At 36.7% G+C, this 72,089-nt stretch overlaps 3 protein-coding genes and 2 long non-coding RNA genes across 6 annotated transcripts in view; 1 reads left to right on the top strand and 4 right to left on the bottom strand.

The window, feature by feature from the left end:
- Nucleotides 1–12,993: 12,993 nt before the first annotated feature.
- On the bottom strand, nucleotides 12,994–19,696 carry LOC136826997 (uncharacterized). Its single transcript, XR_010849774.1, has 4 exons — nucleotides 19,579–19,696; nucleotides 14,668–14,770; nucleotides 13,738–13,886; nucleotides 12,994–13,103 (listed from the first exon to the last, which is right to left on the bottom strand). It is a non-coding gene; the product is annotated as an uncharacterized lncRNA (long non-coding RNA).
- Nucleotides 19,697–25,608: 5,912 nt separating this feature from the next.
- LOC136826996 (membrane protein BRI3-like) lies at nucleotides 25,609–41,473 on the bottom strand. The gene is made up of 5 exons (XM_067084650.1): nucleotides 41,229–41,473; nucleotides 35,283–35,394; nucleotides 33,513–33,652; nucleotides 32,284–32,433; nucleotides 25,609–26,254 (listed from the first exon to the last, which is right to left on the bottom strand). Exons 2-4 carry the CDS (start codon nucleotides 35,350–35,352, stop codon nucleotides 32,302–32,304), a joined length of 342 nt encoding a protein of 113 aa, XP_066940751.1. The 5' UTR covers nucleotides 35,353–35,394; nucleotides 41,229–41,473; the 3' UTR covers nucleotides 25,609–26,254; nucleotides 32,284–32,301.
- Nucleotides 41,474–54,480: 13,007 nt separating this feature from the next.
- On the top strand, nucleotides 54,481–57,662 carry LOC136826995 (membrane protein BRI3-like). Its single transcript, XM_067084649.1, has 3 exons — nucleotides 54,481–54,636; nucleotides 55,661–55,941; nucleotides 57,440–57,662. The coding sequence occupies exons 1-3, from the start codon at nucleotides 54,618–54,620 to the stop codon at nucleotides 57,569–57,571; spliced, it is 432 nt and encodes a 143-aa protein (XP_066940750.1). The 5' UTR covers nucleotides 54,481–54,617; the 3' UTR covers nucleotides 57,572–57,662.
- Nucleotides 57,663–63,117: 5,455 nt separating this feature from the next.
- On the bottom strand, nucleotides 63,118–70,480 carry LOC136826994 (membrane protein BRI3-like). Of its 2 annotated transcripts, none has more exons than XM_067084647.1 (3): nucleotides 70,316–70,480; nucleotides 64,950–65,200; nucleotides 63,118–64,003 (listed from the first exon to the last, which is right to left on the bottom strand). In XM_067084647.1, the coding sequence occupies exons 1-3, from the start codon at nucleotides 70,332–70,334 to the stop codon at nucleotides 63,866–63,868; spliced, it is 408 nt and encodes a 135-aa protein (XP_066940748.1). In that variant the 5' UTR covers nucleotides 70,335–70,480; the 3' UTR covers nucleotides 63,118–63,865. The 2 variants fall into 2 exon arrangements, with proteins under 2 accessions (XP_066940748.1, XP_066940749.1); XM_067084648.1 differs by having other exon boundaries at nucleotides 65,051–65,200.
- A 1,233-nt stretch (nucleotides 70,481–71,713) lies between these two features.
- The window catches only part of LOC136826993 (uncharacterized), a 5,762-nt gene continuing 5,386 nt past the window's right edge, over nucleotides 71,714–72,089 (bottom strand). Inside the window, exon 3 of the long non-coding RNA XR_010849773.1 lies at nucleotides 71,714–72,089. This exon is cut by the window's right edge and continues 2,280 nt beyond it. This is a non-coding gene — a long non-coding RNA (uncharacterized lncRNA).

The raw sequence follows: 72,089 nt of genomic DNA, 5'->3' as shown, positions 1-72,089 counted from the left end.
CGAATCACTAGAACAAGAAACTCAGAACAATCACTAGAACAAGAAACTCAGAACAGAACTTCGAATCACTAGAACAAGAAACTCAGAACAGAACTTCGAATCACTAGAACAAGAACTCAGAACAGAACTTTGAATCACTAGAACAAGAAACTCAGAACAGAACTTCGAATCACTAGAACAAGAAACTCAGAACAGAACTTCCGAATCATTAGAATCAGAAACTCAGAACAGAACTTCACTAGAACAAGAAAACTCAGAACTTTCGAATCACTAGAACAAGAAACTCAGAACAGAACTTCGAATCACTAGAACAAGAAACTCCGAACAGAACTTCGAATCACTAGAACAAGAAATTCAGAACAGATCTTTGAATCACTAGAACAAGAAAAACTCAGAACAGAACTTCGAATCACTAGAACAAGAAACTCAGAACAGAACTTTGAATCACTAGAACAAGAAATTCAGAACAGAACTTCGAATCACTAGAACAAGAAATTCAGAACAGAACTTCGAATCACTAGAATCAGAACAGAACTAGAACAAGAAACTCAGAACAGAACTTCGAATCACTAGAAACAAGAAATTCAAACAGAACTTGGAATCACTAGAACAAGAAAACTCAGAACAGAACTTCGAATCATTAGAACAAGAAATTCAGAACAGAACTTCGAATCACTAGAACAAGAAACTCAGAACAGAACATCGAATCACTAGAACAAGAAACAATCACTAGAACAAAGAAACTCAGAACAGAACATTAGAACAAGAAATTCCGAACAGAACTTCGAATCACTAGAACAAGAAAACTCAGAAAAGAACTTCGAATCACTAGAACAAGAAACTCCGAAATCAGAGAACTTCGAATCACTAGAACAAGAAACTCAGAACAGAACTTCGAATCATTAGAACAAATTCGAACAGAACTTCAGATCACTAGAACAAGAAATTCAGAACAGAACAGAACAAGAAATTCCGAACAGAACTTTGAATCACTGGAAACTCAGAACAGAACTTCGAATCACTAGAACAAGAAACTCAGAACAGAACTTCAATCACTAGAACAAGAAACTCCAGAACAGAACTTCGAATCACTAGAACAAGAAACTCAATCACTAGAACAAACTTCCAATCACTAGAACAAGAAACTCAGAACAGAACTTCCGATCACAATCAAGAAACTAGAACAAACTTGAATCATCAAGAAATTCGAACAGAAACTTTGAATCACTAGAACAAGAAACTCAGAACAGAACTTCGAATCACTAGAACAAGAAAACTCAGAACAGAACTTCGAATCACATAGAACAAGAAAGAACTCCACTAGAACAGAACTTCACACTAGAACAAGAACTCAGAACAGAATCAGAACAGAACTTCGAATCACTAGAACAAGAAACTCAGAACAGAACTTCGAATCACTAGAACAAGAAACTCAGAACAGAACTTCTGAATCACTAGAACAAGAAACTCCAGAACAGAACTTCGAATCATTAGAACAAGAAATTCAGAACAGAACTTGAATCACTAGAACAAGAAACTCAGAACAGAACTTCGAATCACTAGAACAAGAAACTCAGAACAGAACTTCTGAATCACTAGAACAAGAAACAAGAAACTTCCACTAGAAACAAGAAACTCCAGAACAGAACTCAATCACTAGAAACAAGAAACTCAGAACAGAACTTCAAATCACTAGAACAAGAAACTCAGAACAGAACTTCGAATCACTACAACAAACTCAGAACAGAACTTCGAATCACTAGAACAAGAAACTCAGAACTTCGAATCACTAGAACAAGAAACTCAGAACAGAACTTCGAATCACTAGAACAAGAAACTCAGAACAGAACTTCAGAATCACTAGAAAAGAAATTCTGAACAGAACTTCGAATCACTAGAACTCAGAACAGAACTTCGAATCACTAGAACAAGAAATTCCAGAACAGAACTTCGAATCACTAGAACAAGAAACTCAGAACAGAACTTCGAATCACTAGAACAAGAAAACTCAGAACTTCGAATCACTAGAACAAGAAACTCAGAACAGAACTTCGAATCACTAGAAACAAGATCTCAGAACAGAACTTCGAATCACTAGAACAAGAAATTCCGAACAGAACTGAATCACTAGAACAAGAGAAACTTTCGAATCACTAGAAACAAGAAACTCAGAACAGAACTTCGAATCACTAGAACAAGAAATTCAAAACAGAACTTCGAATCACTAGAACAAGAAACTCAGAACAGAACTTCGAATCACTAGAAACAAGAAACTCAGAACAGAACTTCGAATCACTAGAAACAAGAAACTCAGAACAGAACTTCGAATCACTAGAAACAAGAAACTCAGAACAGAACTTCGAATCACTAGAACAAGAAACTCAGAACAGAACTTCTTGAATCACTAGAACAAGAAACTCAGAACAGAACTTCGAATCACTAGAACAAGAAACTCAGAACAGAACTTTGAATCACTAGAGAACAGAACTTCGAATCACTAGAACAAGAAACTCAGAACAGAACTTCGGAAAATCACTAGAACAAGAAATTCAGAACAGAACTTCGAATCACTAGAACAAGAAACTCAGAACAGAACTTCGAATCATTAGAACAAGAAATTCCGAACAGAACTGAATCACTAGAACAAGAAATTCCGGAACAGAACTTTAATCACTAGAACAAGAAACAAGAAAACTTCAAGAAAAGAAATTTCACTAGAACAAAACTCAGAACAGAACTTCGAATCACTAGAACAAGAAACTCAGAACAGAACTTCGAATCACTAGAACAAGAAATTCCGAACAGAACTTCGAATCACTAGAACAAGAAATTCAGAACAGAACTCAGAACAGAACTTCAATCACTAGAAACAAGAAATTCAGAACAGAACTTCGAATCACTAGAACAAGAAATTCCGAACAGAACTTGAATCACTAGAACAAGAAACTCAGAACAGAACTTCGAATCACTAGAACAAGAAACTCAGAACAGAACTTCGAATCACTAGAACAAGAAACTCAGAACAGAACTTCGAATCACTAGAACAAGAAATTCTCAGAACAGAACTTCAATCACTAGAACAAGAAACTCAGAACAGAACTTCGAATCATTAGAACAAGAAACTCAGAACAGAACTTCGAATCACTAGAACAAGAAACTCAGAACAGAACTTCGAATCACTAGAACAAGAAACTCAGAACAGAACTTCGAATCACTAGAACAAGAAACTCAGAACAACTTCGAATCACTAGAACAAGAAACTCAGAACAGAACTTCGAATCACTAGAACAAGAAACTCAGAACAGAACTCAGAATCACTAGAACAAGAAATTCCGAACAGAACTTCAATCACTAGAACAAGAAACTCAGAACAGAACTTCGAATCACTAGAACAAGAATCACTAGAACAAGAAACTCAGAACAGAACTTCGAATCACTAGAACAAGAAACTCAGAACAGAACTTCGAATCACTAGAACAAGAAACTCAGAACAGAACTTCGAATCACTAGAACAAGAAACTCAGAACAGAACTTCGAATCACTAGAACAAGAAAACTCAGAACAGAACTTCGAATCACTAGAACAAGAAATTCAGAACAGAACTTCGAATCACTAGAACAAGAAATTCAGAACAGAACTTTGAATCACTAGAACAAGAAACTCAGAACAGAACTTCCGAATCACTAGAACAAGAAATTCAGAACAGAACTTCACTAGAACAAGAAACTCAAATCATTAGAACAAGAAATTCCGAACAGAACTTCGAATCACTAGAACAAGAAAACTCAGAACAGAACTTCGAATCACTAGAACAAGAAATTCCGAACAGAACTTCAGAATCACTAGAACAAGAAATTCAGAACAGAACTCACTAGAACAAGAAAACTCAGAACAGAACTTCGAATCACTAGAACAAGAAAATTCAGAACAGAACAATCACTAGAACAAGAAACTCAGAACAGAACTTCGAATCACTAGAACAAGAAATTCCGAACAGAACTTCGAATCACTAGAACAAGAAATTCCGAACAGAACTTCAATCACTAGAACAAGAAATTCAGAACAGAACTTCTTGATCACTAGAACAAGAAACTCAGAACAGAACTTCGAATCACTAGAACAAGAAACTCAGAACAGAACTTCGAATCACTAGAACAAGAAAACTCAGAACAAGAAACTCAGAACAGAACTTTGAATCATTAGAACAAGAAAACTCAGAACAGAACTTCGAATCACTAGAACAAGAAACTCAGAACAGAACTTCGAATCACTAGAACAAGAAACTCAGAACAAGAAATTCAGAACAGAACTTCTTCAATCACTAGAACAAGAAAACTCAGAACAGAACTTCTCATTAGAACAAGAAATCAACAGAACTTCGAATCACTAGAACAAGAAACTCAGAACAGAACTTCGAATCACTAGAACAAGAAACTCAGAACAGAACTTCGAATCACTAGAACAAGAAACTCAGAACAGAACTTTGAATCACTAGAACAAGAAATTCAGAATCACTACTAGAACAAACTGAATCACTAGAACAAGAAACAGAACAGAATCACTAGAACAAGAAACTCAGAACAGAACTTCGAATCACTAGAACAAGAAACTCAGAACAGAACTTCGAATCACTAGAACAAGAAAACTTCAGAACAGAACTTCGAATCACTAGAACAAGAAATCCGAACAGAACTTCGAATCACTAGAACAGAACTTCAACAGAATCACTAGAACAAGAAACTCAGAACAGAACTTTGAATCAATCACTAGAACAAGAAAACTCAGAACAGAACTTCGAATCACTAGAACAAGAAACTCAGAACAGAACTTCGAATCACTAGAACAAGAAAACTCAGAACAGAACTTCGAATCACTAGAACAAGAAACTCAGAACAGAACTTCGAATCACTAGAACAAGAAACTCAGAACAGAACTTCGAATCACTAGAACAAGAAACTCAGAACAGAACTTCGAATCACTAGAACAAGAAATTCAGAACAGAACTTCGAATCACTAGAACAAGAAACTCAGAACAGAACTTCGAATCACTAGAACAAGAAACTCAGAACAGAACTTCGAATCACTAGAACAAGAAATTCCGAACAGAACTTCGAATCACTAGAACAAGAAACTCAGAACAGAACTTCGAATCACTAGAACAAGAAACTCTGAACAGAACTTCGAATCATTAGAACAAGAAATTCCGAACAGAACTTCGAATCACTAGAACAAGAAACTCTACAGAACTTCGAATCACTAGAACAAGAAACTCAGAACAGAACTTCGAATCACTAGAACAAGAAACTTCCGAACAGAACTTCGAATCACTAGAACAAGAAGTTCAGAACTCAGAGATCTTCGAATCACTAGAACAAGAAACTCCGAACAGAACTTCGAGAATCACTAGAACAAGAAACTCAGAACAGAACTTCAGAATCACTAGAATCACTAGAACAAGAAATCACTAGAACAAGAAACAGAACAGAACTTCGAATCACTAGAACAAGAAATCAGAACAGAACTTCGAATCACTAGAACAAGAAATTCCGAACAGAACTTCGAATCACTAGAACAAGAAATTCAGAACAGAACTTCGAATCACTAGAACAAGAAACTCCGAACAGAACTTCGAATCACTAGAAACAAGAAACCAGAACAAGAAAATCACTAGAACAAGAAACTCAGAACAGAACTGAATCACTAGAACAAGAAACTCAGAACAGAACTTCGAATCACTAGAACAAGAAACTCAGAACAGAAACTCACTAGAACAAGAAACTCAGAACAGAACTAGAACAAGAAACTCAGAACAGAACTTCGAATCACTAGAACAAGAAACTCAGAACAGAACTTCGAATCACTAGAACAAGAAACTCAGAACAAAACTTCGAATCACTAGAACAAGAAATTCAGAACAGAACTTCGAATCACTAGAACAAGAAATTCCGGAACAGAACTTCGAATCACTAGAACAAGAAACTCAGAACAGAACTTGAATCACTAGAACAGAACTTCAATCACTAGAACAAGAAACTCAGAACAGAACTTCAAAACTTCGAATCACTAGAACAAGAAATTCAGAACAGAACTTCAAATCACTAGAACAAGAAAGAACAGAACTTCGAATCACTAGAACAAGAAAACTCAGAACAGAACTTCGAATCACTAGAACAAGAAACTCAGAACAGAACTTCGAATCACTAGAACAAGAACAAACAGAAATAGAACAAGAAACTCAATCATTAGAACAAGAAATTCAGAACTTCGAATCACTAGAACAAGAAACTCAGAACAGAACTTCGAATCACTAGAACAAGAAACTCAGAACAGAACTTCAATCACTAGAACAAGAAACTCAGAACAGAACTTTGAATCACTAGAACAAGAAACTCAGAACAGAACTTCGAATCACTAGAACAAGAAAGAACAAACTTCAAATCATTAGAACAAGAAATTCGAACTTCAATCACTAGAACAAGAAACTCAGAACAGAACTTCGAATCACTAGAACAAGAAACTCAGAACAGAACTTTGAATCACTAGAACAAGAAACTCAGAACAGAACTTTGAATCACTAGAACAAGAAACTCAGAACAGAACTTCGAATCACTTCAGAACAGAACTTCGAATCACTAGAACAAGAAATTCAAACAGAACTTCAGAATCACTAGAACAAGAAATTCAAGAAACTTCGAATCACTAGAACAAGAAACTCAGAACAGAACTTCGAATCACTAGAACAAGAAACTCAGAACAGAACTTCGAAATAGAACAAGAAACTCAGAACAGAACTTCGAATCACTAGAACAAGAAATTCAGAACAGAACTTCGAATCACTAGAACAAGAAATTCGAACAGAACTTCAATCACTAGAACAAGAAAACTCAGAACAGAACTTCGAATCACTAGAACAAGAAATTCCGAACAGAACTTCGAATCACTAGAACAAGAAAACTCAGAACAGAACTTTGAATCACTAGAAACAAGAAATTCCGAACAGAACTGAATCACTAGAACAAGAAATTCCGAACAGAACTTGAATCAGAACAAGAAACAGAACAGAACTTCGAATCACTAGAACAAGAAATTCAGAAAGATCTTCGAATCACTAGAACAAGAAATTCCGAACAGAACTTTAATCACTAGAACAAGAAACTCAGAACAGAACTTCGAATCACTAGAACAAGAAATCAGAACAGAACTTCGAATCACTAGAACAAGAAACTCAACAGAACTTCGAATCACTAGAACAAGAAACTCAGAACAGAACTTGAATCACTAGAACAAGAAACTCAGAACAGAACTTTGAATCACTAGAACAAGAAACTCAGAACAGAACTTCGAATCACTAGAACAAGAAACTCAGAACAGAACTTCGAATCACTAGAACAAGAAACTCAGAACAGAACTTCGAATCACTAGAACAAGAAACTCAGAACAGAACTTCGAATCACTAGAACAAGAAACTCAGAACTCAGAACAGAACAAGAAACTCAGAACAGAACTTCGAATCACTAGAACAAGAAAACTCAGAACAGAACTTCGAATCACTAGAACAAGAAACTCAGAACAGAACTTCGAATCACTAGAACAAGAAACTCAGAACAGATCTTTCGAATCAGAACAAGAAACCGAACAGAACTTCGAATCACTAGAACAAGAAACTCAGAACAGAACTTCGAATCACTAGAACAAGAAACTCAGAACAGAACTTCGAATCACTAGAACAAGAAACTCAGAACAGAACTTGAACAAGAAACTCAGAACAGAACTTCGAATCACTAGAACAAGAAATTCAGAACAGAACTTCGAATCACTAGAACAAGAAATTTCGAATCACTAGAACAAGAAATTCAGAACAGAACTTCAATCACTAGAACAAGAAGAACTTCGAATCACTAGAACAAGAAATTCTTCGAATCACTAGAACAAGAAACTCAGAACAGAACTTCGAATCACTAGAACAAGAATCTCCGAAAGACAGAACTTCGAATCACTTAGAACAAGAAATTCCGAACAGAACTTCGAATCACTAGAACAAGAAATTCAGAACAGAACTTCGAATCATTAGAACAAGAAATTCCGAACAGAACTTCGAATCACTAGAACAAGAAATTCAGAACAGAACTAAAGAAATTCCGAACAGAACTGAACAGAGACAAGAAATTCAGAATCACTAGAACAAGAAATTCAGAACAGAACTGAATCAGATTAACAGAACAGAACTTGAATCACTAGAACAAGAAACTCAGAACAGAACTTCGAATTACTAGAACAAGAAATTCAGAACAGAACTTCGAATCACTAGAACAAGAAATTCAAAACAGAACTTCGAATCACTAGAACAAGAAATTCCAGAACAAAACTTCTGAATCACTAGAACAAGAAATTCCGAACAGAACTTCGAATCACTAGAACAAGAAATTCCATTAACAGAACTTCGAATCACTAGAACAAGAAATTCAGAACAGAACTTCGAATCACTAGAACAAGAAATTCAGAACAGAACTGGATCAAGAAGAACAAGAAATTCAGAACAGAACTTCAATCACTAGAACAAGAAACTCAGAAAAAGAACTTCGAATCACTAGAACAAGAAATAGAATTCAAAAACAAGAAAAACCAAATCACTAGAACAAGAAATTCTGAACAGAACTTTGAATCACTAGAACAAGAAATCTGGAACAGAACTTCGAATCAAGAAAAGAAACTCAGAACAGAACTTCGAATCATTAGAACAAGAAAACTCAGAACAGAACTTCTAAATCACTAGAACAAGAAACTCAGAACAGAACTTTGAATCACTAGAACAAGAAACTCAGAACAGAACTTTGAATCACTAGAACAAGAAACTCAGAACAGAACTCAATCACAGAACAATTAAACAAACAGAACACTAGAAGAAAGAACAGAAATTCTTTGAACAGAACTTCAAATCACTAAGAACAAGAAATTCAAGTCAGAACTTCGAATCACTAGAACAAGAAATTCAGAACAGAACTTGAATCACTAAGAACAAGAAACAGTCAAGAAATTCAACAAACTTCAAATCACTAGAACAAGAAACTCAGAACAGAACTTGAATCATTAGAACAAGAAATTCAGAACAGAACTTTCACTAGAACAAGAAACTCAGAACAGATCTTCGAATAACTAGAACAAGAAATTCAGAAAAGAACTTGGAAGATATTCTAATCACTAGAACAAGAAATTCCAATTAAACTTCAATCACTAGAAAGAAATTCAGGAAGAGAACTTCGTTAAACAGAACTTCAAATTACTAGAACAAGAAAAACTTCATTAAACAAGAAATAGAACAGAACTGAACAAGAACAAGAAACTCAGAACAGATCTTCAGAATCACTGGAACAAGAAAACTCAGAACAGAACTGTAATCACTACAACAAGAAAACTCAGAACAGAACTGTGTAGAATCACTGGACAAGAAACTCAGAACAGAACTTCGAATCACTAGAACAAGAAAACTCAGAACAAAAATCACTAGAACAAGAAACTCAGAACAGAACTGAATCACTAGAATAAGAAACTCAGAACAGGGAATCACGAACAAGAAACTCAGAACAGAACTTCCAATTAAGAAAAGAACAGAACTTCGAAACTGCTGGAAACTAAACAAACTGAATCACTAGAACAATTCAGAACAGAACTTCGAATCACTAGAACAAGAAACTCAGAAAAACTGAATCATAAACAAGAAATTCAGAACTGGAATCAAGAACAAGAACTCAGAAAGAACTATTCACTAGAATGAAACTGGAACAAGAACAAGAATCAGAACAGTTCTTCACTGGGAACAGAACAAGAAATTACTTCAGAACAGAACTTCGAATCACTAGAACAAGAACCAAATTCAGAACAGAACTTCCTATGAATGCTAGAAGAAGAAACTCAGAGAACTTCACTGAAGTCAAACAGAACTTCGAAGAATAGTTCAGAACAAAATCATAGAACAAGAAATTTCAAAGAACTGAATCACTAGAACAAGAAATTTGTAGAACTTCAATCACAGAACAAAACTGGCACAAGAAATTCAGGAACAGAACTTCGAGAACTAGAACAAGAAATTCAGAACAGAACTGAATAACTAGATCAAGAAATTCAGAAAATGGCTAGAACAAGAAATTCATTAAAAAAACTTGTAAGAACAAGAGGTTCATAAACAAACATCAAAATGGAACAACAAAAAAAACTAGTAAGAACATGTAATCACAGAAATTGACAACGAACTGGTAAGAACAAGTTGACTTCACTAAGAACAAGAAATTCAAAAAAAGAACTAAAATGCTGAAAAAGAACAGTTAACAAGAAATTCATGAACAAAGAAAAAATGCTGGGTAAGAAATAAAAAAAAACAAAAATTCAGAAAAGTATTTTAAAAACTGCTGGAACAGGAAAAAGAATGCTGGAACAAGAACCTTCAGAAACCAACAAGAGACTAAAAGTTCTTCAAACAGAAAATTACAAACATAATCGAAACGTATTTGGAATGCTGAACTAAAAGTCAAGTACTTCTGCAAGAACTCAAATTTTGCTCCAAACATCAAAAAAGCATCCATCTAAACAAGAATGCACCTACAGAAGGCAAAGTGAAAATATCCACAAAAACCTAAAATGACATATTCAAAAAGTACGGGAAAAGTCTAAGAGATCAGAAAAGCAGCTAGCAATATGAGAAACTAAATCAACATTTTTTCAACAAATCTGAACTGCTGTCTACAGCAGTCAAGATACATTTCATATAGTTCAAGAAACCAACAAAAAGCTACTTGAGAATATCGGACCATCAATAGTGTCTCCGCAACAGTTCCAATTAAGGTAACAGTTCGAAACAAAACTTTAAGAGTAAAAAAAGAACATTTTAAGCCCAGAAACATAACAGATGAACATTAGAACAGCAACAGGTGAAGCATCGGACATAAGTAATGAATTCACTTAACTCTCAGAATGGGATCAAGAAAGCACTAATCAACAATAGAAGCAACAACTCTCAAACAAACATAACCAAAGATATTTCCTATGAAGGCGGCAAGATCAAATATTTAAACGACCTAAAAAGGTGACGACACTTAAAACTTTTTCACTGACAAGAAAGTGAACTGCTGTGAATGCTCAACTGTCAAGATAAAGCATAACAGAGGCAAATAATGAGGACAAGAATAGTGTCATGCTACATCAAATTGGCAAACATCAAAATGTGTAACAAAAAGATAAACGAACATGTTCCAACACAACCAGTTGAGTAAAGTTAAAGAATATTAAAGCGATGAACACCAACATGTTTTGTAGGAGGGGAAAAGAATGGCTGAACCAGAAAATCGACTCCAGAAAACAACCAGAATCATATTTGAGATGTGGGATCTAAAGGATTCACCACAGTAGGAAAGTGACCACAAAAAATTAAGTGACAATTCAAAGAGAAGCAGCTAGCAATATGAGAAACTAAATCAACAGCAACAACGTGTCCTGTCAAGATGTTCCAACAAACCAGCAGCTACTTGGAATATCCAAAAAGAGTCAAACCAGAGCTAACAAGTCATTAGATGGAGAAAGTTGGGGATCGTATTGACCCAGAAACACTATTATTGCCTTGTTAAGTTTTATAAATAGTTAGAGAAGGCAGTAGGAAATCCACGATACAGATCAACCTCAGAGTCACCAGAAAAAGAGGTTCCAGAAAGCAGTACCTTAAAGTGTCCCTTGCAAATTGCCAGAGACAGAGTGAAAGCAGCCTGCTACTTATAGATACTTATAAGTAGCATTTGATGGGAACTGAGGAGGACATTGGAACATATAGGAACATAAGCCTCTTTAATGGGCCTTTATATGATTATGGTTTGTTGGACATATTAGAAACATAAGCAAACTGGAATTTTAGGTCAAACTGAATTTTATCAAACTGATTATCTTCTCTTATATGATTATGGTTTGTTGTAACTGATATTCAAGGTCAAACTGGAATGTTTAGGGTCAAATTGGAATGTTTAGGGTCAAATTGGAATGTTTAAAGGTGATATACAGGTGAAATAGGGAGGTTTAAGGTGAAATTGAAAAGTTTGATATATATTTAACCCGGACTATGAGGCTTAAGAAAACATGACACATCTGTACACCAAGAACAGCAACCTGATCGAAGACTCCATGAATAACCTAACCACTCCAACGATAGCGGCAAAACGAAGGTCGACAAGAGAGATTGCAACGATAATGACGATGCAATGTTTTTAAAACCTCACAGGGAAAGTAGGACGACGACTTCAGGACTATCATTTTTTTGTCTCTTCCTTTCTTTTCAGTAAACTTGTACTATTCATTGGCCGTTTTGCTGTTTTCTTAAACCCTTCATGTAGAGCTTTCAATGGACTCCTTTTCTTGTTCACATTGAATGGCGCTGAAAATCAACCTGAAAGAAATAATGTGACTTAATATTTAGACAACTTGGCTTGATCGACTAGACTGTGTTCTTCCTAAATTGAGGGAAAACCTAAAATTTGAGTTAAACTGAAACTGCAAGCATAAACGAGCTTTCTATTATCAGATAAGAGGTAGCATACAACCTTTCCGTATTCATGAACCAAGTAGACTTAATGAAACTATTTCATACTTTGATATCAATAACTTTCTAGTTTCTGATTTTTCCCCCCAGTTTAAATGTGCACAAAAGATCAATCTAAAACGAAATAATTAAGGCGGCTACTAGAAGTCACGTTTACTTTTAGATGGGCCATTACTGAGCACCAGTTAAATTGTACTCAATATTTTGAACTGCATAAGCATCTCTCCCCCTTCCCTGTATCCAAAATATCAATTGTCCAAAACATTCAATTAAGCAAACAACCCTTAAGTGATTAAGAATAGATTTCAATAAAATCAACAAAAAATCCTTAAGTGACCAAGAGAGCTTAATTAATATTAATCCTTAAATGATCAAGAAAAAAATCCAGTGTATTGAACAAATAATCAAGTGATCAACAAAACAAGCTTACATTTAACAGTCAGCCACCAAATAAATAGTCATATGTATCAATGGCTTTCCATCTGCCAGATATGCTAATGGACTTCATTTCCCTTCACGCAGTCTGTCTCTGAAAAATAATATAAAATCAGCTTCATGTTTTGACTTAAAACAGTCAAGTTAGAAAGTATATCCGTTTTAAGGTCTTCTAAGCATCCCATAAAACTAATAGGCATCAATAATGACTTATTTAAAAATAACTTACGTGAGTGACGAAAAGAAACTTGTAAATAGACTGACACACAAGTAAGGAAAAATTCGAGACGACAACCACAACTTGACAGAGAGAGAGAGAGAGAGAGAGAGAGAGAGAGAGAGAGAGAGAGAGAGAGAGAGAGAGAGAGAGAGAGAACCTTGCTTATTTCCTTATAAATTTCATCAGCACAAATTCTTTGACAAACCACATTTATAAGACAAATGTTACTAAATCAATGTTGAACATTATACATGCCATCTGTTACATACGTAACCATGTTACCAGTTTACCTTCCCATATTCTGAAATCTGAACCGCTAATTCATTAAACATTTTTCCTTCAGTTCCAGTGAAGTTGAATCCAACACGAGTGGTAATCGGTGCTACCAGTTCCAGTGAAGTTGAATCCAACACGAGTGGTAATCGGTGCAACCTATAATAAACCAGTGCTATCTTCATAGCAACTCGAGTGGGCTCACTGGCTTAAGTCGAAGGAACAAAAAACTTACCTTTTTTTGAACATTTTTTTTTAACCTTCTTTTGAATCTTGTAAAGTGTCAAAAATTCCTCTTCTTACAGGCTTGGGTTCTCAATCCTTCATTTACGGCCATCATCCTAAAAGGACAAGAAAATTAATAGGACAAACGCTGGCTAATACCTGAGAATTTAAGGAAACATTACTTATGCACTTAGGAAAATGTACAGGACTTTACATTTTATAGATTTTCCTAATGGGTGACTGACACAGGAAAAGCAATTATACAGTCAGTTGCATGGAAATTTGTCAATTTTGTTATTCATTGGCAATGCAAAAGTAATGCTGATGTTATAAATTATACTCAGTGCATTCAAATTCTATACCAACAAGCCAATATGTTGAAACAAACAGACGATTAGTAACTTTTCATGATACCAAATACGACACTAGTAATTTCAAAAGGGCAATGCATTTAATAAGCAGAAAACCTAAAAACTCACGCACATGGCAGCCTGACATTATGGCAACTTTAAGTCAATGCTTAAACAAAATGGACATATACCTTACTTAGAACCGAAACATTTATTTCTAATTATATTCTACCATGCGTTCCTTATCGCAAGGCAATGACCGGCTCCATCTTACCTTCCAGGTTTTATAAGCAAGAGTTATGTTTATACGTGTCTTTGGTAACGATGCAGATTTCATTCGGCAAAATTTAACTTAATAGTTACCCTCGTTCATTTTCTCAACTCCTGAACAGTAACGAGACTTTAAATTTCCACCTGATCAATAATAATATAGTAAGAAAATATAGACATTGTTGACAGTCAGATGGGCTATTTGAAATCTATACAAAAATCTATACAACTGTTAGATGACACTGTATATCTCGATCTATACAATCATCTCGATCCTCTGTACCAAAAACACTACACAAATAATGCTAGTGAAAACTTACATTTATGATCATCATCATCCAAAACTAAAGGACTGGGTAGGTCGATGGATATACATCTGCCCGAGTTTCCAGTCGAGTTACTTCCCTTCATGCTTTTTAGTCTCTGAAAAAAATATATGAAATTAATTCCGTGTCTCACTGTACATTTGAAACTACAAAAATTTAAAGCAAGCCAGTGGGTATGTTGCAACAGTGCAATAAAATGCCAAAAACAAATTACCATTTAAATTTACCGTATGACAAAAAAATGACACTTTATAGGAATTGTACTAGTGCATAACTGATGGCAAAATGGTTTTGTTAAGCGTTGCTAAATATTCCAAAAGCATCCCCAACGTACTTGAGGATATAAGATTCTGAACAGAAACTCTTGTTTTGATAGGCCAGACCTTCAGTTCATCTTTCCATGTTTTCATTTGTATTTCCCTTTTACTCCAGATATAAAAACTTCAAGTTTTTCTTGAAGACTGCAGATCAGTAGTAAACTGTATAAATCTGTGTTTTTATTAATCTTTTGAAAAATGTAAATCCTATTTGCCAAGAAACCTCACTATTACTGTATATGAACAAGAAGTGTTCCAGATATGCCACACCAACGAAGTTACTAAACTTTACAAAAAGTAATCAAACTCTAAAAAATTTCAAGCTTTCACTCACCAGAGTTTAATAAAAGCTCTCAGCTGTTAACAAGTTACTTTCATTTTAAACCTAGACCCACTGTATACAATAAAAATTAAAACAAAATGTTTTGTAATCCATTAATACCCCACTGTCCTAACAATGCCACACAACGGAAAGTGTGAAGGAAGGAGTGCAGAGCGCTCAGCCTGACCTAGACTGATGTACTATAAATAACCACCCTAACTATATTATAAACTAAAATGGTTAAAAGGACAAAGCAAAACACTAATGCCAAAACAATTCTACAGCTCTAATGCAAACCATATATATATTCTGTGCAAGGTAAATTACTCACTGTTTGCAAGTCCTAAAGTAAAGGCAGTACGTTATATGAAAAGGATCATGCATAAAACGTCAGTGAAATCCGCAAAGTAGTAGTAATCCAAGCTAGCTAAAGTCTGTTATCTTTGTTTTGCAAGCTAGCCCAAGTCTTAAGTCTATAGCAAGCAGACCAAGTCTGCAGTCTATTTGTTTTGCAAGCTGGTCCAAGTCTTAAGAATATATTTGTACAGCAAGCTAGCCCAAGTCTTAAGTCTATATTTGTACAGCAAGCTAGCCCAAGTCTTAAGTCTATATTTGTACAGCAAGCTAGCCCAAGTCTTAAGTCTATATTTGTACAGCAAGCTAGCCCAAATCTGTAGCCTGTATTTGTATAGCAAGCTAGCCCAAATCTGTAGCCTGTATTTGTATAGCAAGCTAGTCTGTAGCATTTGTAAGCTAGCTAGCCAAATCTTAAGTCTATATTTATTCAGACAAGCTGACCTGTAATAGCCAAGTGCAATATAGTCTGTAGAGACTGTCTTTAGCTAAAATTGGGTATTCATATATCTAGATTAAGAGTGGGCATTACAGCTAATATTGCTTTTGTGTATGGGGTACTTTGGCTTTACATTTGCTACTGATGTCAAGAACTCTGGCACCAAATTATTTGTTTTAAGTCAATCAATGCATAAGCATTAGACAACAATACTGATCATCATAAATGAAAATTTAAGGACGTATGGGATCTGGGAATATCCAAAAGTTGTCTAGTTTAAAATAGCGATTCCCATAACTGTGGAGAAATAGGCAGATTCAAAATTAATACACGCCTAAAAAATCACCTATTCCATACTTCAAACCATATAACATTTGTGAAAAAAAGGACCAAATCATATTGATGGCAAAGCAAATCATACTGATAAAGTGGTTTATAAGTTACTATTATCAACACCAGACTAATACTGGATTAAAACCTCTTCTCAGTGTAACTGAAGCAGAGTACACTTATCAGCATTTTAAGCCAAAAGTACTCAACCCTGCAGTTTCAGGTGTTACTAATTAAACCTACCTACTATAAAGTAGTACTCAGCAAACTGTACGCGGTGGGCAAAAGATCACCACTGAAGCAGAGTTCTCTGACCTATAACCACCTTCACCCAAAGCTAAGATACATTTAAAGAACAACTTAAGGAACCATTTCAGGGCCTGAAGCACTTTACAGTACTCAACCCTACAGTACTCAACCCTACAGTACTCAACCCTACAGTACTCAACCCTACAGTACTCAACCCTACAGTACTCAACCCTACAGTACTCAACCCTACAGTACTCAACCCATATGAAATTTATATATGTACGACTGACTATTAACAATGGACCAGTATAGGCAAGACAAATGATACATCAAGCTGTATGCGGTGGGGACAGTAACAAAATCCATCTACATCAGATAACTCTATATAGTTAGAAATGTAGATGGGAGATTTTCTTGTCTGTGGGAATAAAAGAATATTGCATACTGCTCGCAGTTTTTTGTTTTTACCTACACTGTTGTGGTAAATTACTTCATCAAAATGATTGATAAGTTGTATGAAATAAGATGCTCAGGGCTTATATCGAAAAAATGCTAAACAAAAATTCCCGAAATGGGATATTATATACATTTATTTAAGATTTGTTGCAGCACCAATTCAAACTAAGGTAGGCAGCATATTTTGCCCTTACTTTTTGATAATGGGTTGTAGGGTTACTTTAATTTCCCTCAAGCATAAATTCCCCAAAAGAGTAGGCCTGCAGTTTCTTCAAGTAGTCCAACTCTAGACTTTGTGCCTAAGGGTGCAATTCCATTGTTGAGCCTAAGGAGGCAATTCCATTGTTGAGCCTAAGGAGGCAATTCCATTGTTGAGCCTAAGGTGGCAATTCCATTGTTGAGCCTAAGGATGCAATTGCCTTATTGAGCCAGCCTAAGGATGCAATTCCATTATTGTGCCGGCCTAAGGATGCAATTCCATTATTGTGCCAGCCTAAGGATGCAATTCCATTATTGTGCCAGCCTAAGGATGCAATTCCATTATTGTGCTAGCCTAAGGATGCAATTCCATTATTGTGCTAGCCTAAGGATGCAATTCCATTATTGTGCCAGCCTAAGGATGCAATTCCATTATTGTGCCAGCCTAAGGATGCAATTCCATTATTGTGCCAGCCTAAGGATGGACATTGAGCCTAAGGATGCAAGTCCATTATTGAGCCTAAGGATGATGCAAGTCCATTATTGAGCCTAAGGATGATGCAAGTCCATTATTGAGCCTAAGGATGATGCAAGTCCATTATTGAGCCTAAGGATGCAAGTCCATTATTGAGCCTAAGGATGCAATTCCACTGTGCCTAAGGATGCACTAATTTCCCATGATATCCAGCTTGATGCACCTGTACTTCTAACTTCAGAATAATCCTCTGGGCCAAGTAAGGTGTCGTCGCTTAAAGAAAGTGAAGTTAGGTTAGCATATATCCTTGTAAATACTAATGCCCCAAATGTAAAAACCAAAAATTTTACATTGTGTTTTTAAAAAATAGTTCATGGAAACTGGGTCAGTTTTAGATATTACCTATGTTATCGCTACCTCCCTTTACTGCTCAAACAATTAACCAACAAAATTTGGGGAGTTTGCCTAGTAAAACGGCAATGTCACTGCAACCAGTGTTATTTTTTTCTGAACAAATATGCACTGACACAAAGCCAATTGTAGTTTGTCAATGCACACTGTAACAAATGTTACCATGATCCTGAAAATAGCCTATGCTAGTCCTCTTGAAAGGCACAACACATGACAGCGCATTTAGTCCAAGTCAACGGACAACCCATTCAGTCCAAGTTAATTAAGCTTGCATAGAAACTTTAATTAGGCAGGTAAGTGCAAGAAAAGTTAAGTTGGTGGTAACCTAGTTGGCTGCAACCCTAGTTTTGGTTTTGTTAGTTTTGGTTCAGCAAGGTTAGGTTTGGATGTTAAAACAAGTACTTCTGGCGCAATTTTTAGGGTAGGAGGGACATTCATGAGAATGGGGGAGAGCACCCAGGTCAGGTAGATTGCTATAGCCTAGGTTAAGTTAGGCCAAGTTATTTGGTGATTTCTACTGAGGCATGGCCTGCTTTATTAATTTTTGTCTTGACATTAATTTGTCTTGTGATTTTTTGTGATTTAAGTACATCCATATATTTTATACTGAAAGGATTTACATATGGCTTAAGCATATTTCGGCATACTATTGGTGGTGCTAATCATCCCATCCCCAGCCCCACACAAATACCCTTCTTTACACTCTGTGGTATACCATAATTATTCGATTTAGGGAATCGGTAGGGTAAGGAATAAGTGTACTGTACACCTTAAGTACAACTGAGGTTTGCTACTCAAACTATTATAAATTCCAATTAAAACATTTAGCTCCATAATGATTCTCGCTCTCGTTTCTCCATTTCAACCGTTGTAGTCTCCCAGTGATGGTCAACAGTGAATGTTTAGCCATGTTTCACCACTCACTCATTTGTAACGGTTCTAGGAGGAGCACAGAATTATATTGGCGTCCTTATGGCACGTAAATGTTCTCAAAATGACTCAATTAAGATTCCACAAGCTGCAGACCGCACAGCTGCCTTACAAAAACACAGAAAATACTGAGAATTTTCGAGTCCTAGCCTAACAGTCTACCTGACTGGAGGCTACGTACAGAGGAAATTTTCGGTTGCTTGGTCCAAATCAACGAGCCGTTGGTATTCACGTTATTCGGTCATGGTTAAACCTACTACAGATCTTTAAATGCTTACAATTCATTCTCATAATTGAAGTTACGACCAAAAACCAGCCGTTTAATATCAAACACGTTGCAAGCACTGGCCCATGGTACTCTTCAAACCTGTTATCAATTAACGCTGAAATTTCCGTAACTTCTTAAAGCTCTTAATTTACTCACCAGTTTAAATGAAGTACCCATAAATTGAATCTAATATCACAAATCAACTTTCCAATACACACAAAGATATGAAAACTCAAACGAATTCCAAGTGACTATCTAACACCCTCAAGCAATTCCAAACAGACTGAGGTTGCCTGCCCTGCGCAGTTCACTGACGCCTGAAATCAAGGACCGCAAAATGCAGCCGCCGGTAACCGTCCAGCAAATTTAGCTACTTTAGAAAAATAGCATTTTTTATGATCCAAGTAAGAAAATACCATCAAATACAATAAGTTTCGTCTAAAAACAGCAATTAAACAATTGTGTGTATATGCTGATCAAGAACAATTCAATGGAGAGACACTGAAAACATTTTGATCGCTGCGAAGAAATTTCCGAGAACCAAAGTTTCCATTCTGTAATAAAGATATTTGAGCAATGCTGAAATTACAGGGATATTTTCAGTGTCTCCCCATCCCATAAAATGTTCTTCCTGCTGTGATTTTCATCGAAGTGTTTTTATCTCATTTTAAAAGTTACAGTGTAGGAAACTATAGTTCATGTGCCCTCGCGTCTTTAAAAAATGAAATTTTTTTTTTCAATGCCTCGGATATTTACACATAGGCCTATGTATGACCTGATATTTGCTCTAGGTCGGAAATAAAGGCTCAAAATACGACTGGAATGCTTCCCAGTGTTCAACATTAGTTATCGGAAGTAAACTATATTATTATTATTATTATTATTATTATTATTATTATTATTATTATTATTATTATTATTATTATTAGGACCGTTCAAAAATTACGTAACACTTTTTTTGGTAATTTTGACCCCCACTTCCCTCCTTGTCACGCCTCATGACGTGTCCACACACCCCACCCCCGCCTAGGAAATTATGTAACATCAGCTGGTAGCCCCCACCCCAATTAATATGTTTCCTTTTTTTAATGCAATAATATATTAAAGTCTAGCCTAATGCCTGGAAACTATTACCTTTAAGTTTTTCTTAATACTTATATGTTATAATAAAATCACAAATTTTAAATTAAAATGTTCTTAAAAGTCATATTTATGCATAAAATAAGAGAATGTTGGAGCTCTATGTTATGTAATATCTATAGTACAAAATGTTTGAGTACAAACAAGGGTAGGCAAAAAAAATTAAATACCATATTCTCAATATTATTAAAATACAATAAAAGTCTATTGCAGAATCCTTACTGTCTCATTTGTCCTTCTGTAGTTACATTTTTTCCAAAAGAAACAAAGGGAAATAAATCTGGAAATGTTATGTAACCTATGACTTCACACCGGCCCCCCTCCCCCCACTGTCACACCCATAACACTTCATCATACCAACCCACCCACCCACCCTCCTTCCCATGGTGTTAATTTTTGAACGGCCCATTATTATTAATTATTTATTATCTACTATTTATTATTTATTATCTATTATCTTTACTATTTTTATTATTTTTATGATTTTATTTTTATTTTTATTATTTTTATCATTTTTATTATTTTTATTCAAAACGCATACCTACAGAATGATGTGTACGTATTTAAAACAATGAAACAAATTAAGAACTTCATAAATAAGTTAAACCAGCAGGCAGACACATTCCCACACCAACAACAATTAGTAGCCAGAAAAAAAATAAAGACAAAATAATATGGCGCTTGAAGTTGGACGAGAGAGTAACTTGAGACTTTGCAAAATATCCTAAGCAGAGCAGCAAGATTAGCGAAGGGTATCGCTCCTCAGGGTACGATTACCCCTATATTGTCTGAGCTCCACTGGCAGCTTTTTAGATCTTATTGGATCTAGAATAATGATTACGTTATATACTATGACCCATTTGTCTAACAAGACTAGTTGTCAAAAGAATTTGAGAGATTTTCTGTCTGGAAGCCATAGCCATTTCAACCTTTTATCAGATCATTTGGCTTTCAATTCTCGACTCTGATTTTCTGCATCATCTTTGGCATGATCTCAGTGCTGGAAAATTTTATTCAGTTTCACCGGTTGTCATGTTTATTTCAACTCTTTATTTTTATAGAAATCAGGTTTTTTCCTATGGAAATTGCCTGGAAACCACCATAGTCAAACATTGTCCCACAACTGTTGAATTTGTATAGTCCCCGCTCAATGGGTTTTCTATAGTGAACCTCCCGTTTTCTACGGTGCCTTTCCCATGAACTTAGGTCATGCTAAATAGCCATTATTTTATCTACGTAAAATTGTACCTGTTACTTATTCATTTGTGCCTGTTTACGTTGTACATGTGTCAGAACATTATTGTGTCCATTCTTGTAATTTTATTTTTACATATTTGTATTTACTTGTCCTGTTTCACACTGAGAACAACTGACCTCGGGTCACTTGTATCCTATTGTATGTCTTTGTATCTTGTCCGCACGCCGCTTTATAAGCGGCCTGCTCTCTCAATAAACCATTACCAAAATGCTCTCAAGAGCTATCATCATGCTTTTCAAACCAGCTAAATCTAAGACAACAACATCAATAAAATAGCAGTATATTTCCACCTGCTCTCTTTTTTAGCACCTCTCACAAATTTACTGTTGTTGTTCGAGTCGAAATAACAGATAATTTCTATTCCAAATTACTTAAACATTCGCAATTCTGTAATAGGTAACAGTTTTGATTACCATCTTAATTACTTACTAGTTTTATTTTGTAAAATGTGTATGGTATTTAAACCAACGAAAGATAAACAATTAAAAGTACTGATAGACTTTCCGAGCAAAGCTGCAGCAACTCTGCCAGTTTTACTAAGTTACCCATAACACTTTACATTTTCTTTAAAGGTAATTATGACCTCTGTAAGAACACTTATTTACATTTTCTTTAAAGGCAATTATGACCTCTATAAGAACCCTTATTTACATTTTCTTTAAAGGTAATTATGAGCTCTATAAGAACCCTTTACATTTTCTTTAAAAAGGTAATTAAATCTATAAGAACAACAATTTGCATTTTCTTTAAATAATTATGACCTCTATAAGAACCTTTATTTACATTTTCTTTTTAATTATGACCTCTATAAGAACCTTTATTTACATTTTCTTTAAAGGTAGTCTGACCTCTATAATAACCTTTATTTACATTTTCTTTAAAAGTAATTATGACCTCTATAAGAACCTTTATTTACATTTTCTTTAAAGGTAATTATGACCTCTATAAGAACCTTTATTTACATTTTCTTTAAAGGTAATTATGACCTCTATAAGAACCTTTATTTACATTTTCTTTAAAATGTAATTATGACCTCTATAAGAACCAACTTTAAAGATAAACATGACCTCTATAAGAACCTTTATTTACATTTTCTTTAAAGGTAATTATGACCTCTATAAGAACCCTTTACATTTTCTTTAAAGGTAATTATGACCTCTATAAGAACCCTTTACATTTTCTTTAAAAGTAATTATGACCTCTATAAGAACCCTTTACATTTTCTTTAAAGGCAATTATGACCTCTATAAGAACCCTTATTTACATTTTCTTTAAAGGTAATTATGACCTCCATAAGAACCCTTTACATTTTCTTTAAAGGTAATTATGACCTCTATAAGAACACTTATTTACATTTTCTTTAAAGGTAATTATGACCTCTATAAGAAAATGTAGTTGCCATGCTAACGATAAAAATTTTAAGCCGAGCCTTGAAATTACAAACAACATTCCTATGCAAGTGGTACATTTATCTATTTAAAGTTTAAACATAAGAATTTAATACGCTATTGCATAAATAGATTTAATAACTTTACAAATACTGGAGAAAGAATGAAAAATAGGAATAAAACTGGATTCCGCAGATTCGAAACTAAAGACAATACATATTCCGTATGTTTACACATGTGAATGGATACCTTAATATTTGTATGGATAAACAAAGAACTCATCATTCTATAACAGCAAGTACAAAGACAACGTTTTTCACAGATTCATCCAAACAACAAAACCTGGTTTTCTGAACTTGCGATGAAGATTATGCTCACTGGGTAACCCTTTAGACTAAGTTTGCTCACATATATAATGGATTGTTTTCTAAAAAAAAAAAAAAAAAAAAAACGTTATCTAGTGCATTTGCAATATTACCGTTTCGGAACGTAACTCGGCAACTTTTAAATATCTTACCCGTGATATTGCATCAGCAAGTGAATTGTCGTAATGAGCAGGCACCGCTGAGATAAGTCATCGCCTACGTGGTTACCCAAGGTGGGAGGCGACTCCACCCCACTGGGTAGACCTTGTATCTCTTGGCCTTGGTGTTTAGTACCAACCCCTTGGGGATATACGTAAAACATAAAATAATGGTAAATACCATAAACAACGTCTTACGTTGTTTTGGGTGTTACGGCCTAAATGACTTATACCTGAAACGACCAGGACCGGTGAACTTCAACCGCTGATTCTCTAATATACTGTAATATAAAGCCTTCCGTATCAGCGTCGTCATAAAATCATCACCTTATAATCAACAGCATGCAACGATAGAAAGTGTTACGTTTAATCCTTAAATTGATATCAGCACCCCAATTTCACTAATATGACAAAATAAGGAAATCATTTATATTGTTATACTATAAATTTTCATAAGTAATGCACCTCTGTAATATTAGTTACCTAAAGTTGTCGTTAACTATCACCGTAACCCAGGCGTCAAGATTCATGTAACAAAAACTAAGCACAATATACTGACCCGTACACTTACACATTTACTATAAAAAAAAGGGTGTATTGTAGAAGTAAGACAACATAAAATTTATCATTCAAACTATATTATTTCGGTTACAACTGTAAGCAAAGCGTGGACAAAGAAAGACCCTGAGAAATGCGTTGAAATACGTTGGTGTCTGAATTCAGATCTACTTACTTATAACTCGGGTCATATTTATCTCATTGCTTCACTTTATCCACTCCAGTAACGAAATCTTCGGATAGTTTAATTTATCTTGCCTCATGAACGATAAATATAAGTTTTCCTTATCAAAGTTTGGTAATCTTGTTATGGACTAACTTGTCAAAAGCCTAGGAAAAAATTTATTTCATTCTTTTTTTCGGGTCCCTCCACCGAAGGTGGTTAGCAACCACAGTTGTAGACTGTAAACCTGTTCTCATTACTTAAGCAACTTAACGCTTGACCGATGCAACTTTTTATTGTTGGGCAAACAAGTGTTTTTAATAAGTTAGTGGTTCTCACTACATTCAGCACCACTGTGTCGGTTAATTCAACTTTGTTCTTGATACCTTTAATCGCCCCCAAGAACTAGCAACAATTTTTTTAAAATCACCATTAAATTAATGAGTTTAATTCTAATGATTGTTTACATTGCTCTTCTCGTACCTTGGAAGATAAGGCCTCAACGCATTGCTTTGCCAGGGGCTTACGATGCTGATAAGATTGTCCTGTTTATGACATGGATGGACAAATTACTCTATAAAGCTGTCAACTGCAACACAAACAGTTAGGACCCGCCGTATGGACCAACCAATGACAAAAATCTTTCGAGAACAATCAAGGATGATAACGATGTACTTTCCACCAGTCCTAATGATCAATAACCTATAAATAACGAGGACAACTCATTTTACTTACCCAAAATCAGGTTTCGTCACTTCTGCCCTTGAGAACCCTAGCAGCGATCAAGAGGAAAGGACACAACGTTAGGCCACACAAGTCGATTACTGAACACTAAATTGGGAAAATTCTACAGCTTACCATTTTGACCATAAAGCCGCAAAAGTTCGACAGCCGAACTTCCAAACTGCCTTTAATAAGCTACGACCAAAGTATTTTGTTGGCAAACACGACCCTAAACGATTAAGTAAAAAGACACTTGCTGAAATTTGGAGAAATTTAATTTTCTTTGTTCTCCATTTCAAGTTCCATTTTCTGTAACCGACTGGGTAAATTTATGCATTCGTTGCCAACTACAGCAACTCTTGTTAAAATTACGTTTTACCCAGTGTGAATAATGAAAAACAAGCAAGGCGAGAGGGGACAGGTAAATAAGAAGTTAATGATGATAAAATCTATTAAGAAACATTTATTTTCCTTAGCAAGTACCCGGATAAATAGTTAACATTTGTGCTCGTTCACTTGGCTCGTCAAGTCTTATCAGTTGCACACTTCAGTGCACACTACAAACTAAATGCCTTATAATTTCTACTTACATCTACCCTATCCTATGTCATAATAATAAAGATCTCCTAAGATAGAAGACTCTATTACACAGTAAAATCACAGAGAAGTTAATGTAAGATAATCGTGTAAAGTTTCCGCACAACATTCTTGTTTAAAACTTTGCATAATTCGAAATACATTTTTTCCCATGCATATCTCACGTTGTGACAGATCCCAGTGCCGATGAAAACACAAAGATGAATGATAATGATGATGAATGATGAATAGTTATCTTACATAAGCACCATGTTTGCAAAACCTTCCCTTCAAGAAATATGGATGTCATGAATGTTGGAGTATTTTTGTGAAATCTTTTGTCAAATCAGCTGTGACTTGGCAAGGATTGTTGGAAGGTTCCTTGGAAGGCAGTCAGCTTTCAGCAAGATCCTATAGGATTCTGGTTCCTGCCTCCTTTCAGGTGGTCAGCAGAGAGGAAAATCCGAAGTATTGCCATCGTCAACTAGCGCAGAAGTCACGAACTGGAAAGGAAAGAAATGTAAGTAAATAATTGTTTTGCTTCTAAGAATAATGTCATATATATGAAGTACATTTTCTCACAGCAGTAATTTGTTCCATCGTAGGAAAGTGTTTTATGAGACATCAGAGGTTGCCATGAAGAATATGCATGTCATATGTACTATAACGTAGATGCCTAAAAACACCACTCACTTCTGTATACCACTATTCAGATCAAAGAAACTGAAACTTATAGATGGAAATATTCCACTTACAAACTTCAACTTATAAAAAATACTTCAGTTTTTTTTAAAATGACGTAACTGAAGTAACAGAGTTACAAAAGTTGTTATGAATAACAGCTGTATCTCTGTAAAATTTCAGTGTTATCAGAATACAACAGGTGGGTCAGAATGCTCACGCCGTTAGTCGGAAGAGTATCTACTCTGTTTAAAAATGAAGTACTTTTTTTTTTCCATATCAAAGAATGCGCTTTTGAATATGTTCAGGTTCCATATCAGATGAATGTAGCAGCCACAGATAAAAAAGAATTATCTCTTTTTTCAGACTTTTCTGTAAGCTGCTATAAATAAAGGCAAACGATGTTTATCGTTAACCCAAGGTTGCAAGCGATAAAGTCACTGCCACGTAAACACAATGTAATCCAAAGATAGCAGTTATTTTTGTTTTTTAACTTGAAGTAAATACCGGCTTTGTCACAGTGAGGCACCATTTCCTGTTCTGTCTTTTTTCAAGAAAAAAATCTAGAGTTTTAAGAGACTTTTAATCATGACATTTATCGACGAAAAAAATCAGTTTTCCGGTTTAATTAAAATCCTCTGTTTTTTCTCATATCGAATGAGAAGGCTGGCATAAGGATGACCAACTAAACACTTTTATCTAAACCAATACCTGAAAAGACAAGAAATCCAAAAGAAAAACCTTTAGAGTAATCAGTTAAGAATGTTAAAAATCGGGAAACATAGAAGCATTACAAGACTATCAAGGCTTTGAAGTATGATTCTGACAATGTGTATTCTGTGTGGTGCGTTCAATGGATCCCTCGTCACATGCACATTTATTGCTCATCAACTGTTCAATGTCTGGTTAATTAAATAATTGCAATAAGATTTCTCGATTTTAGGTGGCCCCGGGTATTATCAACTTTGAAGTGACCTTATACACTCAATAAGTCATTTCGATCAATTACGATTGACGAGATTTCTAACTTTTTTAGTGTTTTTGACCACGCGACTCCTTGCAGTGACGTTGTATCTGAGCTAATCACCAACCGAAATCTTGACGTCAAAGATATTATCATTCTGTGAACTCAAGCCTGAAACTGTTGATAACAAATATTCACACGGATTTAAAGACCCGAAGAACAATCGTTCAAAGTATTCAGGAAAATAACACGAAATCTAGCGGATTATGACATTTACAATCGTATATAACATCCGCATGTAAAAACTCTCTCTCTCTCTCTCTCTCTCTCTCTCTCTCTCTCTCTCTCTCTCTCTCTCTCTCTCTCTTCGGACTTCTTAACTTTCACCAAGAAAGGAGGATGCTGCTAAACTTCAAAACTGCATTCTTCGCCTCTTTCCTCGCATGACAACGAAACGGCGAACCTTGAACACGAAACTGGCATTACTTAAGTTTCTTTGCAGCGTCAATTCGGCCCCTAGCGGCAACCCCTTTCATTCCTTTTACTGTGCCTCCGTTCTTATTCTCTTTCTTGCTGTCCACCACACAATTATATCGTAGTGCAACTGCAAGGATTTCCTCCTGTTACACCTTTCAAACCTCCTTTACTCTCAATTTCCCCTTCAGAGCTGAATGACCTCATAGGTCCCAGTGCTTGGCCTTTGGCCTAAACTCTGTATTCCATTCCATTCCATTGAACATGAAACTAAGAAAACAAGGGTTGACCCTCTTATAAATTTTTACACAGTATGTGTAGGACGCCAAATCTTTTGACGTGAGACTAGCAACTTAAGGAACCGCTATGGAATGCATTTAAGTTAGTCATTAAAACATTATCCAAAGGAGTCTCTGCAGCAGTCGCATTGGGAAGCAATTTCGTGACACAGATGAGAGGAGACTAAGTTGCCAACATGAATCACTCACTTTATTGTGAAATGAAAAGCTGTAGATTCAAGCCAATAGAGAAGAACAATGATACGAGAAATTTACCAGAACTGGAATGAGTTTTCACCCAGGGAATTATAATTCGCACGGGTATCTGAAGCAGATTGTGAGGAGAGTATCTAGACCTCTCAAAGCACAAATTAGCTATGGTCTTAAAATGATCGTTCCAAGACGAGCTACAATTTAATCTTTGTGAAAGATGAGAGAGATTTGATTTTTACGCTTTCATATGTTATATATGACTCTGAAGGAGTAAGAAACGAAGAAGCAGGAAAGGAATTCATTTCGAAAAAAATTGGAGTGCATCAGACATCGCGTACCCTAGCTTGGAAAATTAAACAAGTCCGCAGTGCTGGAAGACTGGATTAAAGAAAACTGTAAACAAGTTTCAGAGGAAACTCATGAAGAAGTGGAAGCTGAAGGAGGTACAGACAAAAACAGACTATAGAAAGTCGCCTTTAGATACCACGAAAGAGACAAAAGGGACCAAGTTATGAAGTAGAATTGAAACAAAACAGACCAACAATAGACAAAAGACTATTCCACCGAAAGGAATAGGGTCACGCACTAGGATGTGGTTGAAAGGACCTCGTGCAAGACGTTACTAAAAATTTTGGAATGTTTGGTTATGAAGCAGGTTTTTCTAAAGCCTCTGTCAGACAAAAATCAGATACGAACGACATCGATAGTTCAGATTATCAGGCAATGATGATCAGATAACAAAAACTCGAGATGTTTTAGATAAGAGCACACAAACATAGCAAGGCATACACTTCTCATATGCATACATACACACACACACACACACACACACACACACATATATATATATATATATATATATATATATATATATATATATATATATATATATATATATATATATATATATATATATATACATATTAACTTTATCACATGCACAGTTGTTCTGTGCAATAGTAGAATTACTAAAAGGACCTAATTCAAACTGGATGGTATCTAATGGAGTATTTATTCAGAAAAAGTTACAAGCTCTCTTGGACAAACAGCCCACATTATCAGGATTGGTGAAAGACTCGAACCCATGGCCACGCCATTTTTTTGTATATAATGGTTTTCATCCCACTTGAAAACATTAATTCTGAAGGCCGCTGTTAGCAGTTTTATTAAAACGTCATGATCTATGTCGCATGTATAAACCCCTTCCTCCATATTATTTTTTATTACTCCTATCATCGTCTGGTACGTTACTGAACAGGGAAGTTACATCCAAACTTACAAATTTACAGTCTTTTACGTTGATTTTAGATAATTCATCTATAAGGTTCATGTTATGTTTTAAATGCTCTTCAGATACTAAGCTCACCCATTTTCCCATTATGTTGGAAAGAATTGTAGCCTCTCCTGCGGTGATCTCGTCGATGCCACGATCGGTCTTAGCGGGCACCCTTCCTTGTGGATCTTAGGTCTACCATAAATATATGGGATCTCTGGACTTTCCTCTGATTTACTCTATGTTTTAATTCTTTTCTCTTAGTTTTGTCGTGGAATTTTTTTTTCAACGTTTCCCTTACTTTTTTGTTAAAATTGCATTGTACCCTCCTAATGTCCGATTTTTTGTTGCAAGCTTCGTATGTGTTTTCATCATTTAGCAATTGTTCTAACTTGTTCTCGTAGTCTATGGCATCCATTACTACAACCGACCCCCCCTTTGTCTGCCTTACAAATCTTTATGTCCTTGTATTTTCCTAATCTATCAAGGGCCTTACGTAAACTCTCCGGAAACACGAATCTGTTCAACCTATCCCCGCTCACATACCCACCCTACAAAAAGATGCTTCATCCAAATTTTTGTTCTAATCTAGTTCCCTTAGGCTTCTACACATTTCAATGAAATCGTGACTTTCGTTCCCCATGCAAAAATTAAGACCATATCCCAACACTAGCACTTCATCCCTACTTAGGAGTCTCTTGGAAATGTTCTTGACTAAATCAAAGTTCCCTTTTTTTACCAACCCCGACCTATCGAAAATGGCAACGAGTCAGTATCTGAAGGGCATTTAAAACATAACATGAACCTTATAGATGAATTATCTAAAATTAACGTAAAAGACTGTAAATTTGCAAGTTTGGATGTAACTTCCCTGTTCACTAACGTTCCAGTGAAGACGACGATGGAAGTAATAAAAAAGAATATGGAGGACGTTTTAATAAAACTGCTAACAGCGGCCCTCAGCGTTAATGTGCTCAAGCGGGGCGAAAACCATTATATACAAAAAAATGGCGTGGCCATGGGTTCGAGTCTTTCACCAATCCTTGCTAATATCTTTCTGGAATGGTTTGAAAAGGAAGAGGTGGGCAAAGTAAATAAAGGGAACTTAAATATCGTAAAATGGGTAAGATACGTGGGTGACATCTAGATTATTTACAAGGGAGAAAGGGAAGATCTACAAAAGTTCCTAGAAAACATAAATAAACTAAATGAACACATCAGATTCACAATAGAAGAAGAGAAGGAGGGAGAAATTCCTTTCTTGGATGTCCTGGTCAAGAAGGAAGGGGAAAATTTAAAATTCAAGGTATACAGGAAGAAGACACACACCAATTCATACATACATAGGTTCTCTAGTCATAGGAAAGAGTAAAAATAGGAGTAATGATAGGGTTGGCCATTAGGGCCTATAGGATTTGCAGTCCCGAATTTTTAGACGAAGAGCTGGATTACCTGAGGGAGAGTTTTAGGAGATTAGGTTACCCTAAGTATTGGTGGGAGTGGGCACACGTCAAGGCAAGGAAAAACTATTTTGGGGAGAGGGAAAGGATAGAAAAGGAACATTTGGTAGGGAAGAAAATGATCACAGTCCCGGACAACAACTCTATTGCACCCATCAACAGGAAGCTAGATAATTTCATATTGATAGGCAGCTACAAAAACACCATTAGGAATAAAATAGTTAGAAACAAAAAGTCGATAGAGGGGGAAGAGGTTAGAGGGGGGGTATGCATGGCAGCGTGTCTAGACTGTGAAGATGGGTACTATGGCGAAACTGGCAAATCATGTACAGAGTGAAGCAAACAACACCTGCAGAACATAAGGCATTATAATCAGACGTCGGAGGTTGCCAAACACTGTTGGGAAAATGACCATAAAATAGACTGGGAAAATATGAGTTTTCTGTACAGGAACACCAACAAAACGGCCAGACTGGTTGTAGAGAACGCCTTCATAACATGCGCCAACAACACAATGGCAGGGAACACCAGAAACGGCTTTGAAGACAGCATATCTAGAAAAATCGTGTACTCCACAATAGCAAGGAAACGAAGAAAAAACGCAAGAGAACGCACGGAAAACGGACACCTGGAAGAAGAAGGGGGCAGAGAAAGGCCAAGGTCACGAGAGAGTCGGGGTCACACAGGAGGAGCCAGGCGATTATAGGATTAAAAGTACCCAGCACACAAATATAAATACAGCTGGACTACGCGTCTGGTCACTGTTTGTCCAAGAAAGCTTGTAACTTTTTCTGAATAAATACTCCATTAGATACCATCCAGTTTGAATGAGGTCCTTTAGTATATATATATATATATATATATATATATATATATATATATATATATATATATATATATATATATATATATATGTATGATAATACATAAATATTTGAATATGCTTGGACGTCAAAACTGAAAGGGTGTTCTCTCTCTCTCTTTTCTCTCTCTCTCTCTCTCTCTCTCTCTCTCTCTCTCTCTCTCTCTCTCTCTCTCTCTCTCTCTCTCATTTCTGCCTCTCTTTCTCTCTCTCTCTCTCTCACATGCTGTACACACATATTCTGCCTCCTCTCCCTCCCTCTCTCTCTCTCTCAGTAGTCTACGAGCACGAGGTGCCAAAGATACAAAAGACTTAAGGCTACATTACCTGGAGGAGCATCTTTCGTTATGCAAATGCCAGCTGGCAATGTGTGCAGATGTTTTCTCTAAGTAGGAAGCAAAGAATGATGCCGAACGGGAAGAAGAAGAGGGCGAATAAAAGGCCGCACAAGGTGAACTGAGGCTCCAGGATTCCCATCTGGAATTCCGTAATACACAATTAAAAGGTAGTTCGCCATTTTGAGATTAGCGGTTAAGGTGTTCGTATAATAATAATAATAATAATAATAATAATAATAATAATAATAATAATAATAATAATAGTGAAACAAGGCGACCCTGTAACAAGGCTAAAATATCGAGAATTAAAAGCCACAGTAATGTTAAAAATTTTTGTGTGTAGAGTTAATAACGTTTTTAACTTTGTATATAAATATTTTTAACACTACTGTGGCTTTTAATTCCCAGTAATAATAATAATAAAAATAAATAATAATAATAATAATAATAATAATAATAATAATAATAATAATAATAATAATAATAATAATAATAATAAGAAGAAGAAGAAGAAGAAGAAGAAGAAGAAGAAGAAGAAGAAGAAGAAGAAGAAGAAGAAGAAGAAGAAGAAGGATATAGGGTATGCCAGGGGAAATTGTACCCACAGTCACAGGAACACTAGGCACGATCCCAAGATCCCTGAAAAGGAACCTGGAAAAACTAGATGCCGAAGTAGCTCCAGGACTCATGCAGAAGAGTGTGCTACTAGGAGCAGCGCACATAGTGAGAAAAGTGATGGACTCCTAAGGAGGCAGGATGCAACAATGAAGCAAATTCCTGAGATGTATGTTAATATTGCACCAGCCCCGTTTTTTTTTTTTTTTTTTTGCCATGCCCCTAGGTTAGGTTAGGTAGATATTAAGTAAAGGAGTAATATGGGTGTGGGAAACATAATGAGATTATTTTCAAGAAAATTCTGTGGCTACTTTTTAAGATATGGCGTCCCCCTTTTTCCGGGAAGGGTCTCGTACTCGGTTACATCTCGGGAAAATGCAACCCGAAACCCCACACTAAAAAAACTACCCAGTCGAAAAGGATGACTGTGATAGACCAAAAAACAAAAAAAAAATAATAATAATAATAATAATAATAATAATAATAATAATAATAATAATAATAATAATAATAATAATAATAATAATAATATGACGAAAATGACGATAGACTCGCCCTTGTTCCCTCTTCTCCAAAGTTAAATATTGTAACTCTGCTACTCACACCACAATAAGGGCACCGCGGTCCGTTTAATACTACAGGTTGTACTATGGGGCGGGCGTTGATGACGTGAAGGGTACCTGGCGTCTGGCGGTGGACGTCTGGGTAGGTCACGTGACCCAGGTGAGTTGCCGGCAAGGAAGCTGCAATGAAAAAAAAAATCGATTACATTTACTATTACTAAGGCTGCCGATGTAATTGCTGTTTTAATTACCGTAGTGAGAATTACTGCTTGTTAATGCATTTGATATTGTAGTTACTACAATACAAAAGCTGATGTTGTGATTTGTGTTGTAGCTGGACATGCTGATTTAATTATTGGAATCAAAATTTTGTTTGTTATTTGCTGTTGTTGCTTTAAATTAAGCAGGCCTTATGTCAGCACGTATCCTTGCTCTTGGGCAGCATATAAGCTTGCTGTTTGTAAGGGTAATAATGTATTTGCTATTTTATTACTGCAATAAAAAATCACTTTATTATTTCAAGTGCAGCAGGTTTTTTACACTTGCAACTAATGCAATTTTTTTTCACTATAACTACTGCAATTATTTTTTTCATGGCTCTGTTTGTGAGTTTTGCTCTTGCAGTTACTGCAAAATAAACAATGTTGTTATTACAACAAGTGCTGCTGCTCGATAATTTGTTGTGGTCGTTGTTTATCTTGATTATTATTATTATTATTATATTATTATTATTATTATTATTATTATTATTATTATTATTATTATTATTGCCAATTTCAGGTAAACCACTAAAAATATATAAAAAAAATTTCGATACATGAATGTTGATGTCCCTGGAAATCCATAATTAGATTATTCTTTCTAAAATGAATTATCGAATAAGGAAAAGTTTGTTGGTTACAATGTACAATTCTCTCTCTCTCTCTCTCTCTCTCTCTCTCTCTCTCTCTCTCTCTCTCTCTCTTCTCGTTAAACTTTCTTTTCAACATAAATGATCAAATAAGAGAAATTTTACTGTCAGTTATAATATACAATTCTCTCTCTCTCTCTCTCTCTCTCTCTCTCTCTCTCTCTCTTCTCTCTCTCTCTCTCTCTCTCGTTAACTTTCATTCCAACATAAATGATCAAATAAGAGAAATTTTACTGTCGGTTATAATATACAATTTCTCTCTCTCTCTCTCTCTCTCTCTCTCTCTCTCTCTCTCTCTCTCTCTCTCTCTCTCTCTCTCTCTCGTTATTAACTTTCTTTCAAAATAAATGATCAAATAAGAGAAACTTTACTGTCGGTTATAATATACAATTCTCTCTCTCTCTCTCTCTCTCTCTCTCTCTCTCTCTCTCTCTCTCTCTCTCTCTCTCTCTCTCTCTTTCGTTATTAACTTTCTTTCCAAAATAAATGATCAAATAATAGAAATTTTACTGTCGGTTATAATATACAATTCTCTCTCTCTCTCTCTCTCTCTCTCTCTCTCTCTCTCTCTCTCTCTCTCTCTCTCTCTCGTTATTAACTTTCTTTCCAAAATAAATGATCAAATAAGAGAAATTTTACTGTCGGTTATAATATACAATTCTCTCTCTCTCTCTCTCTCTCTCTCTCTCTCTCTCTCTCTCTCTCTCTTATCTAAATGATCAAATCTTTCTCTTATAATATCAATTCTCTCTCTCTCTCTCTCTTCTCTTTCTCTCTAAATTATCAATTAACTTTCTTTTTTAAAATAAATTTCCATAAATGAAATAAATCTGAAATTTTACTGTCGGTTATAGCATACAATTCTGTCTCTCTCTCTCTCTCTCTTTATGAGTTTCTCACCTTCTTGGTCAAAAACAGGGTTTAGAATCGGCAGACTCTTATTGCTTATGCTAGAGCGAGTGGTCTCCATCTTTCACCATTCCTTATTCTCTCATTAATAGCGATAACAGTCCTGAAGGAAACGAGAAAGGAAGTAACATTAGTCTCTCCATAGATAAAACGAAAAGCTATATTTCTGTCATTACATCTTACGTGGACATTCTGTTCTGCCAAATCTTTTTAGACGTGTCGAAGAACTGTTGGCTCGTTTTGTGGAAATATGTGCTCATGTACGAGTATAATAATAATAATAATAATAATAATAATAATAATAATAATAATAATAATAATAATAATAATAAATAATGATAATAATAATAATAATAGTCTTCTCAATTTCTATTATGAAATTAACTCAGATAATGCAACCATTGTATTTAACAGGATTTGTTTAAGAGAGGGTCTCCTTCCTTATAATAATAATAATAATAATAATAATAATAATAATAATAATAATAATAATAATAATAATAATAATAATAATAATAATAATAATAATACAACTGCTGTTTCTATGGGATTTAGCTTGTAGAATCTTCGCTATTCTCCTCATCATGTTCTCGTCTGCAGGTAGGTGGTACAATAAATTTCCAATGGACGTGAAGAGATATTCTGCTTTGAATGTTTTTCCACGTCCTTTGGAAATTTTTAATACGCCACCTACCTACAGATGAGAAGGACATAGCAGGAAGAATAGAGAAAACTCTACAAACTAAATGATGTTGAAACAGCAATTGTTTTTAATAGCACTTCCCTAAATAAGGGACCCCATCCAAATAATAATAATAATAATAATAATAATAATAATAATAATAATAATAATAATAATAATAATAATAATAATAACATATGAAGGTAGGAGACCCTCTTTCAAACATGTCTTGCTGCCATTCTCTTTAACAAAATAATAATAATTATTATAATAATAATAATAATGTCTCGAAAGAGCAAGGGAACTAAAAAACCTTTAACCCAAACTTAAAACTTAATTACAAGGTTAAAATGTTCATCATATCTTGATTGTCTGACGGCGTTGATGACCAACGTCGTTGCAGCGATATTTTGATAAGCCAGTCAATCGATTATTTGATGATTCATCATTGCAATCAGTTGTTGCTTTCACTGCAGCGTTTGTATGCAATCAAAGTACAAGGCTATACTCGCTTATATTAATTTTGCATCAGGTTACGGGAAGTTAAGTAAAACATGTTGCATATTGTTCAGTAATTTTTACAAAGTATACATTGATATTGGGGGATAAAGCCGGTTTATGTCATGAAACTGAATAGGCAATGTAAGAATACCTTGTACACATACACGTTTATATAGTATATGAATTTTTTATCACATCACCGTGATTCATATACAAGCATTAAGCTACACACGTCCTTTAATATCCAATTCGCTCTACCTCGAAAATTATATATTTTCATATATGTTACCCGAAGGGGAATTTTTTAGTTGATAATAAGTTCGTCGTCTCGTGGGCTCGAACCACGGAAGACAAGAACTTAGGACTACAGTGACGCGATTTTAACCACACGGCCAACAAATGAGGTGTAAGTAGATACCGACTCCCACCTACAAATCCCCGTCGAACTTAGGTATTTGCATTTAGAATCGATATCAACCCACCTCTGCCATGATAACAATGTAGTGCGTTTGTCGCACGCAGCCATATTATGAATGAATTTTTATCACATCACCATGATTCATATACAAGCATTAAGCTACAAACGTCCTTTAATATCCAATTCGCTCTACCTCGGAAATAATATATTTTCATATATGTTACCCGAAGGGAAATTTTTTAGTTGATAATAAGTTCGTCGTCTCGTGGGCTCGAACCACGGAAGACAAGAACTCAGGACTACAGTGACGCGATTTTAACCACACGGCAACACATATATATATATATATATATATATATATATATATATATATATATATATATATATATATATATATATATATATATATATATATATATATATATATAACATGTATACATACACATATATACATATATACATATGCGCGCGTAAGACAACCAAACTTAATTAATATTATCGTACGATCTGCAGTGATTCTAGTAAGAACCAACCATACAATATCTCTAACGTCTTTATCTTGACCCATTTTTTTCCCAAGAGACGACCTTCACGTTACGTAACTACCCGACGCGTCACATCGCCGCCAAACTTGGTAGTTCAGTCACTTCTCGTCACGAGTTATCACGTTATCTTTACCAAAAGCGATTTCTCAGAATTGGCGATAACCGGTGTTATATGACGGCAAAGAACAATGGCTCTGTTCATCTTGATCAGAATTATTATCAAAGGCTTCTGGAAATCAAGGATTATCGGAACACAGGACGACTCTTGATGGAATTACCCAGACAGGACAATTATCGTTAATCGCTGGTATCCACAATGATTTATTACCGATGGTAAGAATACATACATATATATATATATATATATATATATATATATATATATATATATATATATATATATATATATATATATATTATTACTTATATATATGCATATATACATACATATACATAAATAGTATATATATATATATATATATATATATATATATATATATATATATATATATATATATATATATATATATATATATATATATATATTTATATTTATACATACATACATACATAAACATATATATTTATATATATATACATATATAAATTATATATATATATAGATATATAGATATATATATATATATATATATATATATATATATATATATATATATATATATGCGTGTGTGTGTGTATTTACAAATTGTTCTTACATTGTTTATTAAATTTTATGACATAAACCGGATCTATTCCCATATATGAATGTATACAACGACTATCCTGACAGGACAGCTATCGTTTATCGCTGGTATCCATAATGAGTGAATAACATTGTTAAGATATAAGCCACAAAAAAAAAAAAGTCATGACCTAGCCTAACAGCAGAATAGGATTTCTGTGTTTCATAAAAAAAAAAAAGAGGAAAGAATAGAGAGAAGATGATAAGAGCCAAACTAAAAATATATAATGAAATGACAGAATGAACATCCAAAAATGATCAAAACTTGTAAAACTTGCAAAAACTTATAAAAAATGTCTTTTTGTTATGGGCAGAGAAACTAAAGACAAACCTGGCTACTGGAATTGTAGAATAGAAACTTGACATTCATATTATACATTGTATTACACATATCATACATTTTACGTTATATTTTCTCGCTTAACCTTTTTAGCGTATTATGTCAAACGAATTTCTGATGTAGGAATTTATGCTGTATTCTAGTAAGATTTTAATCATTCATAAATCTCACAGCGAGAATGAAATGACATTACCTGACCAAGGGGTCTCTCGTTTCCTCTTTAATGGAATATCATAAGGTCCTTTACAGATAACAATTAACTTTAAGAATTACATTTTAGTTAATGAATTACATCTGGTCCATGGATTACATTTAGTGAGTGGATTGCATGTAGTCGGTTTGTTATATTTAGTCAATGGATTAATTTAATACGTATATATGTATGTATATATATATATATATATATATATATATATATATATATATATATATATATATATAGAGAGAGAGAGAGAGAGAGAGAGAGAGAGAGAGAGAGAGAGAGAGATAACCTTAGCCGTTAATGATAACTGCTTGGTATATGAAGCAGTCAAAAACACCGTGACTCAGCACAATCGTTATCAGGAATAATTGATTGATTGCTTTACGTATGAATGGCGTTGCAGTCATTATCGAGATAACCTAGGATTTACTTTGTATCTTAAGTCCCAGGAAGTGCCCTATGAAATTCGGTATAAAGTCATATATGGGAAAATATTTGGCCATATGGGCCGGCGCCCGCCTGGGCGTGGGTAGGTCATCCAGAGCCTTACATGGGTTGGAGGTTGGGGGGGCGGGCTAATTAGGGCGCTGATCATTTACGTATGACCTAGAACAATGTTCGGAAATGACACGACCTGCCCTTTACTTCTACCGCTCACGAGTGACCTTAGATATATCAGTAATTAATAATCAATAATCCGAAAATTTGAACAAGCGTTTGCGCATACGAGTATTCTCTCATCTAGATGGAACTAACAAAGACAGCTTTGAGCAATAACAACTCTTCTTCCCCTCTGTTAAAAATAACGTTCACTAGCTGATTATCTCCTCGATCTTATCTCGAAGATCTTATCTCTACGTGTGAATAATCTCGTGTTTTCATCAGCTGTTCAGACTGAACAAACTTCAAAGTCATAAAAGTCACGTCGCCACTTCCATATAGAAACTGGAGTAAAAAATGTAAATAAATAGGTAAAATTGTCCAGAGGTAACGTGCAAACATGAGTCTCTCTCCCCTCTCTCAATTCATTAGTAGTAGATTTACAAGTGTGCATATTAAACTCTCAATAAATAATGCCCTAAACAGGAATCCGACTGGCTTGTTCCTGACTAGTATCTTGCCGGCGGAAAACTGTTTTCTAAAGGAAGTCTTCGCGTTATCTCTCACTGTCGAGCTAGGCCTATCGTTCAGCGGGCAGACGTTAAAAAGGAAAAAACTTTCTGCCGTAATAACGGAACAGAATTTCAGTGGACACAAATTCACCGAGGGGAGACCGAATTACGTCATCCACCATTTACAAAGGATATAGGGCCTACAGTTGCACAGGGACAAACACAACTTGGTTCGTTCCTGGAACCCTACAAGGTTTGTTCCTGGAACCCTACAAGGTTCGTTCCTGGAACCCTACAAGGCTCGTTACTGGAACCCTACAAGGCTCGTTACTGGAACCCTACAAGGTTCGTTCCTGGAACCCTACAAGGTTCGTTCCTGGAACCCTACAAGGTTCGTTCCTGGAACACTACAAGGTTCGTTCCTGGAACCCTACAAGGTTCGTTCCTGGAACACTACAAGGTTCGTTCCTGGAACACAACAAGGTTTGTGCCCTGAAGCACAACGCGGTTAGTTCCCTCGCAAATACGATCCGATATGGATACCCTAACCTGAAATCACTGCTTGATGTAAAGGTGACTAAAATTCGAAATGATGGTGGGAGAATTCCTCAGGTGTAAACAAATTTCGAAAAAGGAATCAAAATACAAGTTATAAATTCTTCAGTGAAAGAAAAATCTGAGAATCATTCCGGTCTTGGCAATCTTTATAGTGTAATTTACCATCTCATAAATCATATTTGAATCATAATCACTCTACACAGTAAAGAATAGACTTCAGTAATTAAGGATCTCGCACAGTGAGCGACTTTGAGACTCAATTAATTAATACCCAAAAAACGAACAAATACATTGTAACATGGATTTCAAACGCGCAGCACTAGACTTCAAAAAGGTGCCCCCAAAAACTGTAAATTTGTGAAAACTTATAGACACAGCCAAGAAGATACTAGAAAAATATATTTTTTTAAATAATTCATGACACTGAAAACCTAGACACTGAAGACTACCATGAACTTCACAGATAAGCGAAAGATTAATGAACCATTTTTTTTTTATCTTTTTCAAGACGACGAACGGTTCAAACATTCGAGAGCACTTTGGTTACGTTCAGGAAGGGCATCTCGTCGAAAAATCTGCATTAAAACTAGGAAAATTATATCAGATTATCTAAAATGTGATCCTTACAAGTTCTCTTGAAGTCTGACACTCATAAACAAATATTATCAACTTAATTATCCCACTCAAGTTGGATTTTATTCTCCCTTATCAATGCAAGTTGAAAAGCGCAGCCTAGTGCTACGATATTTTTTTCAGTGTGGTGTTCCTGCATTTTAACAACAAATAAAGACAGAATTAAACGCACATTTTAACCTAGGCTAAACAGACCGAACTCACCTCTCAATGTAAACAACTTGCAAACTCCTCAAAAGAACCTTTCCTCAAGAATATCCTCGTTGATCGAGCAGCGGAAACTAGCCATACTCTCGATCTACCTCCTAGCAGGTGAATTCTTTGGCTAAAACAGGGAAATTTTGAGAATAATTGTTATGCACTGACAAAAACGGCGTGGACTCTTAGAGAGCGATGTTCCGGCTAAGCGAACAGTCCGAGTACCTTCCCGACACTGAATCCTTTCTGTTGCTTATCTTATCCGCGGCTCCGCCTGCTTATCTTCCTACTTGTGTTTCGGCCTCTCTTTCCCTCTCTCCCCCAGATTATCTTCTGTGTAAACTTTAGTGGAAGTCAGAAGTAAGTGACTCCGATGTCCTTTCTTCCTCGTTCTTCAGTCATCAGTATCCTGAACGCTGCTGAATTTCTTACATTTACAGTATAAATGTGCCCTTTCATTTAATGCCAAGTGTGCTCAGATGGGCTTTATTTCAAAGACTGTAACATCCAACAATTGTTTCTTTATAACTCCAAGATTCCTTTCCACTGGTTAAAACTGAACTAACTATTGAAGTATATAGACATCTCATAACATACAATGTCAGGTTATTAAAGGCAATACTTTGCTAAGCATACTCAGAGCCTGACTTACCCTATTCAGTTTTATAGCAAATTCTACTGACTTTGCCAAGATATCTAAATTTGGCATTAACATTATGTTTATTTACCAATGTAATAGCTTCTACTCCAACAAGCTGCGCTTTCACAATCTCTGATTTGGCAACGCAGATTTTAAGAGCAAAATACAGTAACTTGCCATTTACTTCAGTCTGTAAACTAATGCTGGCAAATCTTGGGACACTTTTACTCAGCAATACTGCATCAACTGCTTATCAAGATCTGACAGGTATCCCTTTCTCAACACATTCAATTTCTCTCTCTCTCTCCGAGTTCATTCTAATTGTGAATTACATCTTTCTCTAAAGTATTTCATGAAATCCTCCTTCTCAAATTTCACCCCCTCCCCATCTCTCTCTCTCTCTCTCTCTCTCTCAGGTATTTCTATGAAATCCCCTCATCCCCCTCATTTAACCCCCTCTCTCTCTCTCTCTCTCTCTCTCTCTCTCTCTCTCTCTCTCTCTACGAGATACTCTTGATTCTGAATTATCTCTCTCTCTCTCTCTTAGACATTTCAAACTATGAAATATATCAACTTATCGATAACTAAAGCTGTTCACGTGATCAGTTTGAAAGGGTATCTGAGTTATATAGATTATAACTTGCTGTTTATAACATTCTAACATCACTTATTAAAAAATATCAAAGCGATAAGATCTTAAAACTGAACTTTGTCTTGGGAATGCTTACAAGAACTGTTCGAGGTAGCAAAGAGCATCCTGTTTCACTTTAAAGGACTTCGGAATTCCACATTTCGTATGTGTTCCTCGATTGCTGTTTTTTCGTCTGTTCCTTTGCCTCAGTTGTTGACACCATACAACTTTAATCGTTACAGTTGGAAAATTAAATCAAGATAGCAAACTATCAAGCAATCTTTCTTTTGCTTGGCGGGTCACTCATCGAAGGTGGTCAATAAATCAAGGTCAGTTTTGTCATAATATGTTTAATCGGTTCTCTTCTTGGAAACACTGCCCACACAAAAAAAGGGGGGGGCGGTTGTTGAGCCGTGGGCAGTCGGGGGCAGGGGTGTATGAACGCTGATAGCCTTGCAACTCCTCGTTTTCCTCCTCCGCCTTCTACCTCTCCCTCTCCCTCTCCTACTGACTCCCCCCCCCTCTCTCTCTCTCTCTCTCTCTCTCTCTCTCAGCGCCAATGACCATTGGATGGAAGATGTTACCATCCTATCAGTCACTGGTCAGGCACTTAAAAAAATTACACTGTTATCTATTATCATGATTATTCTAGGTTTATTTACGTAAGCACTGCGCAAGCAAGCATAAATGCCTGTTTACATTAGGCTTATATAACTTACAGAAGACACCAATGCCCTCTCTTCACGGCGTGGATACTCCTAGAGAACATTAAATCAGTCAACCAATCATGGCGTGGACAGCGAGCCATCTTGACAATAATTGACTAGGTCAATTATTGACCTAGTCAATAATTGTTATATAGACCCAGAAGACTAGGTCTATATAACAGTTACACTTCATCCACAAAACTTCGAACTGTTCAAAAACTGGACTGCTGGTTTTGGCCGACTCGCAAACTGCCAACCTGGCGCACTCTCGCCAACATCTGGAACTGGTCAGGTTGAGGACAATAAGGAAACTTGATTATAATAACGATAACGTCTCAGACAGAAATGCCACATGTTAATTATCCTTCATGTTATCACTAATGAATAATGAACCATTAAGGAATCACTGTCAGAAGTTCAATTGTGAATACCATTAAAGCACTCGTTCGAGAATTAGAGTATTGAGTCTCCTCTTCAGTGTTCAGGGCAAGGGATCATGTTGGCATAACCAAAAACCAAACAAACAGTAGAGGAGGAGAGAGAGAAGCCATAAGCCTGTATGTGGAACCATACCATATGAAGATTCAGCCAGAAAGTGCACAAGGAGGAAGAGACTAAGAATTGATCATTGGACAAAGTAATATCTTGATGGCGATGATCTTATAAGAAATTACGATGAGTTGAAATCTGAGAGAGAGAGAGAGAGAGAGAGAGAGAGAGAGAATGTCGAACGTCTGCTTTCTTCCTGATGCAGGTATTAGGGGGCGTGGGTGGCCCTTGCTGGTGTCGCAGAGAAGTGTTGATCCGGACCCACCCACTTGCACGTCTTCCCACCTCAGTGCAGTAAGTGCCGTCCGGTGAGCTGCAGTTTCCGGGTCTGCGGCCTGTTCCTTCGCCAGGTCTTTGTAGTCTATGCCCAAGTGGACTGAATTTATTTCAATTCGTGATGGGGCGTCAGCTACTGGGTTCTTCTTGCCAGGGACATAACTGATGGTGCAGCCGAATTGGGAGATAGCAGCCAGGTGCCATTGCTGTCTTGCCGACCATGCGTCTCCTGCCCTCGTGAACGCATGTACCAACGGCTTGTGGTCTGTCAGGATGGTGAAAGGGCTGCTGTCCAAGAGGTACTAGAAGTGCCACACGGCTTGGTAGATTGCCAGCAGTTCCCTGTCGAAGGCACTGTAGCGGATCTCTGGTGGCTTTAACTTGCAGCTAAAAAAGGCAAGCAGGCAGGAGAACCATCTACTATCTGCTCCAGCATGGCTCCGCAGGCGACGTTGCTGGCGTTGGTGGTAAGTCTCGGGGGGTGGAGTCTTGATATGTTAAGGTGGTGGCTTTGGCGAGGGCTGCCTTCGTCTGTTTGAACACCTTTTCTGCAGGGCTTCCCAAGTCAAGTGCTTTCAGCTTCCCCTTCAGTACTTCGATTAGGAGATACATGATGCGGGCGATGCCCGGCACAAAACGTCGGTAGTAGTTGACCATGCAGAGGAACTCCTACAGGGACTTGATGGTTTTTGGTGCTGGTAACTCCTTCACTGCATTCACCTTGGAGGCCATGGGGCTGACACCTGCTGGAGAGACTTCGTGTCCCAGGAAGTCTACCTTCTCCACTCTGAAGGTAAATTTGTCGAATCTGATGACCAAACTGTTCTCCTGAAGGCGTTTCAGCACAGCCTGGACGTGATCTAGGTGCTCCTCCAGCGACCTGGGGAAGATCAGGATGTTGTCCATGTAGCAGATGCAGAGAGGTAGGTCCCCCAAGATGCTGTCCATAAGGCATTGGAATGTGGCCCCGGCGTTCCTGAGGCCAAAGGTGGGGTAGGAGAAGGTATATGTCCCAAAGGCGTGATGATGGCTGTCTTCAGAACATTGTCGGGATGTACTGGTACCTGAAAATAGGACTTGGGCAAATCCATTTTTGTGAATATCTTGGCCTCGTGCAGGGCACCTGTTAGGTCCTGCATGTCTGGCAGGGGATAGTGGTCCGGTCTTGTCATTAGGTTCAGCCAACAACAGTTCCCACAGGACCTCCAGGAACCATCTGGTTTCTTCACCATGTGGAGGGGGTATGCCCATGGACTAGATGCCTCTCTGCAGATACCCATCCTTTCCATCTCAGCGAATGCTCGTTTAGCATCTTGGAGTTTCTTGGGTGGCAGGTGGCAGAATTTGGCATGTGTCAGCAGGCCTGTGGTGGTGATATGTGGTGATGGATGCCATGCTTGGCCTGGGTACCTGGCACCTGATGCAGTTCTGGTTTGAAGACATCTGGGAATTTGTGGAGGAGGCCGTTGTATTTGTTCCATAAGACGGAGCATACGGCGGGCATTCCCGGTCCGGTGGAGAGCGGCTGGGAGCGGTAGGCTCCAGTATCCAGCAGGCGTTTTCGGCCGACGTCTACTAGCAGTCTGTGATGTGCAAGGAAATCGGCGCCCAGTAAAGGAAACTTGACATCCACGATGATGAAGGGCTATTCATATTTATGACCCATGATGGATATTCTGCAGGTCCGAGTTCCGTAACAGCAGATGGGGCTTCCATTTGCAGCCACTAGTGAGGCTGCGGCACCAAATGTGCAGTTCCGGCCCTCCTTCAACAGTGGAAATACCGACTGCATAGCCCGGTGTCTACCAACATCCGTCGTCTTGATATGGCGTTGTGGATGAAAAATCCTACTGGCTGGGGTTTCTTAAGGTTTGCGGCCATTGCTGTCATGGGTGGCCACCTTTCTAGTTTTTTGTGAAAGAACAGGGGGCTCTGCAATTTCTGGCGTCACTGCCGAACCCCCGATGGATTTGTCCTCGGTTTCTGCTGCTGTGGTGGCGCCTTCTTCCTGTATACCATGTTCATGTCCCCCACTTCAGCTTCTGCTACCAGGCTGCAGGCTGCAGGTGTTGCGGCGTGTTTGGAGGCCTTGGTGGCCTCGTGGAGTTTGTGTGCAACGTTCACCAATTCGTCCATTGAGGGGAGTTCGTATCCATGATTTGTGCCCTCACCTCCTGCGGAAAGCATCGCAGGAATATTTCCTGCGACAAGCTGATCTCCCTCCTCCGTCTGAGTCGACGCCCGGCAGCTTCAGGAGACCTCGTAGTTCGTCCCAGGCGTCCCTGGGTGATGCTTCCCCCAGGGGCTGGGTCATCAGGTCGAGAGCGCGTTGGGCTCTCTCTGGGACAGGGCATGGAGTATGTGTTGAAGAGTTTCTCTCGCAGGTCTCTGTACTTGACTTTGCCCAGCTGTGAGTTCAACCATGGGGTGATTTTGTTGAAGACCTCCTCTGGCAGCGTTGTCATGGTGACGTCCGCTTTGGTTTCCTCGTCTGTGATTTTTGCTGCCCGGAAATGGACGTCTGCCTGCAGGAACCAGGTTGCAGTATCTTGCCACGAGAACAGTGGGAGTTTTATCGCCTGGCTTATTGCTGCCTTCAAAAGGGAGAGGGGGATGTAGAGGATCTGTGCATCCTTGGAATGACTTTCTACCTCAGTGTCTGACATTTTGCCTCACACCAAAACACAAAATAAGCGCTGTATTTAGTCCGTTAATGGTGTTTGGGGCTCGTCAGAAGTCAAAACTATACGCTGTGTGGTTCCGTTAATGACTTCTGAATATGGTCGAAGTGAATCATAAATGGCAGGGTCAAACCATTCGAGAACACCAGAATGTAACTGAAGGAGGTACGCCATAACTAGTCTGTTAGTGGCGTGGGTGTTCTCCAAGGAAGGAGTTCTCAGAGGCCTAGACTTTGTCGCCATATGGTTCTTTTAAGGGCTCTCTGAAAGTAAAGCGGCCGTGATAAGTCCGTTAATGGCGAAGCCAAAACCGCTGTGCTTAACGTCGCTCCTCGGGTCACCAGTTGTGAGGTCAAAGAGACAGAACTGGGTACTGACTGATTTATTTACTTGGGCACAGGTATACATAGCAGCGTGAGACGGAAATGAAGTGCCTGACCTTCAATTGCTCTGACCCGTACGCTGAGTGAGAGCAATTTGTGTTTGTTAACAGTCAGTCAGATAGCAACAATTAGAGACATAATGTACATAGGTAATGAAATATATACTGACAAAAAGGCCATTAAATTCTAATACAAATATATACATGAGATTCTCGCTGTGTTGATAGATGCGATACCTGATCAATTAATGGGAAAATGAAGAGATTATCTTTATATATGTATAATGAAAACAATATATATATATATATATATATATATATATATATATATATATATATATATATATATAATGAAAACAAAGCTCCAAACCCGAAACAGAAGTAGTCACAAGCATCAGAAGTGGGATTGTGTTCTCTTTTAATTTTTTTCCTTTTTCCTCACCTGACAACTAAGCTGATATTTCTCCTCAAATAGTCGGTTTGATGGGTTGCTTGACTGGTCTAATTAGATTAAGCTGGTCTTAAGCCAGCGTGGGCTCTTGTACAAAAGCGGTCCCTAAGTGTGGGGAAAAGTGTTAAAGAAATTAAGGGTATGTAATGGCGTTGGCCTCTAACTCGGCCTAACAAATGTGGACAGCAAGTGTATAACATATTCTCTGACAAACAAAATAGAGTTTGCATAATCACAGCCTACATAATCAAAAGCCATAACCTGTTCTATCTTTAACAGTTAAAAACATCCAATTTTGTCATCCTGTCTCTAGAGGAACATTGGTATTTTCATTTTCTTTATGGCAAATACAAATGACAAAGAAATTTTATTCCTGCACATTCCTCCACAAGGTTTAGGTTATCTAGAAGGAAGAAAACATTTTTTTCAGTTCATCGTAGATTATTCGAAGCACATTATTAACCAGATTATAGAATATATTCATTCATATCATAAACGACAAGGTTGGGAATAAAATGGAAGATGGAAAAATGAAAACAACGAGAAAAATGCTTCACTAAAATATGAACCGATTGAAGATTTTCATAAAAGAAAACGGATACCGAATACATTTTTAATTGAAAGAAAACGATATTTCAGCAGTAACCTGTTTATTTAACCAAGCCTCTCGATGGCAAAGCACTCGGAAACTTTAAGAGTACTTTAAGTATTTAAAAACCAAATGCAATTTGAAATTGTCGTTCTAGACAAGTGTCTTTGTTAAAAAAATTCTTTTAAGTCTCAGTGCTACAACTTTATTACTTAAGCTTCAAAAATGTCACTGAATTTCATCCAGATTAGCCTAGTAACTATTAGCTTAGCCTGTGGATCACGGATCACCCCCCTCTGCCGATTGACAAGAATCGAAGACAATAACTTGCTCATTTTAAATAAAAAATAAATTCCAAGTCTTTGATAGTGCGAATTTGCACACAAATTTATCTAATTTGCACCAAAGGGAGATATTTTGGACAAAATAGTTTGGCGTTATATCTACGACCTAATAAAATTAATGCCTCGAAAAGTGTGCATTCTCTTTCATAAACTATTGCTTGATTTCATCTCGTTTTTATGTCTCGCTATCAATTCAATATTAGCCTACTTTTATAATTATAAACTTTCATCATGGGACTTACCATTGTGATATTACTGATGTTTAAAGCGAATTAGCCTACTACCTGGGTCCTTCTGTACAGTTTATTTTGGTGGAGTTGCAGGCGGTCGCCTGGGTGTTGGTTCTCTTCACGATAACACTTCATGCTGCGCAAAACATTCCTGCGTAAAAGCACCTTTGTTCAGTTTTCTAGGAAATTTTATACAACGCCGAGAAGAAAAGATGGAAGATGTTATGTGAAGTAGAATTACTGTTTTCAGTAACTGAAATTTACGTAATTATAACTGGACAAGCTAAAAGTGTTGAAGATTCTGACAAAATTTCTTGTCTAATGAGTCACCAGATGAAGACATTGAGATCGGTCAACATGCAGACTACAAGTCATCATTATTATCATGAGACAATTAATTACTGCTTGTTTGGTTACAAGTATTCAGTAACCTTGCAATTATAGAAAAGGGATCTTGAGCGGAACTTAGCTAAAAAGGTGAAGTAATCCCTAGAACACCGTGTGGGTATGGAATAAAAACTGCAGTGACAATGGAAAAAAGTTAAAACTGCTGTGACAATGGAAAAAAGTTAAAACTGCAGTTACAATGGAAAAAAGTTAAAACTACAGTGACAATGGAAAAAAGTTAAAACTGCGGTGACAATGGAAAAAAGTTAACACTGCAGTGACAATGGAAAAAAATTAAAACTCCAGTGACAATGGAAAAAAAGTTAAAACTGCAGTGACAATGGAAAAAAAGTTAAAACTGCAGGGACAATGGAAAAAAAAGTTAAAACTGCAGTGACAATGGAAAAAAATTAAAACTGCAGTGACAATGGAAAAAAGTTAAAACTGCAGTGACAATGGAAAAAAAGTTAACACTGCAGTGACAATGGAAAAAAATTAAAACTGCAGTGACAATGGAAAAAAAGTTAAAACTGCAGTGACAATGGAAAAAAGTTAAAACTGCAGTGACAATGGAAAAAAAGTTAAAACTGCAGTGACAATGGAAAAAAAATTAAAACTGCAGTGACAATGGAAAAAAGTTAAAACTGCAGTGACAATGGAAAAAAAGTTAAAACTGCAGTGACAATGAAAAAAAATTAAAACTGCAGTGACAATGGAAAAAAAGTTAAAACTGCAGTGACAATGGAAAAAAAGTTAACACAGCAGTGACAATGAAAAAAAAGTTAAAACTGCAGTGACAATGGAAAAAAAGTTAAAACTGCACTGACAATGGAAAAAAGTCAACAGTTGACAGTGTACTGTTTAAAGTAGAATTTTCAATAAACAGAAACTGTCCATTCTTGTATTTTTGCAGACCTGTTAAAATGCAGTGAATGAAAACTAATTTGTGACCATGGAATGTTATTATAAATTGTTACACGTAAGATTCTAACTGATATTGGCTTCTTAGTCTATTGATAAGAAAAACTGTAAAAATATGCAACTGAACAAAGCAACATTTCATTTTGTATTTTACTGTATAAGTGTCCAAACCAACAAGAACCATGTATACTGAATATGAAATGGCATGAATGATATTTTGTATATAGTTGGTACTATACAAAACGTCATACCTTTCAATGACAGTTCAAGAATATCATGTTAAAATTTAGAATTGTACACACACGTACTTGTTGTACATATGCTATTAAAGGCTTACAGAAGATAAAGCTTTCCTATGATAATGAACTGATTCTTGTATTCAACGAGCACTTCCTCAGACTCCTGGATAAAAAAAAAAACTCTAACTTCACAAGTGGAGAAATTTGCAATTACATAACTAAGTTAAGAATGAAGTCAAGTACCTTTGAAAACAAAGCATCATTATTACTGATCAAAAACTGTTTATTTATTTATTTATTTATTTTTTTTTTTGGGCGAGAAGCTAACAAAAAGTTGCCAGCTTAAAACCACCAACCTTATCACACACTTCCAAGAAATTCTACAAATCTGAAGAGTTTAGCTACGAGCCCTCACAGGTAAATCAGAGACGCCTCAGAAGAAGCTTTTCACAAGTCTTTGACACGTCCTCTAGTTTCAAGTGCACCACGCAATCTTATCTTTTCTCCTATACAAAACTTGAAATGGGCAAGGAATGTTGATTTCGTATAGATTCTAGACTCTGAAAGCCATAAGGTATAAAACCTACTACGTATTCTCCGTCTGAAGGAAATGACTCTGCTCTGTAGAACATGAAACAACTTTCCCTGAAACTTTTCGACTCAATGAACACGGGAATGACATCAGCATCAGTCACCTGAGAACAATACCAACAGGTTAGAGCAATAAGGATCTGTAGTAAAGAAACGACATGCTGTCCAGTTGAAAATCTAAATTTAAAGACATTATGAGATTGAAAAAAAAAGCAATGTACTCTCTGGACTAGCTGTGAGAGATGGAAATGTCCTCAACATTGAACCACACTAGAATAGATGAAAATGTAGCTCAAGAAAACCTGAGTGAATCGAAGAAATGAATCACTGATGAGAGAAAAAAAAGCATGCAAATGAATTGCTTGAAAAAAAAAAAGTGTGGAAATGTGGAAGGAGTTAGCCGAACGTTTTCAGCTCGAGAGAGAGAGAGAGAGAGAGAGAGAGAGAGAGAGAGAGAGAGAGAGGGGGGGAATCGGATTCCTCATTCTAGTGCAGTTTACCCAATAGGCCAGTCAACAGAGGAAAAAGGGCTGAATAAGCTTTAAAAAAACGAACTTAATAACATGTTAATTTTGCACCCCTCTACCACCCCGGATTTGGTAGCCATATTGAAAAAATGACGGCGAAAAACAGTTTTTTGCAAATATCTCTCTCTGGGCACATTTTAGTGAAAAATGGTACGACATAAAAAATAATCTACATAAAATTCTCTATAAAAACTCCTCTATTCATTTTTCTGATATCTTGTTCGGTTTTTGTGCCAGAAGTGCGAGTATATTCACATCTCTTTTATTTTGTATCCCCCAGCACCCGAGTAATTTTTCTTACATGCAATATTGAAAAAAAATTCTGAGTTAATAACATAACTGCTTTTCTCTTGTTTTAGGACTATGAAAAGAGACAGTTAACCAGTCAGTGATTCTATATTGATGAAAATGTTTTCATTGAAAAAATGCTTCATTTGTGATGGACATGTTTCTGAGGGTGAGACTCGAGATGTTAAAGAGAAAGATATTCAGACACTGATAGACTATAGTGTTAAGTGGAAAGATGGAAAACATTATCAATTAGAAGGACTGAAAAGCGTGAGAGTGCATGAAAAATGTAGGAAGGTGTACACGAAGGAAAGGAGTGCTGAAGCTTTCCAGGCAAGACAGAAAACGTCTCAAATGCGTACATCATCACCACGAAGTTTAGAGTCACATTTTGATTTTCTACGTGACTTGTTTTTTTTTTTTTTTGTGGAAAAGACGCATCAAAAGAGTTTTTGAAAAAACAAAACAAAAAAACAGTCGAGTGACCGTGAATCTGTGCATTGTATAGAGACTCTTCATGTTAAGGACACTATTTTGAAAGCAGGTGAAATGAGAAATGATGAGTGGGGCAAAAGTGTATGTACTCGCATAAACAATGTAGTTGATTTAGTTGCTGCTGAGGCAAGATACCATTCGTCCTGCATGAAAAAATTCTACCATACCGATAGGCCTACATCTTCCGGTGTGAAACGTGGTCGCCCCAAAACTTCTACAGTTGCAGAAGCAATGACTCATGCTTATAAATACCTGGAGAAAAATATAGAGGAATGCAATTTACTTTAAGTGAAATCTTTGAGGGATATGATGGTGAGCTACCAACTGATAAAACAATAAAATCTGAACTGAAAGAAAAATATGGACAAGACATAGTTGTTTCTGTGAACAAAAACAGAAAACCAGTGGTGCGTTTCCATGACGCAGGGAATAAAATTCTAACTGATGCGTGGTATGACAAACACAGGAATCTTGATGAAAAAGAAGAGCGACTTCGGACTGTAAATACAACCGCCAAAATAATTGCTGAAGATATAAGGTCACAGATATATGAAACTGATCAGTATCCTCCGCGAGGACCTGCTAAAATTGCTGAAATAGGAAAGGCTTTCATTCTTCCGTTATATGGGAGTAGTGAAAGTGATTCCCTTTGTGAATTGAGATACCGATGCTTTGCCCAATCACTAAACAAAAGCAAGCTCGCTTTGGCTTCACTGCCTCCAACCGATGCGACTGCTAGATTTCACTCCTTACGTACATACCACCAGGTACAGAAGTGGCTGGGCAATGACTTGCCACCAACACAATGGGGTTGGAAGGGAACTACGAAAGGGCTGACACCAATCACTACTGATAAAGATCCTGCTCCTCCAGACCTGCTAAACATCATATCATGCAAATGCCTCAAAGGCTGCATGACTACCACCTGTAGCTGTAGAAAGGCAGGCTTAAAACGTTCAGTGATATGTGCTTCTTGCCAGGGGCTGTCGTGTTCAAATGCTGACATCACTGATTATGAAGAAGATTGTGATGATCCTATTGATGACACATTAGAAAACTTACTCATTCCAGAGAGTGAAACAACTTATGAAATAGACACACTACAATAGAATATACCATTTTCATAGCTGAAATCGTAAAATCATTAGTCAAACTACACTAGAATAGATCATGTTTCTGTAATGAACCAGCTTGTTTGTCATGCAATACACAGTGAGATAACTAACATAACCATCGAAGCCTTTATTTCTCATTATACAGCAATAATTAGTACAGCAATGACTATGATTGATAACTTTGCATTTTGGGTGGATGGTTGGGTGCAAGGGTGGGAACTCCGCCTGTGAGTATTCACTGTCTGTCCTAAGCCAGAATAAAGGAGGAAGTCCACCCTTGTGAGACGATTTTCCAAACTATTAGAAAACAGGAAGTATCGAGAAGCATATGCGACCATTTTTCAACTGTAGCTCAAAACCCCCGCAACATATCAGAAAAATGAGTAGAAGAGTTTTTATAGAGAATTTTATATAGAATATTTTATGTTTCGTATTATTTTTCACTAAAATGTGTCCTAAGAGAGATATTTTCAAAAAACTTTTTCGTCGTCATTTTTTCAAGATGGCTTCCAAATACGGGGTGGCAGAGGGGTGCAAAATTAATATGTTATTAAGTAAGTTATTGTTAAGAAAATAAAACTTATTGCAGCTTTCCCCGATTTTTTTCCTTATTCAGCTCCCTACTGACTGACCTACGATGCTTTGCTGCTTAATCAATGCAAGTATGATGGTGTGCTGCAAACATACAGGAGTAACTTGCCCAAACGACAACATATTCGCGTGTTCACTTAATATTTAATGGGTTTCAAAACACAAATGGCTATTATTAATAACAAGGCTGCTAAAATAGAAGTGAACATAGACACTGAAACAACAGGAAAGGTACCGATCTTGTCCAAATGTTATCAGTTAATTTTTATTTTACCTGAAAGCCAGATATCTCGGTCATTTCCTCAGAATGCGTCATGACAAGTGGCAACAACGCCTGCAAGATTAAGAATCTTAGAACTTTGTGAACCTGTAGGAAGTATCGTTTATTTCACAAGCAAATGCAATACTCCGCCCCCCTTTGAAGCAACCGGAAGCACGTAAACACAAAGAATTAATGAGCCAATTAAAATCTCACAATAACATGAGTCACTGAAATGAAGAAATCCACAGCGGTGTAAGTATAAATATACATATTTTTCCACGCTGTAGACGAGGCCATCAGTAGGTACCGAACATCTCATTTGACTCTTGACTTTTTCAAGGCACTCACTGCACCAGATAAAGTGGAGTTCAGCTGCAAGTAATGACAGAGATAAGACAAGATAACGCTGAGAAATGGACAAGGTTGGGCGAGGAGCTACGCCTTAATCAACAGAAGCGCTTGGTCCCCGTTGCAGTTGCAGATTCCAGTCTTCTTCGCCATGTCTTCACCATATCCAGGTAAGTTTTAAGCTTCTCCTTCTTCTTCTTCTTCTCTCGTTTTTAATAGAGATATCGGCGTTCTTTCATCTCAGTTACCTTTTACTTTTCGTTCACCTATACGGTGGTGCTATTAGTCATGCAGAGAAAGTGTACAGGTCATAACTTTCTGTGGTAGATTATGGGGGAAATTCTCGGATTCGTATTGTTGGGTCCCTTTTAGTACCTTCAAATATGGAAGAGATCTTTAAGGCGGCGTTAGCTCACACGATCGCCATACTATAGGGGGCAATCTTCGTGGGTTTGATAGGTTTTGAAGTGTTCCTGTCGAGAATTTCTCAAACACAAACATGAATGATGAGTAACCCTGAGTGAGACCAAGAAAATGAAACATGGGGAATATGAAACACAAGGAAGGTAAAAATAAAACTTTCTAGACTACTCAGATACACAGAAGTGAGGGGCTGTCTCTCTCTCTCGTGTGTGAAGTCCTACTTTCTTTATTTGTCTCTTATATCAAAGGATCTGATCGGTTGTCCTCAACTCCGGGTCAGAACAGTCTAGTTTATTAATGTTGTAGCGAAATATGAATTTGAAACGTTCTCCTCCACACACACATATATATATGTGTGTGTGAGTCTCTTCCTCCTGCAGGGGAGGGGGGTCCTTAAAAACAAATCAGTCCTTCCATATCTTGGCAAAGTATTTCTGGAATAGGCTCCTTATTCTGTGACCATTTACAGTCATCTAGCTACAAGGTTCATAGCTTACTTTATATAAAACTGAAGACACTGAGAACTGATGAGCAAGTACACTGATTTTCTGCTGACCAGAAACCTGTGCAGTTGAGTTGTTCAATTTGAGACAGCTTAAACTGTGGCTCACATCCCACACGTACTTAAATGTGTAGAGGTCTTCGTAAATTACACGATAAATGTCATTCGAACTGTAAAGTGAATAAGTTTCACATTTGGAAAGAGTACTTTTGACTTTACTTAGAGTAATACCCCAAGTTTTTTAAACTTTTCCCCAATTTCTTTTTTAGATTACGCATATAAACAGCCCCCACCTGGCTACGCACCTCAACAGCCCCCACCTAGCTACGCATCTCAACAGCCCCCACCTAGCTACGCATCTCAACAGCCCCCACCTAGCTATGCACCTCAACAGCCCCTACCTACCTATGCAGCTCCTCAGTATCCTACCCCTGGACCAGCAGCCAACTTTAACAGTCAAAGCCATTCAATCCAGATCGTGAATACTGGCCCCCAGCCTCAAGCAGCATCTGTAGTGTATGCCACCAGCGGTTCTTGTCCCAACTGTCGGGTAAGTTTTTATTTCTATTTTTTCCGAAGTGTTGCCTTGGGTTGCTTCTGTTTTACAAGTCTGCAATATCAAACTACCCAGTCTCTCCATTATCTCAGCCACTAACTTGCTTGTCATATTGTTTCATGGTTTCTTAGCATGATGGTTACTCCTCATCCATACCATGTGCACGGTTGTAGGAAGGTACCTAAAGGGAGACCAGTGTAATTAATCACCCTGTGACTCATTATCTACTACATCAGAATTTGTACTGCAGTAGGTGGCAGTAATTGTCCCTCCAAATCTGGCCTCAGAAGTAAAACATTTCCACTTTTATAGGAGGTCTTCTCTCAAGCTATAAAAGCTATTCCCTGTTGCTTTATTTTAACTTTCTCAGGGATTTGGAAGGGTTTGGGCAGCATCATTAACTCCTGACTTCAAAAGAGTAACAATTTTAGGCATACATTAATGCATCCTCATAGTGCTTTCATGAAAGCGGGATAAAGTAAACAACTGAGTAGCCCTGAACTTTGTCACAAGACAAGCACAAAGCCCTCTGATTATGGGTGTACTACTACGACTCAGGTGCTTCACTGATCATCAACACCCTAGATGTGTATGCAGCTCATGCCGTCTAACACACCTCCAGTCCTTGCGTCTCTTCCATCTCTCTTCACCAACCTCACAATCTATAAACAACACCATCAGTATTTCGGCTTGCAATGGTAATTCAAAATGTAAATGACCCGATATCTGATTGACAGTTCAAGAGCGAAAGTACAGATTGATCAAATTTTGTGGTAAAAACTCACTATACCAAGGCTCCAGACCTAATCATGCTAAAGATTAGTGTTGCTGGTAAAAGAGGATTAGATAATCAATAACTCACTATTGTAGCTGAAAGTCTAAATGGAACCATCTTCAGAAATCAAGATCTATACAACATTATTATTATTCAGGAAGAGAAACTGAAAGAGAATACCCAAATTCTTTGGGTGAATTTGCCATCACCAAGGACAAAGTGCTATGATTTTGGAGTTCTCTGAGTGCAAGCTGCTGTGGATACACACCATTGTCATACTTATTTCAGAGCCTTCCTCCATAAGTATATTAAGGGCACAATTAAAAATATGATCATGAAGAAGTCCTTTCTGTAGATCAGGCATTATCAGTCTATAGATGTACGCTCCTTGTCCATACAGCTTCTGTTTATCAGACATGTATTACCATCTTCCTATAGTGCTTTACAGAGCTTTATTCACATTATATCTTCACTTTATGTAATTTAATGGCCAAGTGCAATTTTTCTCTCAAACTCTAGTAACCAATGTCCATATTGTTAAACTTACCATCCCACCTGCATACCTGTACAAGCATGGCATCTTTCTGAGGGACATTCTCAACATTACATCTTCATGGACACCCAGGCTTTTCATTTGCCGGTGCCACTGTTGCTTAACCACTGCGCTTTTCATTTGCTGGTGCCACTGTTGCTTAACCACTGCTCATTCCGTTCCAGGCTGGAGTTTTCGTCGATGACTTCACTTGCTGTGGCATATGTTTGGCAGTTTGCTTCTTCCCCCTTGGTCTCATCTGCTGTTTTGCGATGAGGGAGAGAAAATGCAGCAACTGTGGGCTCATTTTCGGTTAGCGCAAGTTAAATTTAAAGGATTGTTGTGGAATTCTGAGGTAATAATAATCATACGCATCTTACAATGTAGAATAAAATGAATAAAAAAAGATCCGGAGTTTAATTACCACTGCTAGTTCAGTTTTAAACTCAAGCCTGATGTTCCACAATCAGTAGCAAGTCTACTGTGGAAGCAACACCAACTTTGGCTTACGTATGCTTGCACTGCATTCTCCTTAGCATACTTTTCATTGTCATTTCAACCTCAAGACGGTTCTCAAACTTTTTCTAGTTGTTACCCACTTTTCATACAGGATACTTGTCCATGGCCCACCGCCCACCACCAAGCATGACCCATGATTACAGTGACTGTCTACAGTCCTACCCACTAAACTCCTTTTGTTTTTTACATACATATCCTCAGATTATGGCCCCTTGCATCCTGCTACATGGCCCCGAGTTTGGGAACCACTGAATTATTCTTATGCAGAACATGTAGTTTGTTTTTCCTTAATTTTACAGTAAATTTCAATGCACCATCATACATCTCATTTTAAATGAAAGTTTGCCAGAACTACCGGTATTTTGAAGGCTGGAATAAAGAAAAATAATGAAGTATGTGAGAATAACCACAGAACACAGGGAAATCTCTTTATAATGGTAAATTTAATTTGGGTAAAGCTGATGATTATTTTGTTTAGTGAACAGCCGATCTTATACCATGCTCCTGATTCAAAATTCGTGTTAGATAGATAACTCTGTACTTAACAACATTTTTTTAATAATCAATAATACTTCTTGTTACTGTGGACTCCAGCACGGAAAAACATATCGCCTAGTGCCACCATAAAAGGTGTTGTTCATAAGACTTCTTGTATCTACAGAGATGATGGTACTTACGCCATTTTTTCAGTTGTTTTGTTCTGCTGTTATTGGAATATTGTTCTCCAGTCTTCATGTCAGTTGTCCCAACGCTCTCAGTCTTTTAGACAAAATATTTCCACAGAGAAGGTTCTTGTTCAAGCAGTGGCAACTAAGAGTTAGACCATAACGGGAAGGTTTTCTATTTATCAAGCAACTCCTGAAATTGTCTTAATGGCCTCCACTTGTAGAATGAAGAAATGTCAACTCTATCTGCCTATCTTTAAAGTCAGCAACTTATCGAGGTACCATGAATGTGTCTCATTGCTATGGGTATTGCATTCTCTTTATTTTGGGAGAATGTCTGAACATAGTTGATAATGTCACGTGCCTATGCCATATCTTAACCAATTACTTCTACTATGTTCTCACATATTCTAGTCCCATCACCAGTGACAGATTCTCTAGCTGCTTCTGAAGGTAAATCACCTTTGATTCCTGAAGGCCCTGTGGGTTTCCCACCCTATCAGGAGTCGTCCTAACTTCTTCAGATGGTATAATATTCTTTATTGGTCCCTCCATCATACCAAAACCCCCCAGGTCACATACACGTTTTATGATACTGAAAATACTGCTTCCATTACTCCGTTATGCCTTACTGTAGCTGAAATGTCTCAGTTTCCGTTTTCTATGTAATTTGTCCCTTTTACATCTCATCCATTTTTTCACTCTCACTTTTTCCATCTCTTCCCTTTGGTGCCTTGAGATCCTCGTGGCATTCCTCTTAACTCTTCTTTGCCCCTGTCACCTACATTTCAGTGACCCTCCTCGTTGCCGTGCATGCATCTCTATCCTGCACCCTGCCTGTTTGGGAACATTACCTACACTCAACTCTGGTAGGATTCCAGTATATCCTCTCCACCGACTCATTTCCTTAAAAGTGGCACACCCATTTAGGTCTTCCCTTGCCAATACACACTCACCTAGTCACTACTGATTTTGAGTATATTAAGAGCACATGCACTACGTTCCCTCCCCAAACATAGTTACATATAATATTCATCAATTATTCATATTCCATCCCACTTCTGCTACATTTTTCGTCACGCCTGTTCCATTTTGTCTTGATTCAACAACACTTCACCAGGACACAGTTCTCAGTAGCACTTGTTGTTGTTGTTTAGGACCAGTTCCTTCATGGCTAATTCAAAAGTGCCGTGTCTAGAGGAAGGAAACCAACATCAGACCATCTGGTCACAATAGAATGCAGCCTGTAGAGAAGCAGTTAATGAATATGCAAAGTAAATATCAACATATTACCATTTGCTGAGGTTTTCTTTCACTTTATCTGTTTTTATCAGGTTTTGCCTTTTATATTCTGTGGTTTTTTTTTTCTTAAGGTTTCGTTGCAGTATTGTTTTCCTTCTCTTTACATGTTGTTTTTACTGAAATGTCTGAATCTGTGACGTCATCTTAATGTACGTTGCAAGAAATATTCAGCTAGAGTCCTTGTAGGTCGCATTCCTCAGCGTTGCAATGACTTTCTCAGCAACACCAAAAGACATTTCATCCCTAAATAAGTTTGAAACTTTGGCAGTTTCATGCAGTCTTGATGGATTGACAAGTAATATCCTTCAGTAAATTAGTTCGCGGTGTGTTTATTGATTCAGTGAATGTAAGTTCGGATCTCTGAAAAGGAATTTAGGGCAGACATCATGGTAGATAGATGATACTGCTGAAGATATGGACGAATGAATAAGGAGGTCATATCAGTATGATCAAAAAAGGTAATCAACGCTGACTCATCGAGTTCTTCGTTCGCTGACTCGTTCAAGTAAAAAAAAAAAGGTGCTAATAAGAATCACTTATTTGCTGAGTTTGCTGATATGGACGGAGTGTTGAAAATCAAAAGAAAGAAAGACGTATTTCAGGCATTTGGGAGTAAAAAAAAAAAAAATATTGTGAATTTTAAGACATGGGGAGAGAGGGCGATGACGGTGCGCCTAAGATTGGCAATGTTGACGAATTGATTTTGGAAAATGTGAAGAAGTCTTCACCCTAAAATTATGATGTTATGTGTCAAGGGGAGGATCAAAGGAAGCTATCATAGGCAAGAGAAAACCAATGTTAGCAGAATTTCCAGACCGTTCTTAGCATGATTTATGGAATCTTCAATAACTCAGCTGCTGGGAAAACTAAGCCTTCAAATTGAAATGTGGCATACTTGTGATAGATTTGATTTAAACAAATCGTGATAAGATAAAACAAGAGTGGAGAGAGGGGGGTTGGGGGGGATATGAAGCAAGAGACAGATATGATACCGTTTGCTCCTGTTATCGAAGGTACCGTCACACAAGACAAATATGACCTGCATGAGAGTGAGAATGATTCATGGTGCGACAAATATGCAGCAAATATGTATATACACATGTATACATTACATATATATATACATAGATATACACACAAACACACACAATATATATATATTGTATATATATATATATATATATATATATATATATATATATATATATATATATATATATATATAGATATAACCTCACTTGCTGGTCGTGTGGTTTAAAGCGTCCACTGTAGTCCTGAGTTCTTGTCCTTCGCTGGTTCGAACCCACGGGATGACGAACTCATTATCAACTAAAATATTAAAGGACGTTTGTAGCTTACTGATTGTATATGAATCACGGTGATGAGATAAAAAGTCATATATATATATATATATATATATATATATATATATATATATATATATATATATATATATATATATATATATATATATATATATATATATATATATATATATATAATATTCATACCAATGTACCCATTACCTGTGTTGCTTGTATACTTGATATTCATTAAAATTAAAAAACAAATTGCATAAGGGAAAAGATTAACTACTCACTAATACCAAAATAACCTCCAACTGACGCATTGATGAACATACCCTAAGTAATGTAAAAAATTAATCCACTAACGAAGATGAAATGAGTCACAATCCACGATCGATATTGTAAAATCCGATATGTCTACACAACCACAACGCCAGTAAATCTTACAACTGTATGATTATACAGTGTACAGTAAGCAACTATCGGCATTCAAGGATCGTAAACAAAGGGGGAAGTGCATATTTTGAGTCAGTGAGATACACTGTTGGAAAGAGCCAAGAAAATCTACAGGAGTGAGAAATACTTGCGCAGTCCCATTGCCGGAACATACTATCTAGTCTATCTGTCGTGAATACAAACGCTCTCTCATTCGGTGCTAATTTGGCTTGTTATCTACGCGTCACCTCAGAGGTGCTAGTACTAAATATTGCGGAAGCTAAATGGGACGCCGTGTTTAGTACTGGCACCTCGGGGATCAAAGATGTTGTTTATTAATACGATTTGTCGACCACACAATATAGAAATGGGTTTATATAATACTTTAATCCGCCGAGGGGCTAGTACTAAACGCGGCGTCCCACTGAGCTCCCGCCATGTTGAGTACTAGCACTTCGGAGGTGACGCGTAGGTAACAAGTCAAGTAGCACCGAACATTTAAGTAGTAAGAAGTAAAAAGAAGTAACAGTCCGGCAACCAGGGTTTCTTTTTATCTTTCTTCACAGGACTTTGAACTACATAAAAGCCCTCCCTGCAAAAGTTCCAAGAATACAATTATCGCTCACTCGTTAAAACATCAATCTTCATTCTCATTTTAGGTTTGCGTACCGGAAAATTGATTGTGAACCATCTCTCTGCAACTCCATTTCGAAAACAAACAAGTAAGAAATGCATTCGAGTTTTCTGTACAGCAGCTACAGCGTATAATCAAGGCCGCCGAAAATAGATCTATCTTTCGGTGGTCTCAGTATAATGCTATATGAGCCGCGGCCCATGAAACTTTAACCACGGGCGGTGGTAGCTATCCTATATCGCCACCAGAAGCACGATTGTGGCTAACTTTGACCTTAAATGAAATGAAAACTACTGAAGCTAGAGGACTGCAATTTGGTATGTTTGATGATTGGAGGGTGGATGATCAGCATAACAATTTGCAGCCCTCTAGCCTCAGTGGTTTTTAAGATCTGAGGGCGGACAGAACAAGTGCGGACGGACAAAGCTATCTCAATAGTTTTCTTTTACAGAAAACTAAAATCAAATAAAAAGGAAAGTGACAAGAGAAGCAGGGTAAAATACAAAATAAAAAATTAACCAGGGCATAAACATGAATTAATTTCAGTGACTCGGATGAAATGGGAATCCGGCCTCCCAGCTAACCCCAAAAATCGCTTCCACCCCTCCCCACCTCTCCCTCCCGCAACCACACCACCCTCCACCATCCCCAAAACCCACCTGCAGGCTGCGGCCCCTTTTCAGATTTCAGTCACTTCCGTGCAGGTATGGACTCTGTATTACACATGCATTAATTTGTCTTTGCGTTAAAGAAAAAAAAAAAAAAGCCTTAAGCTAAAATACAATGACACATATTAGGATCTGTAGGAAGAAGTCAAACATTATTGAATATCTTACACTAAAGTATGCATACAATAAATATTTTCCTTTATTATGCTGTACATTCCATTACCTTTCGATTATCATCGCTTGTATTCAGGTAGATCCAGAAATGTCAGAAGAAACTGGAAAAATACCAAAGTATTCCAGGAAACTTTTTGCAAAGGGTGTTATGAACATCGATTATATATCTTGTCTTTTTATTGAGATACAGTAACAATTTATATGCAGTTATTATTTCGGATTACATTGGAGTACATTATATTTGCACAAACCAATAACTTAGTGAATAGTGATAAATGTTTGTATTTGTTGATGTCATACATGTTTTCTTTCTGTAGATAGATAGTGTCCTATAAAAAACTTTTCGTGTTGTCGATTTTATGTACAGTATAGGAAACTGTTGGTTTTTTTCTCACAGGCATTAACTTCGAGTCCCAGATATTATTTTTATGTATATGTCTATTATCTATCTACTAGCGCGAATGTATTTCGATTGTTAATGTGCTGGTTCCTTGTTAGACATTTAGGAAAGTCAGGGTCATGAATAAATAATTAGACTCACGTGAATACTAAATTGTCAAAGATAAAACAAAAAAATGCTAAGGAGACATTTAAATCGGTACGAGGGATGATCACGAACCCACATTTCCAGTTTGCAATATCATCGAGGTAGGAGTTTCATCTATAGCAAGAAAATGATCAAAATGTGACAGGTATACAGCTGTGTGTGTGTGTATAAAACCTCTCCAGGTTTCTGGCGTCAATTACTGGTCAGTGTGTATACATGAATGACACGGCTGTGTGTGAGAGAGAGAGAGAGAGAGAGAGAGAGAGAGAGAGAGAGAGAGAGAGAGAGAGAGAGGTGCATTCTTAATCGTATTGTAGAACGAAGACGAGAAAACTCTTCCGACGCATGGGCAGTCAGGAATCACATGGAGTCGAAGGACATGCGGCAGTTAGAGCACCTCCTTTCCATCATAAGGGCGCAGCATAGGATGCCAATAGGGAAGAATAGGATGGCCATGCAGATCCCGCAGAAGGAAAATTCGCTCTGAAGGACACCGGCCTGGAAAGAGGGTTGAATAAAATGCTTTTAGAGTGAAACATCCGCTATGGAGAAGTGTTTTATGCTTAATTCATAAAAAGAGGGATTTGAATCAGTTCAGTTTGGGTCCTCACACCGCTGGACTGTGGAACGACCTCCCCTGAGGCTGTTGTGCATTTGGAACCTCAAAAGTTCAAGCGAAGATGCAATGCGTCACTATAAAACAATTCCCCTTGTATATTACAATTGACATTTTATCTGTCTGTTTATCATTGTTTTATTTTTACTTCATTAATAACCGATCACTTCTTTCTGCAATTCTTCTTGCCACCTGATAATTCTTTTAAGTGAACACCATAATATTTTCTTTGGAAGCTTGAGTTTCAAGTCAGTGGCCCCTGGGGGATTGTTCCATATGAATGAATAGGGTTCATCTTCTGAATAATAATAATAATAATAATAATAATAATAATAATAATAATAATAATAATAATAATAATAATAGACACGTGCGACAATTGAATTTATTAGGCTTGCAACAACGCTGATAATACAAGAAAGGCCAAAATATAGCTATGATTAATGACTGACTTATTCTAAAGTAAGAAAAAGATCTAATCAGAAATAGAATAAAGTAGGATGCCCTGAGTTACAAAAATAGAGCAAGAAAAAGAAAGAAGATCAAAAAATTAAATATACTGATGAACAAATTAGGCTCACTGCAGTTACAGAAGACACATATATATTTTTGACATGAATGGCCGCACACATACACACAAACGAACACACACACACAAAATACACACACACATAATATATATATATATATATATATATATATATATATATATATATATATATATATATATATATATATATATATATATATATATATATATATATATATATATAGATATATAGAGAGAGAGAGAGAGAGAGAGAGAGAGAGAGAGAGAGAGATACTCACCCTACAATTAGGACAGGTGCCCGGGGGGAGTATCAAAACAGATTGAGTGACGACCTGTGGCTGCGTCACGACCACTGGCGTTGACCCGGGGACGGGCTTACCATGTGCATAAGGATACGCGGGAGGATACTGCTGCTGACCAACAAGATATCCTCCCTCCTCCTGGACTTCGACCCTCACGGTTGGCGGAGGATCTGGGGACTGAAATCCTAAAGGCGGAGGCGTGGCAGTGTATGGAGGTGGAGGATCGTCTGAAATGGTACAGGATTTTGAAAGATCGAATCATTCTGTAATTCAGGATAAGAATAACAAGTAAAAATTGCGCCGAAGTCTCTTCGGCGCAATCGAGTTTTCTGTACAGCGTATAATCGAGGCCGCCGAAAATAGATCTATCTTTCGGTGGTCTCGGTATAATGCTGTGTGAGCCGAGGCCCATGAAACTTTAACCACGGCACGGTGGTGGCTTATCCTATATCGTTGTCAGAAGCACGATTACGGCTAACTTGAACCTTAAATAAAATCAAAACTACTGAGGCTAGAGGGCTGCAATTTGGTATGTTTGATGATTGGAGGGTAGATGATCAACATACCAATTTGCAGCCCTCTAGCCTCAGTAGTTTTTAAGATCTGAGGGCGGACAGAATAAAGTGCGGACGGAGAGACAAAGCCGGCACAATAGTTTTCTTTTACAGAAAACTAAAAATTGGTTGAAATTGGGCCAAGATCGTTGTTTTGGCTGGGGAACAGATATAAAGCCTACTTTTTCGAAAATTTTAAGTTTTTTGTTTATAATCCCTGTAAGCATTACTTAAGGTACTTTGCAGCGTCCCTTCGGCCCCCTAGCTGCAACCCCTTTCATTCCTCTAACTGTACCTCCGTTCATATTCTCTTTCTTCCATCTGACTGTCCTAACACTTGTTTCATTGGGCAGCTGTGAGGTTTTCCTCCTGTTACACCTCTCAAACCTTTCTACTCTCAGTTCCCCTTTCAATGCTGAATGACCCCTTAGGTCCCAGTGTTTGGGCTTTGGTCTAAATTTTATATTGTTTTTAAAGGCAGTAATAAATATCAAATTCAGGCTATTTTCCAAGAACTGTGACAAAGGCGTATTGCGAAGAAATATCAAATTCTTGGAATAATTCAAAGTCCATTCTTGATGCGTCATTAAGTATTCTTTGAATAACTTAGGGATTTTAGAATATTACGTCTCTGTTCCTGTACCACTCGACTGTCCATACTAATGTGAATATGACAAGATCAAAGTATATAGATTGGACAAGATTCTGCGACCAGGTATTTTGGCGTATGGCAGCTCAAATGGAGCTTAAAAGAGCTAAAGTTAATCACAGTGCTTTTAGACCGATCGTTATCCTTTAATCTTAAAACCGAAAATGCAAGTCTTCTTAAAATGTATTCTATCCTTCATACAATGTTCTTAGTCTATACTTAACAGCATAGGTGTAGTATTCTGGTAATATTTATAAAGTTCTTAGTTTATAATTAACAGCATAGCTGTTATTTTCTGGTGACTTATTTATAAAGTTCCTAGTTTAAATCAACAGCATAGCTGTAATATGCCGGTGGCTTATTTATAAAGTTCTTAGTTTATACTTAACAGCATAGCTGTAACATTTTGGTGACTTGTTTATAAAGTTCTAACTTATAATTAACATCTTAGCTGTATTCTGGTGATTTTTAGAACTTCTTAATTTATAATTAACAGCATAGCTGTAATATTCTGGTGATTTTTAAACTTCATAGTTTATAATTAACAGCACAGCTGTAATATTCTGGTGATTTTTAAAGTTCCTAGTTTACAATTAACAGGAATGCTGTCATATTCTGGTGACTTATTCTGTCTTTTTTTGTCTTCCTTCATTTCTAACGTTTATCCACCTAAGGCTGACTGACTCCTCTTCAGGAGATTTCCTCTAACGGTATAATATCTATGAAAAAACATCACATTTATACTGGTTTTATTCTGTCCTTTAGGAGAACTCTCCCAAACTGAAAGTGTCGGATTGCATCGCATTTCGAAACTCAAGCTTCAAACGTATCAAGGAAGAAATACTGTTTTTAGTCTGTCCTTAGGGAAAAATTCTCCTAGGCTAGAATTGAATTGAATATAGAATTTAGGCCAAAGGTACTGGGACCAACGAGGTCATTCAGCGCTGAAACGGAAAATAACAGTAAAAGTTTGAAAGGTGTAACAGGAGGAAAACCTCAAAGCAGTTGCGCTATGAATCAGTTGTTAGGAGAGGGTGGAAAGTAAGAGGGAAGAAAAAGAATATGAAAGGAGGTACAGTAAAAGGAAAGAAAGGGGTTGCAGCTAGGGGCCGAAGGCACGCTGCAAAGAACCCACTACGGGGTCTCCTAAGCTAGAAATGTACTGGGTTGCACAACATTAAGAAACTCAAGCTTACGAAATGTCAAGAAGGGAAATGAGTCACACTTCGTAAACGAATTCGAGGAAAAAGTTGCCGAAATTGTCAAGTCCTTTAGCGCCATAGATAAAAGGTTCTCCAGCGCCATAGATAAAGAGATGAGAAGTGCCTCATAATAAGGGCGTCCGGGGGCTCAGTTGTTAAAACTAATTAGAAAAAATCCTGGTTAATTATTCTAAAATCTAGATCCAATTGATGGCTCTCGTATCCCAGCGCTTTCAGGCACTGACTCGGAATCATAAGCATTAATTTTTTTTTTTTTTGGTTCACTTCACCCGAGCGTGAAAATTTGGTTGCTAAGGTCATTTTACAGTTCAATTTTTAATGACCTAAGTAGTTAAAAAAACCCTAGTTTATTCTAGAATCTAGATCCAGTTAATGGCTCTCTCGTATATACCACTTATGCCAGGCGCTGACTCGGATTATAATAATTTTTCGTTTAGATTTTCCCGGCGTGAAAATAAGGCTTCGAAAATTCAGCCGACCTGAAGAAAATAAAGTCTTACAATATCTTGTCGTAGGAATTGTGAAAGTGAAAATGATACATTTGGTTTATGGAACCAAATCACAGCTTTCGGTGAAATTTCACGTTCCGAGAAAATTATTCCACCGTGAACAATGAAAATTTCCTGAAACATTCCATTGGATTTTATCGGTGGTTAATAAAACCGCGGGGCCGTGCCGTCATATCAGACAGGTCCTTGTTATCTATTCTAGATAATCTAGATTACAGTATATTCAAACAGAAGCCTCCTGCTTTCGTTATGACGTAAATTCGATTGCTTGTACAACAACATTCTGAAGCAATTAATATTCTGTCATTCTAAGCTGGAGCATCTTCTGAGATAAATCAAATAAAATAAGTATCGTTATTGCTTATTTTAGAGGTTTGCAGTAGATTTTTTTGACATTTAAAAGCTTGCAAGTAATAACAACAGACTTGGGAAAAACAACTTTATTTTTTATGTTAGCGTAACTACAGTAACCAGCTGATACCCGGTATTTTCAAGTCAGGTTTTTTTTTCTCTTATCGCAACTACATATCTTATATCTGATATCCTTGCAGCTTATATGCCAAGAAAAATGCCAAATGAATATTTTTCCTACAAAATGTGTTCCATGCAAGGTTAGTGACTTAACTGGGACCTATTTGTCAATAGAATTTAGATCTCTGTATCCTATACGGATATTGCATGCTCTGTGTCATAGCTCAGGGATGAAATGCAACAGTGATTAGTGATTCCAGTAAAATATCTTACTGTATTTAACCAGTTCATCGGCGTAGCCAGGGTAAGGTCGAAGGGGGAGCGTACCCTCACCTAAGTTTGACCAGCAAAGTATCAAAATCATGTAAGTGAAGAAATGAAACGGAATAACTGATACGTCATACTGATAGCAAAAAAGAGTTCACTGTATAAGCGATTTATTTAACAACCAGGTACGAAAGATCTATATTGCTGCATGAAAAAGGGCAGTGTCATATTTCTTCGAGAATCTCCCCCACCTACCCACTTGCCTGAAATCCCGGCTACACCCACGTACTTCTTTTTTCTTTCAACCGTATCTGCAGCCTCTAAAAACCCCATTCAGAGGTACAGAAAAATTTCATAATCCATTAAGAGTCACGGTGACTCATGGTATTTTCAAGGAGGGTAGTTACAGAGGCTATTGAGTTTAGGCAGCTAAGAAATTGCAACCGGACTTTACATTCGAATATTGCTGAGATGATTTTATAATGAGCACAGTAGCAAAATTACTTGTGGAATGGTATGGAACACAGAATTTTGGCCAAAGGCCAAGTGCTGGGGCCTATGAGGTCCTTCAGGGCTGAAAGGAAAACAGAGTAAAAATGTTTGATAGGTGTAACAGAAGGAAAATCTCGCAGTTGCACTATGAAACAATTGCTAATGGTGGAAGTAAGATGGGAGAAAGATAATATGACCGGAGGTATAGTAAAAGGAATGAAAGGAGTTGCAGCTAGAGGCCGGAGGGACGCTGCAAAGAACCTTAAGCAACGCATACAGTGCACCGCATGAGGTGCACTGACAGCGCTACCCTCTTACGGGGAAAAAATACTTATGTTAGAAATAAATTAAGACAAAAATCGTTTGGAAAAATATGGACAAATGATAGAGATGAAACTGGGCGAATTATATTCGAATAAAAATACTGTATCCACGTCAGGCTGAACATATCTAAGGTATAACAGGCTAAAGACAAATGACATAAAACTTTGTGGCAGCGATCATTTCCTTTTCGACGTGCTGCTGATGAGACGCTTCTGAGCGTAGTTACGAAGAGGCTAATATCAGGGGAGGTGTCTGCACGAGGCTTCGTCCTCCAGTCACGGAGAAAAAATGAAATTAAATTTTAAGTGTTTTGATTTTCAGATGATAAAAAATGGCAAGGTGAGATTGCACGAAGGTTATTTAGAAGACACTGATTGCGACATAATAAGGAATTACACCGACACAATGCCCCCCCTAAACAGATGTCCTTGCAAAAGAAAAAATAGCGATAAAATAATGTCTATCACTGATATATTACCTTTGCTTTTTCAGAAACAGCTAAAATTGACCAGTGAGGTACACCTTTAATATTTAACTTAGTTTTGTATTTGTAATATATATAGTTTTTTTATTATTTTTGGCATATAATTGTATATAATTAATAGATACAAAGCCACCATCATTTTAAAATCATAACTTATTAACATTTTTTACATACTCGCTCGTTACTGATATTAAAGTTTGTCAAACATGAACATTTGTCCCAGGTAAATGTTCTACCTACCGTTTATAATAAATAACATTTCAAATCATCTTACCTGGTTCACAACATACACATAACAGATCAATATATACTCTCCACCGCTCGAAAACTGCAGCAAGTGAACAGCAACTCACAAACCAATAAACTTACTTGGTAGAGAATTCGCCATCTCCTCAGCAGATATAGATATAAATGTATGTATATATAAATACGACCAGAACGAAACTATTCCCAAATTGACTTTGCCAAAAAGAGAGCTTTGAAATGACTGAGCAGGCGAGGGGACCACGCAGTACGATTATACCTCGTCTAATCTTATCTCGCGTTTGAGGGCAGGAACTTATGGCTCTGACTATCACGTGCTGATATCGAGTCGCATCAACAAAGTACTTACGTTTTTAGGAACTCACCAGTCCTGATTGTTTAGGTAATGATTACATATATTGGTCTTGAATTCGAGTGACGTCATTATCAGTTATCGCTTGAGCCAGAACGACGTGCATCTAAACACACACACATATACACACACATATATATATATATATATATATATATATATATATATATATATATATATATATATATATATATATATACAGAAGGAGAAGCCACGGCCAAAATATACACATCCTCAAGGAACAAGAAAACGAAGACCTCCATTCTTACAAGTTTATTGCCGACGTTTCGACACACGTCACATTTTCAAGGCTGAAAAAGAAAATAATTTGCACTAAAGATAGAATCACGGTATTCAAAGAATTCTGAAAAAATTAAAATATTTAAAATTCACAAAAAATGGCAATGCAGCGTTAAAATTAGGTATATAAGTAAACATAAAAAAAGGATCACAAAAGATTAAGGGAACCAGGACACAGACTCACCAGGCGAAATGAAAGAATAATCGAAAAGCTAAGCAACATATAACTGACTTGACAACTGAGTATTTAACTCAGTTATATGTTGCCTAACTTTTCCTTTATACTTATTTTCTGTATTCTCTCAGTATTATTCTTTCATTTCGCCTGGTGAGTCTGTGTCTTGGTTCCCTTGACCTATATCTTTTGTGATCCTTTTTTTATGTTTATTTATATACCTAATTTTAACGCTGTATTGCCATTTTTTGTGAATTTTAAATATTTTAATTTCTTTAAAATTCTTTTAATACCGTGATTCTATCTGTAGTGCAAATTATTTATCTTTTTAGCCTTGAAAATGTGGCGTGTGTCACGAAACGTCGGCGATAAACTTGTAAGAATGGAGGTCTTCGTTTCCCTTCTTCCTTGAGGATGTGTGTGTGTATATATATATATATATATATATATATATATATATATATATATATATATATATATATATATATATATATATATATATTATACACACATATATATATATAAATATATTTATATATATATATATATATATATATATATATATATATATATATATCTAAACATACACATATACATATATATACACATATATAGATATATATATTTATATTATATATATATATATATATATATATATATGACATAAGGTGTTAGCCATCCGATGTCCAGCAAGTTAACAAAAGCCTTTTTACCCTGGTTTCGACCACCACAGTTATCTAATTACCAGGAATACGAGTATAACTCACTGCACAGGTCAACAGAGACACACTTGGTCTTTAACAGAATACGTTCATCAGACTTTGGTCCCCTGTCTGGTCAGAAGAGTGGGCTACCGATCACACCACATTTGTTCGCCTGTATCCTAAAATATTAGTTAAATTTAACGTGAAAGTATACCAAGATTTAACGGCAGGTAGTTGTGACCCCCCCCCCTAAAGAAAAAACTAGGAAAAACCTCTTTTTGTGACCCCCAAAAAATAAAACTTGGGAACACCTCTTTAAATTTAGGTTATCTAAAGATGAAGCCTAGA

The sequence above is a fragment of the Macrobrachium rosenbergii genome, chromosome 41 (assembly GCF_040412425.1).
Source record: "Macrobrachium rosenbergii isolate ZJJX-2024 chromosome 41, ASM4041242v1, whole genome shotgun sequence".
NCBI lineage: Eukaryota > Metazoa > Arthropoda > Malacostraca > Decapoda > Palaemonidae > Macrobrachium > Macrobrachium rosenbergii.
The sequence above is the reverse complement of the archived record's forward strand: the minus strand, read 5'-3'. Positions and strand labels throughout refer to the sequence as shown.

Coding starts and splice junctions, on each gene's coding strand:
- LOC136826996 (XM_067084650.1), bottom strand. CDS start 35,352: ATGGAGACCACTCGCTCTAGCATAAGCAATAAGAGTCTGCCGATTCTA. Junction 33,653..35,282: donor CCCTGTTTTTGACCAAGAAG/GTGAGAAACTCA, acceptor TTTTCATTGCAG/CTTCCTTGCCGGCAACTCAC. Junction 32,434..33,512: donor CGCGGTGCCCTTATTGTGGT/GTGAGTAGCAGA, acceptor ACGGAATTCCAG/ATGGGAATCCTGGAGCCTCA.
- LOC136826995 (XM_067084649.1), top strand. Junction 55,942..57,439: donor GTTCTTGTCCCAACTGTCGG/GTAAGTTTTTAT, acceptor ATTCCGTTCCAG/GCTGGAGTTTTCGTCGATGA.
- LOC136826994 (XM_067084647.1), bottom strand. Junction 64,004..64,949: donor GCACCTGTCCTAATTGTAGG/GTGAGTATCTCT, acceptor CCCTCTTTCCAG/GCCGGTGTCCTTCAGAGCGA.